The 72,089-nt window shown below is 43.0% G+C and overlaps 2 protein-coding genes across 6 annotated transcripts; one reads left to right on the forward strand and one right to left on the reverse strand.

Annotated features, from left to right (window-relative positions):
* Window positions 1-4,083: 4,083 nt before the first annotated feature.
* Window positions 4,084-22,987, forward strand: Ociad2 (OCIA domain containing 2). The gene is made up of 7 exons (XM_036201401.1): window positions 4,084-4,388; window positions 7,042-7,167; window positions 10,676-10,772; window positions 13,253-13,306; window positions 16,230-16,277; window positions 18,107-18,224; window positions 21,686-22,987. Exons 2-7 carry the CDS (start codon window positions 7,102-7,104, stop codon window positions 21,765-21,767), a joined length of 465 nt encoding a protein of 154 aa, XP_036057294.1. The 5' UTR covers window positions 4,084-4,388; window positions 7,042-7,101; the 3' UTR covers window positions 21,768-22,987.
* A 9,634-nt stretch (window positions 22,988-32,621) lies between these two features.
* Window positions 32,622-55,960, reverse strand: Ociad1 (OCIA domain containing 1). Of its 5 annotated transcripts, none has more exons than XM_036200539.1 (9): window positions 55,797-55,960; window positions 54,182-54,244; window positions 53,532-53,612; window positions 48,915-48,968; window positions 42,552-42,599; window positions 41,525-41,660; window positions 38,932-39,107; window positions 35,409-35,561; window positions 32,622-33,060 (listed from the first exon to the last, which is right to left on the reverse strand). In XM_036200539.1, exons 2-9 carry the CDS (start codon window positions 54,237-54,239, stop codon window positions 33,023-33,025), a joined length of 744 nt encoding a protein of 247 aa, XP_036056432.1. In that variant the 5' UTR covers window positions 54,240-54,244; window positions 55,797-55,960; the 3' UTR covers window positions 32,622-33,022. The 5 variants fall into 5 exon arrangements, with proteins under 5 accessions (XP_036056432.1, XP_036056431.1, XP_036056433.1 ...); XM_036200538.1 differs by having other exon boundaries at window positions 54,182-54,247; XM_036200540.1 differs by lacking the exon at window positions 35,409-35,561 and having other exon boundaries at window positions 54,182-54,247.
* Between the last annotated feature and the right edge of the window lie 16,129 nt (window positions 55,961-72,089).

Consider the following 72,089-nt stretch of genomic DNA (forward strand, 5'->3'; position numbering starts at 1 on the left):
AAGCCGGCCAGTGGTGGTGCATGCCTTTAATCCCAGCACTCAGGAGGCAGAGGCAGGCGGATTTCTGTGAGTTCAAGGCCAGCCTGGGCTACAGAGCAAGATCCAGGACAGCCAGACAGGACTACACAGAGAAACCCTGTCTCAAAAAAGAAGAAGGAGGAGGAGGAGGAGAAGGAGGAGGAGGAGGAGGAAGGAGAAGGAGAAGGAGAAGGAGAAGGAGAAGAAGAAGAAGAAGAAGAAGAAGAAGAAGAAGAAGAAGAAGAAGAAGAAGAAGACAAGGAGGAGGAGGAGGAGGAGGAGGAGGAGGAGGAGAAAAGGGAGAGGGAGAAGGAGAACAAAGCAAGGGAGGAAGAAAGAAAAGAAGGAAGAAAAAATAAATTTCTATTAAAAAGAGTGCATTATCTGTCTCTCATGTAACTCATTAGGTTCCATGTCACCTGTGTCATTCATGAGTTTATCCATATGGCACTTGCTGGCCAGAGCAGCCCCCCATCAGCTCACATCAAGAGGGAGTGGGTAATATTGCTAATTCTGCCTGTAAGGACCACAGAGGGTGAACCGATGGTGGTGTTCAGAAGCTAAGGACTCTGGGCTCGTAGTTCTGCCACTTCTGGGCTGTGTAACTGGGTTATTGCCCCCTCTCACAGGATCGAAGTGGGACTCAGTTAAAAGATAGATCCCGCCAAAGCTTGAATACGACTTAAGGGAAATCCCTGTCCCGTCCCTAGGGTTTGTGTGGTCCTTCCTCAGAGTGTCAGTGCTGGGAGGTAGGACCACTCTTGGGCAGCATTAAGGCTGTTTTCATAGTTTCCATGAGTGAGTTATTATAAGATACCAAGTCTAGCTCCCAAGATCATCTCTGGCTTTGTGACTCACCATCATGATGCACCCTAAATCCTGACAAGAGACTAAAGCAATAGAGCTGCTCTGGCTCAAGTTTCCAGCCTCCAAGACCATGATCTAAACATCTAACCCCCACCCCCTCTCAGAGACACGATCTCCCTACTATGTAGCTCTGGGTGTCCTGGAACTGGCTCTGTAGACCAAGCTGACCTCACTGAGATCTACCTGCATCTGCCTTCTGAGTGCTGGGATTAGAGATGTGCACCACCACACCTGGCTCTTTTTTTTTTTTTTTTTTTTTTTTACTGCAACACAAAAGAAGAATTCAGCACATGATGTTTGAAATTTGATGAATGCTAGGGGATGTCTTTCTGTAGGCTGTAAATATATTATGTTGTTCCTATTTGTTAATAAATAAGCTGCTTTGGCCTATGGCAAGGCAGCTTAGAGGCAGGAGAGAAATCCAAGGAGAGAGACAGGAAAGAGAAAGGCGGAATCTGGAGAGAGATGCCAGCCTGCCGCCCAAGGGACAACATGCCAGCAGACCAGTAAGCCACAGAACACGTAGTGACACAAAGATTAATAGAAGTGGATTAATATAAGATATAAGAGCTAGCTAAGCCAGGTGGTGGTGGCACACGCCTTTAATCCCAGCACTCGGGAGGTAGAGCCATGTGGATCTCTGTGAGTTCGAGGCCAGCCTGGGCTACCAAGTGAGTCCCAGGAAAGGTGCAAAGCTACACAGAGAAACCCTGTCTCAAAAAACAAAAACAAACAAACAAACAAACAAACAAATAAAAAGAGCTAGCTAGCAAGAGGCCTGCCATAGACCATAGAGTTTGTAAATAATATTAAGCCTCTGAGTGATTGTTTTATAAGCGGCTGCCAGACCAGGCGGGACTGGATAAACCTTCTGACTACATATGAGTGTTACATTTACTAGTAATGACATACATGTGCATGCAGGAAGGAGGGATTGGCAGGCATCTACTGCAGAATGCTAAGGTTGGGGAGGAGGGCCTAGGAGGAAAGAATTGATGACAGAAGAACTCTAGGCACCCATCCAGAACAGGATATTGTAAAAGCTGGTGGTTAGGAGTGTTGGACATGATATCACTATGTATCTTAAATTAAACTTGAAGTAGGTAGGTTTTCCAAGAAGTGACCTCGGGGCAGAGTCTTAAGTGAAAGGAGAGTAGAGGGTCAAGATTGGTCCAGGCTGAGGAAAAAGAAGAAATCATACAGTTACTCCCTCAGAGGGCCCAAAGGCTGAATCGCACCAGCTGGACGTTGAACCTGGATGTAACCTGGGAACAACATAGGACTACAGTTCACACTGGAGCCCACCATGAATAACTTGGCACATTCTAAACTAACCACTGAGAATCAGCTTTGTAGCCATGATCCTCAGGCCCTGCATGATGCTGAAGTCAAGCCTAACACAGGCTCCACTCCTTCTGCCAGGCTTGCAGGGCCAAGTCTGTGCCAGTTTATTCCAATTCTTCATTAAAGGTGACTCCTCTGGAGAACTGGCCCATGCCTCATGACTCTGAACATGCTTGCACATGGATGCACCAGAGTAGCCAACCAAGTATTATTTAAGGAACTAGCACTGCATGCATTGCATAGGGTAATGTCTAGCTATTTAAAGCAATTTACTGGAACATTCTGGTGGGAAGTGGAGATGTAAATGAGTCACACACACACACACACACACACACACACACACACACACACACACACTCACTGCACCAAGATGGTGGAGGGTAAATGGCACTTAGGATTTGTGTGAGGTGTAAGGGAGGTAGTTCATCTGCATCACAAGAGCAATTAGAAAGCTCAACCCTGAAGACCACAGAACCACAGATGTTTATTTCTGACTTCTGGTAACAGAATATAAAATTAGCAGCCTATATCCCCTTTAATTTGCGAGTACAACTGGGTCAAGAGAAACTGAAATACCCAGGGAGAGAGAAGCACTGGGTTCCGAGCGGCTGCGGCACAGTCTGCCCCTGTCTACTGGGGAAAGAGAATCAGCTAAGACAGCAGTATCTTTAAAGAAAAAAAAAAACAAAAACAAAAAAAACAAAAAAACAGTTTATTTATGTGTATGCATGTGTGCCCACAGAGACCAGAGGAACGCGTCATATCCCTTGGAGTGGAGCTGCAGACTGTTTCCAGCCTAACTCCAGTCCTCTGGAAGAGCAGCGCTCTTAACCACTGAGCCTTCTCTGGCCCTGGAGGGTGGAGGAGGAGCTGGGGATGTAACAATCTTGTAATGCCAATTTCAGAGAAACATTCCCTAAATGATTAACATGTCTGCCTGTAGAGTTGAGCAGAAATCCAATGCAGAAGGTCAAGGTACACATTGCTGAGCTTCGTGACCCTCCCAAATGGTGGGTTTTTTAAAAGACAACTAAAAGCAGGTGGAGATGATGTACCTGAGATTTTTTTTTTTTTCAGTAGATAGTAACTATAACAAGTGCTGTGAGAGGAAACAGCTTTGTCCAGCAGAAGAGTGTCTACTTTAGCCAAGTGGGAGGCCAGGATGAGGGCTGGAGAGATGGCTCAGTGGTTGAGAGCACGCACAGCTCTCTCAGAGAACCTGGGTTAGGTTCCCAGCACCCACACAGCAATGCACAAGCATCTGTGACTCCAGTTCCAAGGGATCTGATGCCCTCTCCTGACTCTGTGGGCAGAAGGCACACATGATGTTAGTCACGGAACAGTTTTGACAGGGAGGTGGGTAAGGAATGGCTGGTCTGGAGGCTAAAGCTAGATAAGGTAATTGACTCTGGCCCTGTAACATTCCAGTCTCTCCACAGTACAACAGTGCTAATCAATCATTCAGTCTCTGCAGACACAGCATCAACACACTCTTGTGCATACACAGACACACACAAATACACACACACACACACACACTCATATACCATCACATGTGCTAACTCACTCACATACACACTTAACACTCAGTCGCATACAGACACATACATACTCATACACGCTCACATATACACTTACATACACTCACATATAGGCACACATTTATAATCACACATACTAGCGCGCGCGCGCGCACACACACACACACACACACACACACACACACACACACACACCACCTTCCACTCACAGACCACCAGTTGGGAGGGAGAAGCTTGGCAAGGGAAAGCTAAGGAACCAAAGTGGGGTGCAGTCTCCCTCGTGGTGGGGACCCAACCCGGCTGTCAATAGCATTGCTGAGAGGTGGAGGCTTAGACGGCCCGCCGCGGGGGTTCAGAGAACGGCAGGAAAGTGTTTTTATCCGGAGGAGCCAGTCTCATGAAAGACAACGTGGCGGATCTCCCAGGTGTCACGAAGAGTCTGGGGTCGTGGGGACTTCTAGAAAGTGCTGGATCCTCCTTTCCAGGGTCACCAACGGAGGAGAGAGAGCCTGCAAGTGGGGGCGGGCTGTGCTTGAGCTGGTGACACGCAGAGGGGCGGGGCGGAGCGGAGCAGGAAGACGGAGAAAGGAGGGAAGAAAAGGGAGATCGCGAAGAAAGGTGAGGGGAAGAGACGGGGCCTGGGGCTCGGGTTGGGGCGGTGGGCGTGAGCAGCGGGGGCGTAGGGGAGACCGCAGCCGCTAGTGTGTGTGTGTGTGTGTGTGTGTGTGTGTGTGTGTGTGTGTGTGTGTGTGTAGGGGGCATCTCCGCCTCGAAAGCACTCACCCGCACAGGTGAGCCCACTGAGGTGACGGTGGGAGAGGTGGCCTAGGGCAGTGTCTTTCTCTGCTGGCTTTCCTTCCCGGGGTCCTGGGGACCTGGGCTGAGCAGACCCCTTCCCAGGCTCCGCCGCAGCGCGGCGTCTGATCTCCAATCCCTCCCCGCTAGGTTTCTCTCCAGGTGCCTCCGATTCTTGCTACCCAGAGCTGGGGTGCAAGCTTGGAGTTCTGCAGGCGACCTCTCTCGATAGGCCTAGCCTTGGAATCTAGCTGGCTGATTCTGGGTCAACCTCCCCTCCCCCAGCCAAGGCTGGGTCAGGCTGCCATTGCACCCCTAGTCCAGATCTGAGTGTGTGTGTGTGTGTGTGTGTGTGTGTGTGTGTGTGTGTGTAGCTTCACCCAGAGGGCTTGCCCAGATGCCGGAAGGAGGATGGCCCCGGGTCTGACTGTGCAAAAATAATCTAATTCGGCTGTAGGTGGCAAAGATTTCCTAGGATCTTGTTTCCTAGAAAATCAGATTCCGAGGACCACTCTAACAACTGCTCTCCTATTATTCATAGTGTGCCCTGGTTCTGTGTCTTCATCCCTCACCCCCATCCTCGCCACAGCTCCATAGCTGTGCGTGACTAACAGATGTCAAAGCCAAGGCCCAGACACTTTCTATTCTTTGCCTCAATGCCCAGGACCCGCCAAGAAAGTCAGAATTAAAGCTGGACGGGGAGGGGCGCATTGTTCCAGATACCTTTAACACAGCCCTCAGGTGGCGGAAACTGGCAGATCTCTGTGGGAATGAGGGCAGCCTAGTCTACACAGAGGACAGCTAGAGTGACATAGTGAGACTCTGCCTCAAGGGGAGGGGTATATGGAGGGTGCACAGCCTGGTTATTATAACCGCCTTCAGTATCTAACACTGCAGGGGATATCCTGTTCCTCCCTGGCACTAGGCACCCAATATAAAATGTACAGGGAGGGTCCCTAGGCTCCCATTTCTTGCCACTGAGTCACCAATGGAGCCAACACCATTCTATATGAGCTGTCCACTTTGTAGGAAAGCCAATGGGGCCCAGGGCTAGTGGGGAAGAGGAGGCCCATGTCCAGCCTTGCCAGCCCCAGGCTGTGATCACCGTTGATGGCTCCTTCAGTAATTCCCTGGTGGCTGCATCACCTCTTCACTCCCAGTCATTTTCTGGACCTATGGTCTTCTTCTTAGCTCATCAATATTCCTTTGGGTTCGATGTTCGTTCATATTCCCAGGCACTCTTTGTAGATGCCCGTGTCCAGGTCCCCTGCTTTGCCATTCATTTCTGTGATGGCAGTTTTCAAATTCATCTCTCCAACCCTCCCTGAATCTGAAATTCCAGTCCCAGATCCTCAACTATTTCAGTCTTTACTGGCTAATTCCAGGGTTTGCGCGCACGCGCACGCGCGCACACACACACACACACACACACACACACACTGGCTCTCAAATCCAATATTTTCAAACTCAAACTTCTTATTTTCACCCCTCCCAATGAGGTCTCAGTTCGGGTCTTGGGTTTTTTTATCTAGACAGTTTAATCACTGTGGAAACTTTCTATCCTGCTCCAGGACAACTCCCTCCCCCATCCTCTTGAAAGCTCAGGACTGTAGTGTTCTGGGGGGTCTGCACACCTGACAGGCAGGACACACCTGTATTCCTCTCCTTCCTTAGCACCCTGACCTTATTCTTGGACCTTCTCCTAGTGAATAATTATTGACTTACCAGACATCCCTTTAATCTGTGTTCTCATACAGTGAATTTATCTTGGCCTTTGTCGCCTCATACTTGGCATGTCATAGATACTCAGCAAACATTTGAATAGTTATTAACTTTTAATAACGCTTTGAGATGTTTTAAAGACATAATTTGTAGGCAATAAAACATATGCACGGTGTGACATTTCATTTCACTCTTAAATCAGACCTGTCACTGTGTGTGAGTATGTGTGTGTGTGAGCATGTGTGCATGTGTGTATGGGGGTGTATATAGGTGTGTATTGGGGAGTCATTAGAAACTGAGGTTGTAGGGACTAAAGAGACAACTCAGTAAGCAAGAGCACATACTGCTCTTACAGAGGACCTAAGTTCAATTCCCAGCACCTACCTTAGGTGCCTGTATGTAACTCCAGCTCCAGGGGAATCTGACTCGTCTGGCCTCCATTCACACTGATACTCCTCACATAATTAAAAATTTTAAATCTTTTTTTTTTAAAGAAGGACATTGAGTGTAGGGTTCATAAGATGGCTCGATGGGTAAAGGCACTTGCCACCCAGGACCCACATGACAAGAGAGGATTGACTCCTGCAGCTTGTTCTCTGACCTCCGTGTGCACACCCCAAAAAATAAATTAAAATTACAGATGGCTGCAGACCTGTTAACAAAAGGAAAATAAGTTTTCTGAGTTAGTGCGGTTGATAGCCCAGTGTATAAATTCTCAGACCTGGTAACAGCAAGTCTCTTCTACTTTCCTTAGTCAGCAGGCCTAGGAGCATTCAGAGCAGTCAACGGGCATCAAAGAAAGGGTGACGTCATCATGGCCTCAGTGTCCACTCATGGAACCCAAGAGAAAAGTCCCCACTTGCCACCATTGAGCAAGCAGGTATGTGTTAGCTTGAGATTCTGAGGAAAACTATCACTAGAACCTGTCCTTGGTTAATCATCTGAATGACGTGTGTGTGTGTGTGTGTGTGTGTGTGTGTGTGTGTGTGTGTGTGTGTATGTGTGCAGGTGTGTATAGTGTTCCTGTACATGGAGACCAGGGATTGATGTTCAGCATCATCCTTGGTCACTACCCCCCACTTTTCAATTTTTTATATTTATTTCTATATTGTGAGTGCTGCACCCATGTACATACCGTGGCAAGTGTGTGGAGATCAGAAGACACCTTGCCGGAGTCAGTCACTTCTCTCCTTTGACTACGTGGATCCGATGGATTGAACTCGGGTCAGCAGGCCTGGTAGCCAGTGCCTTCATCTTCTGAGCCATCTCGCTGGCACTCACGACAGGTTTTTGAGACAGGTCTCTCAGAGGACCTGGAGCTCACTGATGCAGCCAGACCCGCTAGCCAGTAAGTTACACCTCTGTCTCAGTTTCCTCCATACTGAAGTTACAGACACACACTACCACACCCAGCTTTTCAAGTGGTTCCGGGGATCCAAACTCTGTTCCCCATGTTTGTGTGGCAGGTACTTTAGCAACCAAGACAGCTCCTAAGCTCCGAATCTTTTCTCAGCCCAGCCCTTGGCCAGGTGGTTGCGGGGAAGGTGGAGTAAGGAGGAAAATGTGTTCAGGCTCTCTTGAAAAGCCTGTTAAGATTGTGTTTGCAAACTCTTTTTCAAGACAGGGTTTCTCTGTGTAGCTTTGTGCCTTTCCTGGAACTCACTTTGGAGACCAGGCTGGCCTCGAACTCACAGAGATCCACCTGCCCCTGCCTCCCGAGTGCTGGGATTAAAGGCATGAGCCACCACTGCCCACAAACCCTTTTCTTTATCCTTCTCTGTTCAGAACCCAGCTTTACTCTCTCACCACAGCCAGTGACTGAGCAGGTGTACCGAGGCTGTGGTTTGTCCCTAACAGAATGACACAGACAGAGCCTTATCTTCCCATTTTTGTTTCTCAGCATTATTATTCTGAACATATGCTGCTGCATGCTGCTTTTAGCATCGCAGGATCCATAATTGCTAATTAGCCGTCAGATTGAGAGCTCAAATGCTAGCTTGTTGAGAACGGGTGTCGCCGTTCAGGAGCATCTGGATGAGAAGGAGAACAAGGGTTTGATGGGTTACTGGAGTCCATGTTCTCTGGAGTCAGCTTTGCAAGTTTCGAGGAGGAGAGAACGTTTAAGCAGCAAAGTACAGGAGAGACAGACAGACAGACAGATGACAGCAGGTCACAAGGAAGAGGCGTTTGGACACCTTAGCTGCCCCTGTGAAACAGAGACCTGTAAAACATTCATGGCATGACTGAAAAAGATCTTCCAAGCCCCACCTGGACACTTCTTTCTGATCTCGAGTGCTGGATTCACAGAAGTTATGGTGGTCAGGTCTGAATGTATGTGTGTCTCACCCTGGACGTGTTGGGGATTTTATTTCTGCTGGGACTACAGAGAGGAGAAGAAACAATATGGAGATATGGCTTGGTTTACAATGGAGTGCTTGCTGTCCAGCATCGTGAGAAAATACCGTGCTGCAGATCGTTAGCTTGGGACAAGTGTCAGCTTCAAAATGTAGTTCCCACGTAACCTGTATCACTTTCAGAACATGTGCGTTAGTTACGGTTTCTGACCAAAAGCAAGTCAGGGAGGAAAGAGTTTGTTCTTTTTACACTTCCACATCACAGTTCATCATCAAAGGAAGTCAGGACAGGAACTCAAGCAGGGCAGGAACCTAGGAGCAGGAGCTGATGCAGAGGCCATGGAGGAATGCCGCTGACCGACTTACATGTCTTGTTCAGCCTGCTTTCTTTTGCTTTTTGTTTGTTTGTTGTCTCAAGACAGGGTTTCTCCGTGTAGTTTTGGTACCTGTCCTAGAGCTCACTCTGTAGACCAGGCTGGCCTCGAATTCACAGAGATCCACCTGACTCTGCCTCCAGAGTTCAAGGTGTGTGCCACCACCACCCGGCAGCCTGCTTTCTTAGAGAGTTCAGGACCACCAGCCCAGGGGTGACCTCACCCACGATGGGCTGGGCCCTCCCACATGAATCAATCCAGATCTTATGGAGGCATTCTCTTAATTGAGGTTCCCTCCTCTCAGACGACTTTAGCGTGTGTCAAGTTGACATAAAACTTGTATGAAGCACAATTTGCTAAAGTTAAATAACCATTTGAACCTCTTGGTTGAGGAGATGGCAAAATGCTCAGGGAGTTGGTAAAATGCCTGCTGCACAGCATGAGGACCCGAGTTCTCATCCCCAACACCTACATAAATATCCAGGTGCAGCACACCTGTAATCCCAGTGCTGGGGAGACTGAGGTAGAGAGAGCATCCCTGAGGCTTGCTTGCCAATCAGACTAACTGAATCAGTGAGGTTCAGGTTCAATGAGAGATGTTGTCTTTAAAAACAAAACAAAACAAAACAGGACAACACACACCCAAAACAAACAAAAAAGAAAGAAAGAGATAGATGCACTGTCAACCTCTGGCCTCCACACATCTGCATGCATACTTACATACACCACACACACACACACACACACACACACACACACACACACACAAACATACACACAAATATGAACCACTAAGTCAGGGACCATCTGTATTTACCCTGGAAATGGGAAGGAGGGCTTGCCCTGAGCATCCAAAGTTTAGACAGTACCAACAGTTGCCTGCCCCACTGTGTGCATGGCCATGGCTGCTGATCTCTGTGAGTCTCACTGACCTCTGCATTCCTCCACTGTGTTGGGAGGAGGTGCGGAGAAGTGAAAGAGAGAGGTTTGCAGCTTACACTATTACAGAAGCATAGGCACCATAGGGTCCTTCTGCCCTGTAATTGTGTATGTTTGCCAAGCGTGAAAATGATGCCTGCTCCATGAAGACATACTCAGGAAATGGTAACCAGCATCCACATTGATAGCCACAAGTGAAGAGTCTTTAAAAAAAAAAAAAAAAAAGTGGCAAAGTCAATAAATCTGGCTTTACCACAGATGCAACAGTGAGCTGGAGCTTAACTAGGCAAAGGAGCAAGCCCGCATTGTGATTACAGTGAGCCCTGGACAGCCTGGAGCAGAGCATGGACCTGGTTGCTTGTGGCACTCGGCCTGGGAGAGTTCTGTTCTGCACACCCTGATCATGGAACCGCCCTGTCTCTCAAGTGGAAATTCCCCCTCAGCCAAGTCTATGCGGCAAAGCCAGCGAGAAGGCAGTGGCTAGTGGCCACGGGTCTGTGCTGGCAACCAGGCAGGCGCAGGAGCCATCCCATTTCCCTCCAGAGGGAACACAGTGGAGGCCTTCCTGACCTCAATGTTTTGTTGTCTGGCTTTTGTTTATTGGTTTTACTTTGAGATAGGATCTCACCATTTAGCCCAGGCTATCCTTGTGCTCAGGATCCTCCGGCCTCAGCCTCCCGGGTACTTGAACTCAGTTAATCCACACTGTCTTTCTCCACAGAGCCTGCTGTTTTGCCCCAAATCAAAACTGCACATCCACAGAGGAGAGATTGCCAAGATTATCCGAGAGTGTCAAGAGGAAAGTTTCTGGAAGAGAGGTACTCACACCCTCTGGGTCTTAATTAATAGTTTACTAACCAGCAATTTAATAACACATGGTTCAATTTAATACATTTAGTAAGTAAATTAACAATTGATGATTTAGTAATCAATGTTGCAACAGTAGAATACCTCCATGTCCTATTAGGATAGAATCATGCTGATCAATTAATTTTGAGCAGGAATTTTGCCTGAGTCCCTAAAGAACTATGGTTTTTATGGAGGTTTGCCGTTTGAATCCATGCTGTTCTCTTCAGGCAGAAATAATATGCAGTTATCCAGCACTTTACCTCACCCAGCCAAAACAGATGCATATGTGACTCTTCCTTTCAGGGAAGCAAGAACTCAGGCCAGGAATATTATATAACATGTCTTGCCACCACACAGCAGTCCTTCGTAAATTCCACCAGAGTCTCAGCTCAGATGTGGTGTCAGGCTCATCTGGCCTTCAGCCCACAGCCTCACACACAGGGAATACATCAGAAATGTGTGTTGATTGGACCAGAGCTGGCAGCATCCATCAATCCTTCTCTCAACATTATTATTTTCCCCTGAGTTGCTTCCTCATCCTAGGATTGCCTTACATAAGACAAGGCTGTGAATTCCGGCTATATTAATAAATTCATAATTTGACATTTGAGAGTGGAGTAATGGAACCTATTCATTCAGCCCAGTACTGTGTACGTTATTGACAGAGGCGTAATTGAGACTGTGCAGTATTCTTGGTATCATAAACCATTCAGAGTCTGTATCAACCACTTAGAATGTGGTATCCAACATGCATCACTGTGATTATTGATTGTTTTTCTAGAATCTCATGTCATTTCTGATAAGCTCTGAGCCAGGAGTTTAACTGACCTGGTATATTTACATGTCAGTTAGCCTGCCATATCAGACTCGCCTCGGTTGCTAGGAAGGCTCTTGCTTTTGGAAGAGGCCATCTGACACATTTTAGGAAAACTGGAAACCTTTATGCCAGACTTTATAGACTACACTAAAAGCCCTAACTAAACAATGTGCTTAGCGGGAGTGGAGCTTTTTCTAACCTTCAATGTGCCTCTTTAGGCACATATCCAAAAGAGAGACAAAAATGTTATGAAAGACAGAAATCAAAACAGAAACAGCAGGAACCTGCCCTTAGATTGAAACAGATTGGACAGCCAACACAATGCATAATCCTTGATCTTCCACACTGGAAAAAATCCTGCAGCTATGAAGGACATTCTTAGGGTAGCTGGAGATTAGAATATAGATTGTGCACTAGTTAATATCATTCCTCTGGAGTCTTAGTATTCAAACAGAAATTTCTTGACTATGCTTGTGGTCTGGGACACAACTTGATTTTAGAAGCTACCTGTTAAAATATTCACTTATAAAGAATGATGGTGTTTGCAAATTTCAAATGGCTCAGAAAAAATAATGACAGAGATACAAAACAAAATATAGGGATGTATCCAGAGATAAATTATTAGTGCATCTAAAAGAAAGCTCTACAGAAGTTCATAGTATTGCTTTTCAAAACTTATGTAAGATTGAAAATATCAAAATATAGCTGGGCAGTGGTGGAGCACGCCTTTAATCCCAGCACTCAGGTGGCAGAGGCAGGCGGATCTCTGAGCTCAAGGCTGGCCTGGTCTATGAAAATGAGTTCCAGGACAGCCAGGCTACACAGAGAAACCCTGTCTTGAAAAACCAATAAAGAAAAAATATATATATTTTATATATTTATATATATATAACATTGTATTTTCACACATATATTTTACATATATATAAAAGTAACTCCCCCATTTAAAGCTAAGTGAACACACACTAAGAGACCCCTGTTGGATGTAGCCATTGGAGTCATGTGTATATAGAGTGCTCCATAAACAGGGATGTCAGAGATCAAGTTGAATGTGAGGTGTCAGATTAATGTTGTGCATCAGACTGAGCAATTGGGATAAATCCCAAGAAAATTCCCCATGTAGTTTTCAAGAAATATCTGTTAGTTAGTAACATACAAAGCGAATAACATTGTGGTGGTGGCGCACGCCTTTAATCCCAGCACTCGGGAGGCAGAGGCAGTGGATCTCTGTGAGTTCAAGGCTAGCCTGGTCTACAGAGCAAGTTCCAGGACAGCCAGAGCTACATGGCTATCTGTGAGGAAAAAAAAAAAAAAGTGAATAAAACTCACTACCAAGTTAGGGAAGAAAAAAAAAATCTTAGAATAACTATCCCTGATTTCTAGTGAGGGGCTGAGTTGTTGTCTTTTCAAATTGTATCTGGTGAAGATATGCATGCCTGCAGGAACATGTCTTAGGGTTTAGAGTTAGAGGACTGCTTACAGGATCTGCTCCTCCCATCATGTGTGTCCTGGGGATCGGGCTTAGGTCACCATGCTGGGAGACGTGTTTGTACCCGCTGAGCCATCTCACCTGCCCCCAGGGACTATGTGTTAAGATATAATATTGAGGGGATTTGTTTGTTTGTTTTACAGCTCTGCCTTTTTCTCTTATAAGCATGCTTGTTACCCAGGGACTTGTCCACCAAGGTAAGAGTCAGTATTTGCGAATGCTTTAACTTCAGAGAGCCCAGTTTTTGTGGCCTTTCCTGCAACCCTTGGACATTTATTTTATTGGTTGACGATTTTTGCTTCATGCGGGCATTTGGTTATTGTTAGCTAATGCAAAGAGTCTTTTTCTGTCCCACCAGCCAGCTCCCACTTCTTATTAGTTATAAAAGCTCGGCCTATAGCTTAGGCTTGTCCCACTAGCTCCTATAACCTAAATTAACTCATTTATATCAATCTACATCCTACCACATGGCTTTTACCTCTCTCCCATTCTGTGTGTATGACTCTTTCTGCACCTGTCTGGCTTCTCGGCCTCTCTTCTTCTCAGAGTCCTCTCTGTGCCTGGAAGTTCCATCCGTAGCTCCTGCCTAGTTATTGGTCACTTGGCTTTTTATTAAACCAATCAGAAGACACCTTGGCAAAGACACATCTTCACAGGGTACAAAAAGATTATTCCACAATGAGCTAAAGCTTCTCTCTCTACAAAAGAATTCCTTACCTCCAGAAAGACTGAATGTATTTGACTACTTGATAAAGGGAAATTTGAGTTACAGATGCCGTTAAGGTTGTTAGCTGACTTTAAAATAGATTGTCATTGATTTGTTATTCATTTAAGAGGGACTGTAAGTGGAGCAGGGGACCACTAGGCATAACTAGAAGGACAGCAGGTTTGGACTCAGCATGACTGGCTTTGAAGACCCAGGAAAGGGCCATGAATGTAGTGGCTACTGTTCCTGTTGCCATGACTACAAAAGCAGCTTAAGGAAGGAGGGGCTTATTTTGGCTCATTGTTTAAGAAAGGATTGTGGCAAGGCTGTGAGGCACCTGGTCACACTGTGACTATCATCAGGAAGCAGAAAGTGGGAAGGAAGTCCGGTCAGGCTATGAGACCTCAACAGCCATCTCCAAAGACGGTTTCCTTCATTGAGGCTCCACTCCTAAAGTTTCTGCAACCCAAACAGCACCCCCATCCGGGGACCACGTGTTCAAACACATGAGCCTGTAGGGGTCACGTCACACTAAACCACAACATTGAGCTAAGGAGTGCAGGGGGTGGGGGTGGGGGAGCACTTGTGTCTTCAGAAAAGAAGGCAGCCCATTTAGGACTGCAGTTACCACCTTGGCTTGTCCCTATACTGAGTTTGGACCTTTGACCTCAAGACCTGTAAGATAATAAATTCACATTATCTTAAGGCCCTGAGCTGGTGGCCATGTCTTATGGGGGACACAGAGACTCCAATAGTACCTGTCTCTTAAAGAAGTCCCTGTGTCTCCCGGGGGCCCTGACCCTCTATAAGCCCATCTTATCAAATGTTGCTAACTGCCATAATTTAAAAAATGTCTGAAAAAAAAAAAACTTTAGTAAAAATAGATGTCATTGAAAAAAGTAAAAAAGGAAAAAAAAAATCAGTGTCTATAAACATGAGGGGAAAATATCCTGTTTCTTTGTCTTTTTTTTTTCTTGAAGGTCAGCATGTCATATGTCTAAGATATTTCCACTTTGGTTGCTGTTATCCATAAAGGTCTTATATTAAGTGTGATTTCATTTTTATAACTTGAAGACAGTCTTTTTGTAGAAATGAATTCACCAATTACTACTGAGATTTTTGTTAAATTATTTTTGATGCAGAAATATGGCCAGAATCAATGGAATGAGGCTTTATAAATATCCACCTACCCCAACCTATCCAGCCTCTTGCATCTGTGCTATTGAGGGTTGTATGTTAGTTTCCTACAGCTGCCAAAATAAATCACTGTGAGCACAGTAGCTTAAGATAGCATACATTTATTATCCAGAGGCCACAGTCAGATGGTCTCACCTGGGGCTCAAGAGATGGCTCAGTAGTTAAGAGCACTGGCTGCTCTTCTGGAGGACCTGAGTTCAATTCCCAGCACCGACATGGTGACTCACAACTATCTATAATAGGATCTGATCTCCTCTTTTGACATTCAGGTGTACATGTAGATGGAGCACTGATATACATAAATAAATATTTTTTTAAAAGAAGAATGGGTTTCATTAGGTTAAAATCAAGATGGGGTACAGTTGTGTTTCTCCTGGAAGTTCATCTCCGACCCTGCCCCTTCAGCTTCCAGAGGCTATCTATACTCCTTGGCTGGTGGCCTCTTGCTATGTCTCCAAAGCCAGCTGTGTTGAGCCAAGCTTTCCCACCTCTGATCTCCTCAATGCCGACCAGAGTCATTGTGATTATGTTTGATCCACCTGGCCCATTCAGGACCACCTCCCTACTTTAAAATCATCTGACTAGGCAACTTAATCCTACTCTACACTATTCATTCCTCTCTGTAATATAATATATCCAAAGTTGCCAAAGATTATGGTGTGGACACATTTAGAAGCTAGCTAATCTGCCTAGTGCCTAGCACAAGCTATAATGTTTTCACTTAAAAATTGTGCTGGGCTTGACACCTGTCTTCAATTCTAGTACTCGGGAGCAGCAGAGGTGTGTAGATCATCAGCCTGTTCTACATAGCAAGTTCTAGGAGAGCCAGGCCTGCTAGAGACATTGCCTCAAATAAATAAATAAATAAATAAGAATTGATTTATAAACTGTGAACCTCCGAGTTGAACTTTCTCTGTTGAGTTAACTCTTAAAAGTAGAACATGATGACTAGTCTCTTTGAATCCAATTCAATTGCCCTTTAATTGTGGATTCCAAATTGTTTACCACATGTTAAAGCCAATATTTACCAATTTGCCTGAGATGGCCTCTGGGGATTAACTTTAGCCACAGGTTAAACTGTAACTCTTCTAAAATCGTTTCTTCAGCTTAGTAACATGCACACCTTGGAGATGCTCTATCTTAAGCTTGGATGCTTTCTTTACAAATTTAAATAAATTATTAAACGAAATAATACATTTCTATATATTACTCTTCAGGTTATTTAGCTGCTAATCCAAGATTTGGATCATTACCAAAAGTTGCACGTAAGTCATAAAAACAGATTGTGGCTGGGGATGTAGCAAGGTGGTTCGATGCACCAAGGCCCCGAGTTCATTTCCCAGCATTAAAACAAATTGGAAAAGCTGATTGATTTGGACAAAGTTTATAAGACTGAGGATGTGAGTGTCACTTATGCGTGTTGCCTGGACTGACTCTAACAAAGCATTCTGTGTGTATGTATTTTTGCATGCATGTATATGTGTGTGTGTGCGCGTGTGTGTGTATGTGTGAGTATGTGAATGTGTGTGTGTGCACGTGTGTGTGTGCGCGTGTGTGTGTGTGTATGTGTGAGTATGTGAATGTGTGTGTGCACGTGTGTGTATGTGTGTGTGCATGTGTGTGTGTATGTGTGAGTATGTGAATGTGTGTGTGCACGTGTGTGTGTGCGTGTGTGCGTGCGTGTGTGTATATGTGTGAGTATGTGAATGTGTGTGTGCCCATGTGTGTGCGTGTGTGTGTGTGTGTGTGTGCGCACGTGTGTGCGCGTGTGTGTATATGTGTGAGTATGTGAATTGTGTGTGTGCGTGTGATCCATTCTCCCCCACTGGCCTGCAGTCTCCTGGCTCACCCCAGCACCTTCTGATCTGCAGGTTAACAGCAGGGACTTGGGCCAGTGTCATCTTTAAAGCATGGACAAAGACTAGCAAGATATATACAGTTAGCTGGACAGTGGTGGCGCACACCTTTAATCCCAGCACTTGGGAGGCAGAGCCAGGTGGATCTCTGTGAGTTCGAGGCCAGCCTGGTCTACAGAGCGAGATCCAGGACAGGCACCAAAACTACACGGAGAAACCCTGTCTCAAAACAAAAACAAACAAACAAACAAAAAGATATGTATAGTTTTCTCAGTATCCATGAGAGATAGGCTCCAGGACCCAGAGGTACCCATATCTACAGGGGCCTAAGTCTCTCTTATAAGAGATGGGCATTTACATCTGATGGTACACATCCTTCTATCTACTTTAAAGACACTCTCCAGGTACCTGTAACACATGATACAATGCAAACACTGTGTGTGTGGTTGTTGTATGACATGCTTGGGAATGATGCATAAAAGGCCGGTACATGTTTGGAATAGATTCAGATTTTTTTTCTAATTTTTTTTTAGTCTGTTGTTGGTGAAATACACAGCTGTGGAACCTGTGAGTGTGGAACCAATGGCAATAAGATTGTCAACAGCAAAGCCTTTGAATGGCAGGTTCATTAGGGGGTTATGTCTTGTTCTCTTGGCTTGATCAGTCTTTAAAAAAATGTTATCTAGAGTGCACATTAAAAAGTAAGTAATTTCTTTAAACCAGAGACATTTTAATGAAAAATTTACTGAAATGTCTAGGTTTCTTCTCCTTGGCACACATAGATAGTTTATGTTAGAATAATTATCCAGTTTACAAATTGAGTCTCATTTCCAGCTAGGGGAACAGGTTAAAGATTTCTCCTACAGGAGGTTCCCCATCTCTATGACTTATTTTCCAGGGGCAAGAGAGGGAAAAAAAACCCAACAATGCCACGAGGCTTCACCACCCCATGACCTGGAGCTATTATTACCTGACCCAGACCCACCCTTCCTGCCTGGCAGCCTCAGCTGTAGGTTTGACAGCGGGGTCACACCTTGGATGCCCATTCAGGCATAGCCCCAGGGTGTGCTCCGCCCTGGGCCTCCTCATGTCAGCTCAAACAGAGATCACACCCGTCCTTAGTAGAGGCTTGTTTTACTGTAGAAGTGACCCGTGTTAGGAAGGTGGAGGCAATGGTTAACGGACAGGAATCTGAGCTTCTCTATGAATTGTCTGTGTCTCCTAATCTGCTTTTACAGTGGCTGGTCTCCTGGGATTTGGCCTGGGGAAGGCTTCCTACATCAGAGTGTGCCAGAGTAAATTCCACTCCTTTGAGGATCAGCTCCGTGGTGCTGGTTTTGGTCCCGAGCACAACAGGTTTGTCTGGTGGAGGGATTGTAATGAAGATAAGAAGTGGGGTAGCCGGGTGTAGTGGCAACAACTTTAATCCCAGTGCTTGGGAGGCAGAGGCAGGAGGATCTCTGTGAGTTTGAAGCCAAGCAGCTTGATCTACATAGTGAGTTCCAGGACAGCCAGAGCTACATACTGAGATTCTGTCTCAAGAAAACAAAAAACCAACAACAAGCAAAGCGAAAGATTACTCTCTGTAATATTAAGCACATTAACAATTTAATTTCTTGAGAAAAAAACTCTTTAACCCTCAAGCTTTGATTTATTGCTGTTCAATTTTAATAATTATTTATTACTTAACTTAATCACCTATTTCATTTACTTAATGTGTATTTAATGAGCGAGCACCTACTACATTCTGGGCTTTGTTATAAATCTCTGAGGAATTCCTTTGTGAGCAGACATATCTTCTGTCGTAGCACAGTGGCTCAGCATTTAAACCTCTCTCCTTACTGCAGAGCTTCTCAGAGCCCTTAATATCACACACACACACACACACACACACACACACACACACACGCATGCATGCACACACATGCACACATTCACATACACACATACACATGTGTGCGCGCACACACATAAACACACACACACATACACATGCACGCAAATACTTACACACGCGCACACACACACACACATTCACATATACACACACACGCGCGCATACACACACATTCACATACATACATACACATACACACATGTGGTGTGCGCACACACATAAACACATACACACATACACATGCACGCAAATACACACGCACGCACAATACACACGCACACACACATACACACATTCACATACACACATGCACACACACATGCACACACACATACACATACACACACATATATAAACACACACACGTGCACACACACACACACACACACAAAATGTATCCTGATAGCTATACTTATTCTCCACTTTTCTTAAACTCAAATCTTCAGGTTTCTCATCTGTCCAGAATGATGACCAGAACAACTTCCCCAGGGTGTTTTGGGAAAGGAAAATGCTTATTCGTGACTCTCAAACAAGTACTGTTTCTACTGTTGTGCCACTGAACTATTGGGGACACATTCCTCTAAAGACCCCTCACTTGTCACAGCTGATTTCTTTTCTTGTTTTAGAGAGCATCTCATGTAGTCCATATAATTTCAAACTTGCCCTGCAGTCCAAGGATGACCTTGAACTTTCTATCCTCCCCCTCTCCTGAGTGCTGTCGTTCCAGGGGAACGCCTCTTGTGTGTGCCTGTCCAACACCAGCACTGCAGTAGCCGATTGTATGTGGTGCTGGGGTTGAACACAGGGCCTTGCATATGCTAGGAAGCACTCCACCGGGCCAGTCACGGTGTGTTCTGAATGAGGGGCAGCAGCCAAAAGCAATGTTGGGCTTGATGTCAAGGTCAAGCTGTTCTCCTGGTTGTCTGACTTTAGAATGCTGCAGTCCCTGGTCTGGTAGAAGTGGATGGACTTTAGCCATCATCCCTGCCCTATAAGTCACATGCAGTCTGGAACTGTACAGAGACTCTCAGAAGACATTGGTGGCTGTGGTGATATGTTGTGTACCCTAATAAAATTTACCTACAGATCAGAGAACAGAACAAGCCACTAGATTAAACATAGAAGCCAGACAGTGGTGGCACACACCTTTAATCCTAGCACTGGAGAGGCAGAGATCCATCTGGATCTCTGTGAGTTCAAAGCCACCCTGGACTACATTGAGATTGACTCCGTCTAGGAGAGAAACAAAGCCAAGCAGTGTTGACACACACCTTTAATCCCAATACTTGGGAGTCACATGTCTTTAATCCCAGCACTGGGAAGACAGGACATTGTATGGGTGGGCAGAGAAAGGTATATAAGGTGTGAGGAAATGAGAACTAAAGTCTTTCGGCTGAGGAAAGCTGTTCAGGCTGAGGCGTCCTAGAGGTAAGAGGTGGCTTGCTCCTTTGTCTCTCTGATCCCTCAGGTAAATTTACTAGGGTACACAACATATCACCACAGGTGGCTGCAGGAAGACAAGACTTCAGTCTCCTATTTGTTTCCAAACCCTGACATGTCCCTTGGTGGTTGCAAGGCCAGCAGAGAGGCATTGACATTATGTTTACAGACACCTCCAGTGTTGCTCCATCCTTGCAAAGCTGTGTTTTGGGGTCAACTTACAGAGCAGTTGGCCCAGGATTCTGGTGTGTACAGGGAAAATAGAGAAGGCATTGTCAGCAAAGGAGGTCTTGTGTGACTCTTCTTTCCCTCTTCCATTTTGGGACTTTTTCTTGCTATGAACCCAATATCGGGTTCTGGAACACGGATGAAATCTGCATTCTCCAGACAGTCTCTAGACATTGTTCTATGCTTCATGGCGGTAGAAGGAAGTGGGTCCCTTTCAGATTGACACTCTGTAGCTGTTTTGCCTGCTGGCTTCTGGCATCAAAAGCCACACTGTGGGCTGGCTGCCTTATGGTACGCGGTGACCAATGGCTCAGCCCTGTGTGAAAGGCCACTACAGTCTCTTCTCAGAGGCATTGAGTCACAAGACCATTTGATTTTCTAGTGAACTAAAAGGATGGAAGACTCCTAATGAAGTTGCTATCCAAGAGAAGGTGGTGTGTATTTTTATTATTTTTTTAGATGAGAACCTCACTATACTGCACAGCCTGGCCTCCCTCCACTCAGCTTAGCTCCCAAGCTCTGGGGCTGCAAGAGTGCACCATCACACCTGAAACTTTTTTTTTTTTTTTTTTTTTTTTTTGCCAGAGCTGAGGACCAAACCCAGGGCCTTGTGCTTGCTAGGCAAGCATTCTACCACTGAGCTAAATCCTCAACCCCCACCTGAAACATCTTATGATTTATTTTTTGTTGTGGTAGAAATTACTCCAGTGATTCAAGGTCAAAGAGTCATGATGTTTTATTTAGTTTGTGTGTGACTCTGTGCACAAATACAACCATCTGTTTCAACATAAAGATCATTATTGAATGAAATTTGGCTAATTGTAACCCAAGAAACAACTATTATTCCTTTTTTTTTTTTTTTTTTTTTTTTTTAAGTAAGCCAGTGAACTGTAGAATCGAAAATGTCTCTACACATTGCTTGCTCTGGTAAGATGAGAGGTTGGGGAGCTGGGGGGTGGCTCAGCCCCTGAAGTTTGCTATGGTGAGGACCTGAGTTTGGATCCTAGGGCCCACCTAAAAGCTGAGCATCCAGCCTAGCCTAATCAATAAGCTTTAGGCTTAGTGAGAGACCCTGCCTCAAAAACTGTGACAGCCAATGTCGACCTCTGGCTTCCATGGGCGCCCACACAGCAGGCACACCCCCATGCCCATGTGCACATGCCCATGCAAACACATGCATATGGCACGGACACACACAAAGAATTTCCACTGTTGAAATAAGAGTCACCACCTGTTTCTGCCTCTCTTCTAGACACTGCTTGCTTACCTGTGAGGAGTGCAAAACCAGGCGTGGATTAAGCGAGAAGGAAGGGTCACAGCCATCTGCTTCCTAAACCTTGTCTGTGGTATTCACTGATTTCTAAACCTCTGAATTTGTACACCTTTAAACTTTCAAGTGTACTTTAAGATAATATACTTCTATTGAGACAGAAACCTTGTAATTCCCGCGTTCCTTTGAAATGCTTGTGGTAGAAGGCTCTTGACTGACTTGAGCAAGGCCTGTTCTTCCGGTCTTTAAGAACATGTTGGGAGTCATCACACATGACGCAGGAAATGGTTACACCCCACATGGCTTAAAGCTTCCAAGAGAGAATTTTGAATTTCTTTCACTCTGATTTTTAATCTTTTTTTTTTTTTTCCAGTGATTTAAGTTCTCTGGTAGGGAAGAGGAATTAATGATATGGAAGTTAGTTGGGAAGCCATAACCCAAAAAAAATTCATGTATTGGAACTAGAAATCCAGGAAAGATTGTGTTTTCGTACTAGAAGTCCATCCTAAAGTCTAGGGGCTGAGATCTGTAACTCAATGAGAAACATTCCATGTGAAAGGGTCACCATACAAACCAGCTTGTGTGATCAGCGTGAGCTGATGGCTCATCACAATCATGGAGCTGTAGAGTGCCATTGTCTGTAGGTGAGCTGTTGGCCTCATGGGTACCTTCTCATAGTCAGCACTTAACTAACAGTGGCTTCTTTTTACCCATTATTTGTGGCCTCGGAGAAAAAAGACAACTTCCTAACCTGTTCTCCCAGGGAGCAGCTTCCTGGAAGGAGAACAGGAGGACTGAATTAATTCTAAAAATGAGGAACTCTTGGGACTTCTGGGCGCTCAGAGGCAGCCAATGAGCTGGCACGTGTGTACCTCTCCAGACAATCTCTTAGTGGGAAGTGCGGGTCTTCCTTTTTGGAACCTTTTGCTCTATGGCAGGTTGGCTGAGGCCTGTGTGAAAGCTACCCTTGCGTCTTGGCAGCTGCTCAGGAAAATGCTTTGTCTACAAACCACCATTTAAATACAGGGTGTGTGTGTGTTGGGGAAAGGGGAGCTGCTTCTACTCAATGTGTCTGCAAGCCTGGACCATGGAGGTAAAAAGGGAAATTTCATCCGAGGTTAATATTTGATGTGAAATCATTTCATTTTTAAGCGTCAAAAACATGTGGAAGTTTATTTTTGTGTGAACACTAAATGAATGCAATGGAGTAGTTCGACAGAGTTGATTTTTATATGACATATCCTGTTTGACAGTCAATAAAGTTCTATTTCTGAAAAATCAAAAGGCAGAGCTAGCGTTTTCTTCTTTTGTTCTGTTGGGAGTTGAGTCCTCGACTTTGTGAATGCTGGACAAGTGTAGGAGGCACGGAGGTCCTTATGTTCACAGATAAGCATGAGGGAATCTGCAAAGTTAAACACGGTGTTGTTCCTTCAAAGGGAGGGGTTCAGAACCTGTCAACCACCCGGAAAGCTGGGCACGGATGTGGTTAATAGCCTGGTGACCTTTGCACTTCGTGGCCAAGGCCATACCAGATCCTCCCTTCAACCCTTACCATGAGGTTTTGCCGTCAGCCTACAAACCCATCTTTATGGAAGGTGTCACATGTACCTTACAAAGAATTTCAATGCAGGCGCCTCTGATCTTCCTTTAGCTTACTTTGTTCCTCAAGGAGACTTGTGTGTGCTTTATTGTGCACACAGGACTTGAATTAATGATCACCAGGAAACTTTCCACCAAATTATGCTGTGCTTGAACATGCCTGAAATAAACTACTCGGGGCCAGACTCCCAAAGTTTGAACCAACAGCAGCTACTCAGGAGTATTGAACCAAACTCCCTTCTTCTCTCCCTCAGACTGTTACTCCACTGGCTGTGGCGGTTGCAGAGATAACCCCCTCCCCACTCCTCTACTCCCCCACACACACACACTGCAGACACTCTGTCAATCAACTACAGCCCAGCCCCTGACATCATAAATGCAGTTTAACTTTGGCTCTGACAAGAAAAAGTTGGCGGTTCAGCTAACTCAGCTCTTGGCCACAATTTAGAAGTTGGCACAATCATTTCCGCCATAGCAGAAAGATATCTTTCAGGAACTAGAACATTGTCACATTGCTGAATACAGCCAATCAATGTTACAAATCAGTCTCTGGCTATGGGGGGTGGAGTGGGAGGGGAGATGGGGGGGGGGGGGGGGGGGGAGTGGGGGGGGACATGAGTGTCATCGCCATAAATAGAAACTAGAAACTTTTTCTTTTTTTAATTGTTGACATCTTTATAGTTCTCAGTCAAACGGGGTTTATGGCTTGGCCTGTCTGCTTTTCGTTAAGTGGATCATTGATTTCTTGAAGTGTTTTCCTGTGGTGACCTGCCTTGATGTGAGAACAAGTCTACAGGGAGAAAACTGGAAGGTTGCCCAGTAGGTCTTGATCATTCTGCTGTGGGTCTTCAGTACCCACCAGGGAAGCAGGCATCCAGGGCAGAAGTCTGCTGTGGTGTGTCAGGAGCAGTGTCTATGAATGTAGCAATCACCAGCACTCACCATCAAGTGGGCTAAAAACTTGTGAAAGAACTTTCACAATGTGGAGAGATGAAAAAACAAAAACAAACAAACAAACAAAAAAAACAACTTAGCAAGGGACATTAGGTTTAAACTGCAGATAAACTTGCAGGAAAGCAAAAACCAATGGAACAAAGTGGTAAAAACTGTCCCTAGCCAGCCTCATCCAGAGACATCCATAAGGGAAGAATGAGAGCATGAGCTATAACTCATTACTGATGCCACTGAGTTCACGGTGTCCTGGTCAAGCTATTGTATGATGAAATATCTTAAGTCAAAAAACTATGTTTAGTAGACCTAGCCCACATAACAGCATACCCAGGCCTTGCCCACCCTAAATGTGCTAAGAACACGGCCTACAGTTGGATAGGAATCTAACATAAAGCCTGTTTTATGATAGTCTTGAATCTATAAATCCATCAGATTTGTTGGACTCTGTAATGGATTGAGAAGCAGGACATTGTATGGGGGCTTTCTTACCCTTATCATAGGAAATAGGTTGAATCATTAGCTTGGAGAACACATGTGTATTAAAGATAATTAATTGCTGTGGAATATTCCTTTACACTGTGTGAAGATGTGTCACTGTGATTGGTTTAATAAAGAGCTGAATGGCCAATAGCTAGGCAGAAGATATAGGTGGGACTTCTGGGGCCAGAGAGGTCTCAAGGGAAGAAAAAAAGTGGAGTCCCCAGCCAGATGCAGAGCAAGCAGGTCATGCAGGAGGAGAGGTAAAAGCCAGGAGCCACATGAAAGCATGTAGATGAATAGAAACAAGTTAATTTAAGTTATAAGAGCTAGTTAGAAACAAGCCTAAGCTAAGGCTGAGCTTTCATAATTAATAAGTCTCTGTGTCATGATTTGGAAGCAGGCAGTCCAAAAAAGCCTGCTACAATTAATGGAAATTAAAATGTGATATTAATTTACTTTACACCCCCCCCCCCATGTACCTAAAGAAGAGACAAATTTGCTATCTAAACTGACAAGCCTGTCTCACACATTTGGACTTTGTCGTGACAATACAATGAAATATTCTTAGCAGAGCTTGACATTGAGGGAAGATCCTTGTTCAGCAACAAAACATGAAAGTGATTTAAGGTGTCCTATCCTTGGAGCACTCCAAGGATATCTTTAGAGTGCATTTATAATCTTCCAGGACCAAGCTTAGAGGCATCCAGGATGGTCCAGCATTTGCATACCATCATAGGCTTCCCTACAACAGCCTCTAACAAAACTAGGCTGCCTCAAAACCCTGGCAATAGGATTGCTTACCTTATACCAGAAAGGCTGGGAAAACACCAATCAGCATGTGCTGTGTACCCAGGCAGACTTTGAGGGGTTCCTGCTGGGAGACCTAATGTCCTTATGAGATTATCTAAAACAAAGAGGTAATCAACAAAGACTACAACAGGTCCCCCACCCCCATGTGTGTGTGTGTACTGAACACATTGGTGACAGGATCTAGCGTGCTTTCCTTACTGAAGAGAAAATCATTGTGAAAATTTTGAAGGCACAAGCACAGAAAATATGAAGCTTTTAAAAGTAATCAGAATAAAGACTTGTTCTATTTGGGGGAAAGTGTGTTTATTTCTTGACTCATAAATGAGATGGCTAGAAAGGATATTTAAAAATTTCAAGCAGGGCATAGTTATATGAACTTTTAATCCCAGTACTCAGGAGACAGAGTCAGGTGAGTTTGAGGCCAGCCTGGTCTACAGAGTGAGTAGAAGGACAGCCAGAGCTACATAATAGAGAGACTTTGTCTCAAAATAAATAAATAAATAAATAATGAGGTTCTGGTCAAAAACCCCAAACCCCCATTAACTAAGGCATACATTCATCTCTCAAATTTGTCCTAATTTGTATGATCCTGGAGTTTCAAAGTTTGAAGTGGGTTCTGTATAAAATGTTATTTCCTAATTTAAAAAATTAGCAGGATACTTTTATCTTAAGCATGCTCACTTTGCCCAAATAACCATAACTTCCAACAGAATTTATTATATATACTATACACACATTCACTATATATCCACATTATATATTTATGACATGGCATACTGTTTTAATGCCTGTAACACACTGATATTCTCATTTAAACAAAGATATTCTTCCCACACTGTCACAATAGATGCTATCCATTTTCTGTAAATGTTAGTGATGAAATATCATGTAATGAAATGTAATGCAAACATGTCATATCACCCCCTTAATACTCATGTGGTGCAAACTGTTACTCCGCAAAAAAAAGTTCCCCAAGTGTCAACCAGAAAATGTAATTTTGTATATTTAGAGTTGGCATTTATTTCAAAGGCTGATCCAGAAACTGCAAAGTCCATGATTGGCTAGATCACAAAACTATGTGAAGATAGGTAGGAGGCATGTTAAACACGAGCATCTTTGCTCCTCTCCTTCCACATAAATTTTGTTTCTAATTTTTTTCCTCTTTGTCTCTTCCTTCTTTTTGAGGCTAGACTCAGAGTTTACTATATATTGAGGGTGACCTTAAATTCTGATCCTCTTGCATTGTCTCCAGAGTGCTGGGATTACAGGTGTGTGCCACCACACCTGGTTTATGGGTGCAGGGGACTGAACCCATGGTCTGTGTGTTCTAGACAAGCACACTCCTGAGCTACAATCTTCCGTTTCACAAGTTTTTGCACAAAAGTTTTTGAACTGTTTCAAGACCTTCCTGGAGAATCAGCTGGGTAGTATACTAGCCTGCACTGTGTGTAGTCTGTACTGTGACCCCACCCAAGGCGTGGGAGTGCAACATTGAAATCAACAACACTCCAACTTCCTGGTGCTTACACTTTTACCACCTGCTCTCCAGCTTGAGAGCCACTGAATGCCTCTGGGCTTCATGTGGACAAAGTCATCTCTGCATGCTTTTGGCAGGTGACACTGCAGGACTGCCACGTAAATTCCCAGGGGAAGAACACCTGCTGTCCGTTGGTCAAACCCTTAGCCCAGCAGCTCAGTTCTGCAGAACTCTGCTTTGCCCCCTCACCACATCCGGGCCAGAAACTCCTTCAGGACAGGATGTTCACCTTTGGGATTTCTCTGAATCCCCATGCAGAGGACTTGCAGACCTAGGTGCTTTGTAAGTATGTCAATCTGAGCTGTGGATTCTCCAGAAGCTGCAGTCTTCTTTCATTTGATAGCCCTCACATCCGGAAAAGCATGTTTCTGAGAATTCTGGTTAAGGGGCCTCAGTGTTTTCAACCACTGGAGTGGGTTTCCAGGCCCGCCATACCCTGGTCTGGGGAGACCATTCTGTCTGGTCTACTCACACATGAAGACTCCATAGTGCAGTGAGTAGTTCAGAAAGCAAGATGGTGATGATGTGATTGTGGGGGGCCATCCCACCCTCATTTTCCCCCAGAGTACTCTTAAGTAGCAGCAGCAGGATGTTAGATAGAAGTAAAGAAGGGAGAGAAACAGAAAATACAGGATAGCCTCAGGAGGCCCTGGATCCTAATCCATGGGGCCCTGACTGTCTCTCCCAAAGGGTTTTTAAAGGAATGCCAAGGGGTAGAGCAAAAGACCCGCCCCCCAGCACAGCCAAGTGCAAACCATTCTAGACACCTGGTGACCACACACGTGGTCACGCCACCCCCTAATGCAGCTCTGCTGTGTAAAGCAAGCTAAGATCACACTAGGAAACCTCTGTGGACCCCAACAGATGATGATGACTTTGTTTCAGGCATTGAAACCATTAGCAAAGACCCTCTGCTTCAAATCTGGGTTTCCACATAATGCCTTCTTGACTTTGGATTATTATTTACCCATTCTGGACCCCAGTTTTCTCATTTGAGGTGGAAATATTAGGCTTATGTTGTTATAGCAAGTTGTTCATGAAAATTAATCGAGCTGATAGTCACAAAACTTGTAGAACAGTGAAGGTTGTGTAATCAGTCAACGGAAGTCAGCTGTTTCTATTATCACTGCTGTTAATGTGGTCTAAGATACACGATCGTGTCATGCTTTGTGCTAGGCTTTTACACATGGCCTGCTTGTAAGGTCTTCTTCCCGTTTTGTGTGCACGCAATTGGTCTTCTGAACTATACATTTACCACTTCAATTTTCCACTGCTATTTTTTTTTTCTTTTCAAAGTCTCTGATTGGACAGGTGGGTGCACTACCAAAGTCTTTTTTTTTTTTTTTCTAGATGAGTGTTTTGCCTGCATGTATTTAGGTGCATCATGTGTGCCAGGTGTCCTTGAAGGACAGAAAAGGGTGTCAAATGCCCTGAAACTGGAGTTATGAATGAGCCACCACATGGGTGCTTGGAACCCCGATCCTCTGGAAAAGCCATCTCTCCAGCCCCATTGTTTCCACTTTGGCATTTGAAAAAGGGTGTTCTTGGTACATGCGCCATTTTTATGGGTTTGTTGGACAGGGACTAAGGTACTTCTCCAGCCCTTGGGAACAAATAACCTTTTGGTGTGGGCTTTGTCTGGAGTCCTTTCTGAATACATTCTAAATAAAAACCTCAAATAGTGACTTGCTTTATTAAGAGATACTCTCACCTCTACACGAGTGGGAAAGGAAGAGTTTAGGGACAGATGGCACAAGAGAGGACCTGGGAGGTGAAGTGAGTAAGGACCATCAAGCTCAGTATGGCCAGCAACCCTAACATTTCTGAGGTGGGAGGATCAGGAGTTCAAGGTCATCCTCCACTGAGTTTCAAGCAATCCCAGGTACATGAGACCTGTTTTATAAAAAACAAAACAAAGCAGCATAAAAAATATTTTTTAAATGGGCTGGAGGGATGACTCGGGTTAAGGGTACTTACTGGTTGTTTTTTCCAGAGGACTTGGGTTCAATTCCCAGATCCCACATGAAGGCTCACAACCTAAATACTCCAGTTGCAGGGGATCTGGCTCCTTCTGGTCTCCAGATACACATGCAGGCAAAACATTCATACATATAAAATTAAAGTTAAAAAGTATTTTTTAAAAACAAGTCTCCCACCAGGCGCTGGTGGTGCACACCTTTAATCTCAGAACTCAGGAGGCAGAGACAGACAGATCTCTGTGAGAGAAGCCTTGTCTCAACTGCCCCCCCCCAAAAAAAAACAAAATAAAAAACCAAGTCTTCCTTTATGAGGTTTTGCAAATCAAGAACATCACCATAGTCCTCATGATCAAGCTCAGACTTCACTAACAAAGGTTTCTCATACCTACAATATATAAAGCAATTTATGGAAAATCGGGGTCCACCGCTAATAGGCAGTAGTCCTCCCTTTGAGGAGGAAGTAGAGAACTGAGATACAAATGGTGTGATACAATGTGACCCATCTGTTACAGCTGTCACTGGAGTGAGTTCAGGGCAGTGTCTCCTTACAGCCTGTTAAGATTCTCACTATCTCTTCCTCTCCTACACTGCTGTCCCTCTCACCTAGCATTAGCATTTTGCTCCCTACGTCAAAATAAGAGCCTGCCATGAGTCCATTTATCTCCAGCCACAAGAGGATTGTGGTCAGCACTAGGGTGAGAGGTAGTAGCTGCAGACTGTTTCATCAACTTCCCAGTTGTCAAGATCTAGCTCCCACTGCCAACTTCTTATTCTACATCACTCCTAACAGCTCTGCTTCCATAGCAAACCCTACTATAAAACTGGTAGCTGCAGGCTGGGTGGTGGTGGCGCATGCTTTTAATCCCAGCACTCGGGAGGCAGAGCCAGAAAGACCTCTGTGAGTTCGAGGCCAAGCCTAGTCTACAGAACAAAATCCAGGACAGGCACCAAAACTACAGAGAGAAACCCTGTCTCAAAAAACCAAAAACAAGAAAAAACTGGTAGCTGGAAGAGGGCCCTACATTTATTTTGGAATCAAGCAGCAGGGAGATGCTGGAGGGACAGAGACTAAACGTGTAATGGGACATGGAACAGGGAGGGTGTTCGGGGGTGACCCATGAAGGATTAAAGAAGAGTTTTTAGAAGCTGGAAATGAGACCCTTAAAGCAGCAAAGTTCAACAGCACTTGGGTCTGATGAAGTTAACGATCTTGCTAACACTTCCAGGCAGCATTAAGCCAAGAGGCACCTGGCTTTTTTTGCTCTCTCGGATCCCAGCAGACACAAATTACTCCATCTCAAAATGGAATCTGGTGGAAATAAAAAAGTTCTGAATAGTTTTCTCTATTCTCAAGGTCCTTGTGCTCAGAAATGGTGGCCAGGTAAAGCTGAACCCAAAGTGATGACTTTTTATTCAAAAAGGCTGGGGACATAAAGCATTTGCCTAGAATGTGCAAGGCTCTGGGTTCAATCCTCAGCACTGGAAGGATTAAAAAACAAGTCATGTTCAAGGTCTCAGAAGATGACAGTGCTTAAGACATTTCCAATGGGACAGAGGCTGAGACGACACTTCTGCTCGTCCAGAGAACAGATCTGGTTCCTGGTATCCAAGCGGCAGCTCATAGCCACCCCTAACTCCAGTCCCAGGAGACCCAATGCTTTCTTCCACCTCCACAGGCACCAGGCATGTATGTGGTACACATACATGCAAGGAAAACCCTCACATAAATCTTAAAGACATTTCAAACATGCAAATGGCTCTCTCCATGGTTTCGAAGAAACCATGGAAGGTTTCTTGGCTTTGCAGAACCAGCCCAAGGTATCATTAAATCTTATTCTTATATTGAGTCCAACAGACTCAGGAGGCTTGTGTAATAAAATGACTCATACGTTGACCCATGAGAAGTTCAGGTTTTAGAAAGGATGAAGTTGGTTCCAGCAGGACACACAAGGCCTTTGGCTCCTCTTTGTGAGTAGGTTGAGAAAACCCCATAGAAGCAAACAGGAAACATTTATGGAAAAGGAAGATTTGGGGACAGGGCCAAGAGACTCCAACGAAACCGTATGAAACTGGCTGGACCTCAGGATGGCTATGGACAAGGGACTGTTGGTGTTTCAGTTCTTCCACAGTAATAGCTAACTAGTGACATCATGCCTAATAGATTACCACTGAGGGTGAACAAAGCAGGTAATGTTGAGTTCACCCGTCTCTGAACTGTGAGCTTTCCCCACAGCAATCCACCCGGCCAGACTAGATGAGCTCCCGGACTTAAGCTGCTGTAACGGGACACAAACTGGAGGTCCGAGGAAAGAGTGTGGGCTTGATTTGTACAGGTATGGATGGGGCCAAAAAAGCAGACTGAGACAGCACCCGTTCCATGACTGTTTAAAAATGTGAGTGAAAGCTCAGTGTGGTGGCTGGTGCCAGTAATCCCACTGTCCAAGAGACTGAGGTAGAACTGCACTTTCAAAGTCAGCCAGAGATGGGCGGGCTAAAATAAAGTCCAGAGTCTACACTGCCGCCCTCTTGTACTAACCTTCAGTTAGTGAAGAGCTGATGCTGGAATACAGGCAGGTAGCTTTGGTGATGCTTTCTATTCACGATGACACACAAGCCCCAAATCTTCAACATTGCCCAAGCCTGCCACAGTGTGAGGAAGCCAAGTCTAGTCCACATAAACAACATCATCCTAAAACTCAGACTGGGGAGACCTGTCCTAGCAGATCCAGGGGCTCTGAGACTCAGATTCAGCTGTCAAGTGCCCCACTGCAACCCTAAAACCTCCACAGCCAACTGGCTCAGCTGAATCCTCCATTCGTTCCTGACTCACAGGAAAATGAGATACTCCTTCCCGGTTTGTTTTTTGAGACAATCCTATTATGTAGCACAGGCTAGTCTAGAAGTCCCAATCTGGCCTCAAACTTAAACCCTCAAGCCACAGCTTCACAAATGCTGGGGTTAACACTACCACAAAGCTCACCATTCACCACCAAATTTGGGGCTATAATAACAGTTGAAGTATGCTTCTGGTCTAAGACCACATTTTTCAATTTACCTGAACCAGAATAAACTTCAGGTCAATGATGAAATTATAGCAAAATCTGGAAACATAGCTATGCTAGTTTGAAGTTAGTATGTTGAAGGCTTGGTCCCCACAGTGGTACCAGTGGGCTGCAATAGGACCTTTGAGAGGTGAGGCCTTGTGGGAAATTCAGAGCACTGAGGCAGGCCCTGGAAGGGGACTGTGGGACAACAGCTTCTGGTTCCTGCTGGTAATTAACGTGGCTTCGACCTGCGTGTGCTTCCTCAACATGCGTGGTTCACCAGGCCTGAACCAGCCAAAGTAGATTTTTCTCTTTATTGTCTCGGAGACTTTGTTCTAGTGACACAAAGCTAACACAAAGAACACTGCTTTGTAAAGATATTTAGCTATTTACTGTGTACGGGTGTCTACCTGCATCACACATTTTTAGTTCCTCTTGCTTGAAAGACCACTTCCTTAGTCCTATACATGAAAATGCATCAGCAAATTTCAATCCAAGCCATAAAAATACACGAATGACAGAGCTGCATGTCTTACGTTTTATTTACCATAAGCATTATGACGCTAGAGTAACTGCTGAAGAAAGGCCTTTATGAACTGATGGAAAGCTGACCCCAGGCACGCGTGCCCCCCCCCCATGCACTGTCATCCATCTTCACTAGGTTCACCGAGAGGTCACCAAGTGTGCACAACCACAGCATAATACCATCATTCTGAGTGTCCCAGGTCAGTACATTTACACAATAGCAAACACTAAAATCTGTGTTTGGAAAGCATCATATGTTAAATCACACAAACCAGGATTTCATTTTAAATGTGTTTTATAAAGACTGCTGCTGAGTCCAAGCATGCAGGTGCGTGCGACCACCTGGATGAAGCTGGATATGGAAAGCCTTCAGTAGGTCCAATGACGGAGTTTTTCACTCATCCCAAGTATCTCCATATTTGTTTACTTTGACTAGGAAAAAAGCACAAATAACTGATGATTCCAAACAGCAAAAGACACCACTTTAAGTCTGTTATGATGGAAAGCTGTTCTTGCACTATGTGAACAGGAGCATCTGAGAGTCAACTATATACAGGGCTGACTATACATGCCCTTTATGAAATTTTACATAACCCTGCACAATCCCCATTTTAAAGGTGAGAAAGCGGATTAGTAACTTGCCCAAGGAATAAGCCTTAACAAGAACTAAGATTTGGAGATTAAGTCCAAAGCCTGGGTGCTTGCCTTTACAAGTTTACCTAAATGAGCACGTGGTTGTGTATGATTGTACATACCAAAACAAAGTTACCAAGAATTTAAAAAAAAAAAAAAAAGACCACTAATAAACTTGAATTTTGCTTTTCAAAAAAATAAAATAACAGAAATGTAGTTAATTTAATCTCTCCCATCAGCTGTCAAATGACAAGGAGAAACTATTTCCCATATTCAGGCATCTTATATGTTAAAATTAGAGACTCGCTCCTCTGCCTTGTTGGCAGTGCTGATGGAACCCAGGGCCCAGACGTGCTGGGAGAGCACACTGAGCTACACTCGGCCCTCACTTCCTCCACTCTTTCAGCTGCCCTTCTCCAGAGCTTCCATCTGTGAACTAACACCTACGGCAAAGGCTCCAGTAACCCTCATGTAAAGAAGCAATGACTGGCATGGGCTCTTCTGAGACTACAAAGTCAAAACTGCCTCTTAATTAACACACTACAGTCACATGACATTGCCCAAATTTCCTCATTTTGCTTTGTTCCTTCATAACAACCACATGGCAGTTTTCTAATACTTTCAGAGGTTCTGAATTTACACTATACCAATGTCCAATTTTCTGCTCAAAGAATATTTTAGAAAAACAAAAATCATAATTTCATAATAGGCCTTTCCTTTAAATTGTAATATAAAGCACAAGAAAACCCTTAGTTTTCTTCTAGAAAGCAAAGAGCTATGTTTTACTAATGTATCATGTAACAGCACTTCAAGAATATCCAGTTAGAGCTGCACATGTCAAATGCAGCAAATGCCAAAAGTGCATTTCTCCTTAGCTTTCTCCTATCAGACTGACAACGAATAAATAAAATGAAACACGAAGTTCCTTTCTGGCAGGAGGGTAAATGCTATGCTGTGAGACACGGAGCAAAGGAGCACAGAAAAGGGAGCCACAGCTTCCTGCCCTCAAGGAGCTTACAGTCTGAGCTGCAGTCAACAGCACAAAGGACGTGTCCACAGTGAGGCCTTTGTACAGAGTCACAAATCTATTTCAAAGGTGAAGAATTTTACAACACAAATGATGCCCTGTAAATGAAGCAACCATTAACAACTAGCAATCAAACTGGTTCTAAAAATCATTACACTACTACTAAGGATTGCTATGTATTTCTGCATACAGCCCTCCAGAAGACACAAGACCTATTCCTACCAAGACAGTTTATCTACTCCTTATGTATTTATTACTTTGCTGTGCTACGGATAGAAATCAGGACCCTGTGCACTTCTAACCACTTCCTTAACTTTTAAATAAGTGCACAGAACACCTTTCAAAAAGGGCCCATCCTTTGACATTCTTTTAGAAGTCATAAAATTCTAAACAGAAATGGTTACAAAACCTATGAAAAATGTTTTCTTCCTTTACATGAAAAATGTATCTAAACTTTTACTTCTGTAACATATTACTGTAAAAAAAAAAGGATTAAATTATAACTTACATTTATTAGTTATAGAGAAAAAATAAAATTCCTCCTCTGGAAATGCCCTAAAGTGTCTTATTACTCAGTTATGATTCCATGATTTGCCAAAAGTATCATTAATGACTGGTTATCAGTCTCTGGTCACTAATCTGATTATGCAGCAAACACACTCTGTTAGGAAAACGTATCAATTCCCAAGGTGATTCCTTATACGGAAAAACACTGTACAAGGAGCTGTTTCCTTGCCTTTCTTGTTGTCTTATTGTCTAGGCTTTGTTTTTGTTTTTGTTTTTAATAAAACACACTCAGAAATATCTGAAAACAGGAGTGGTAGCTATGAATGAAGTCATTTTTAGCATTAGATGCATTTATTACTGGTGAGTAAGAGGACAGCTTTCTAGAGCTGGTTTCCCCTCCCTTCAGTCCCTGGGACTGAACTCCTGTTGTCAGGCTTGACAGGAGCCATTACCTGCTGACCCATTTCATGCACTCGGAAATAACTCTTCTTTTAAAAGAATTGGTTTTGGTAAACAGCTCGAAGAGTTAAAGACATATTAATATGATAACATTTTAAGCTGAAACTTCAGCTTGCACTCTAAAGAGTCCCATGATTAGACTCAACTGTCATACCTTCTTTTTTGGGCACTCTTTCCTGCATAGGCCTGACTGAGGGGTCAGTCTTGTGTGTTAAAGTTACTTCATAGGACTCTCTGTTCTTACTCCTTAATTCCTCATATGTAGTACTTTTTCTTTTGGGACTTTCTTCAAAGTTGGGATCAGGTCCTAAAACAACAAACAGTTAATAAATGGCAATAGAGGTAAATAAGTCTAAAGTGACTAAATTTTGCAAACACTTTTTACCTAAACTGAAACAAGAAAATGAAATATAAGATGAAAATATTACTACTACTCCAAAGCACTAGGGTTCCTCCAAGACACTTGTGGAAGTTCAATCCCTCCATCTTGTCTTCTGAAATTTAAGATTAGTATAAAGTTTTTATAAACTCAGCCATGGCCAGAAACAAAGAATAAAAATGCTAAGATCTAATTTACTAAATGCTGGAGTCATAACACTGTGTGCAGAATTAGAGTCCATTTGTCACAACTAACCAAAACTCGATAGTGAATCATTTAACAGCTCCATGGGTGCATACCATGTTTATGGTATTTAAACACACAATACTGAAGGGAAGAAAGGTCCACCTCAGCTGCATATTCTCTTCTCTACCAGAGAGAGTCAATGTGTGAGCAGCATCAGAGTCAAATACACACATAAATAACAGAGTGGACTCTCTGTAATGCATGACAGGTCAAATATGCAATAATACAGTTTAAGTACATAAATAGCTAAAGGACCATAAGAACACTTCAAAGAATAACTGATAACATTCAGAGAATACCTACTCAAGTCTTATATACCTCACAAAAAGTACATTCCAGCAAGGGACACAAACTGGGCATGTTATTTTAGTAATATACTAAATTTTGAATCAATTTTTATAAATGGTATTTACATGAATTCAAGTGAATAACCAGAATCCTCTAAATAACAAGTATTAAACAGCATTTTCAACTCTAATCTTTTACTTTGCTAACAAAGAAACAAGAGTTCAATTTATAGTTTGTTCTAATATACCATGATTAGAACCTCATTTTTTTTCCTGGACAAGAAAAAAATCATCTTCCATTAACTTAGAAAATAATCTTATACCAATTTTAAGTACTTGGATTACATTAGTGGTAAGCACCAGTGAACTCATCTCCCTCCTAACAGAGATTTCTAAAGTCACAGGGTCACGGCAGCTCTCAGGGACACTGGGTCTGCCTCCTCTCTCCATTAACAGTCAGCACAAGCCCTTGGGCAAATCACTCCGCTTCTCTGAACCCAGCTGTTCCAGCTGTGAAGTAATTTCAATCCCTGATCTCTAGAATTCCTTCCAGGTCTAATTTTTTCTTGGGCAAAAAGAGACACTTTATTATTTTATTGTTGTGTGATAAATGAAATCATAAACCAAACAGAAGATGGGCAGATGTTCCTTCCATGTGTAAAGCTGGATAAAAAGATTCTGGCCCGATCCCGAGAACATGCTTTCCTGGTCGGTGAGAGTCACTAAGACCTGGAAGGAATAAGAAAGGGAGCAGTGCACGTCTGAAACTAACCAACCACCCGTGGCGCTTTTCTAACAGACATGGCAGAATGCCTTCTACTTTGCAAAGATCACTTAGTCTTTGGAATTCTTGAAAAAGCAAGCTAGAAAGTGGGCAAACAAGACTCTAGGAAAGGAAGGTGCCCTGGAAGGAAGGGCAGCATCTGGGCAAAGCAAGGCAGCTCCCAGGACTCACGTAGTACACTGAGGAGTGCTAGGCCTGACCTAGAGGGTGGATGACATGCAGACAGACACCAGCAGTGGACAGGTGACAGCCGTGTGGAGGGCATTAAAACCCTATGAAATATGGACCTCTCCCACATGATTTTCCTGATGAAAATGGTAGGAAGGATGCACAACACTGAAGGACAGAGCTGGTGCGTGCCCACAGTACAGGAAGAACGGATCTGAACTTGACTGAAAACTCAAACACAGGTGAAAGACAAGAACAGCTGCCTCCAGAGCTAAGACAGTGTCTTTACTCTGCCTGCCCCCTTTCTGGTCTAATCTGGTACCTTTGGTGCCAACAGAGAGCATGGAGGCCTTAGGATGAAGGTATTTAACAACACTCTCCTGAAGGCAGGCCTTTCGTCTTCTACAGCGGTCCTTCCCTTCTTCCCTGCTTCACAATACAGCTTTGTGTCTGGGAAATCTTCAGTGACAGTGTTTCACATTGCCACATCCAAACCAGGTACCACAAGCATGCATGGGGACTGAGCAACTGAAATGCTACCAAGGCCACAGACACTAACTTCATATTCCAGTTAGTTCTAATTAATTTACAAACCCCATTAGACTGTGGATACTTTATTTATAAAAGCTACTTAGGTCCTTCTGGGCACCTCCTTAAGCGTTCCTTAACCTATCATCAATCTCTCTAGCTTATTGCATCCTCCTCCTCTTTAATCGGTACGTAGATTCACTCTAGATTCAAAAGGACAAAACAGCCAAACCCCTATTGGTTGCTGAGTTAGCCTCGAAATCACTTTCAAAGCATACTTTACAAGGTTCCCAAGTTCTTATCGGGGCCCTCTGAGTGAGGGATGTCACAAATTTTAGAACAATAGTCTCATGCATAATATGCCCAGTCAGGTCAGGACAGCAATGCATAAGTAAATATATCAATAGTTCTGTAACAAAATATAGGGAAAAATCATTTTATATAAGGTAAATAAAGGCCACATCACTATTTGCTGCCAAATGTGTTCCAGTGCTAACTTCTGGCTTTCACAGCTCTTGATGTTTTAGGGTTTTAGATAAAAGATTACAGGCCTGTCTTTCTGTTTCTAGGTTCCTACTTTTCACTGCAGAGTAGAATGAGAATCTAACACTTGTTTGTTCAGTTTACTGTCTGCCAGTATTGTGTCTGATTATCTCACCTAATTCAACAGCTCTTTGAGAAGCATTACCATCTCCATTCAAGATGAAGAATTATAAATTAGTTACCTGATAATGACTAATTGAAAGATGATAGCAAATTTTAAATGTAACTTAAATCCTGGCCTTACTCCAAAATTTGTACTTCACATCTGCACTCTGAACTTAGTATTTACACAACATTCACAATGCATTTTCAAGTGGAATTCTGTAAAGCAGGTATAACTTTTTCTTACAAATACAGACAGGACACTGAAAGCCATTTGATAGGACAACCTATCAAATGTAACTACACCTTCTGGAGCTTCTGTTGTTCCTTTACATTTGTGAACATTTTCAACCATTGGGACAACTTGTAACTTATCCATCTATTTCTATATCCTCCAAAACACCGAGTTTCTTAAGGACAAGAACCAGGCCTTGCTCATCTTCATTTTCCCATACCTAGCCAGAGTCTGTTAGATGAGTGAAGAAACTAATGGAAAGAACAAAGATGGGGATGGATGAAGCCAGGCTGACAGCTGACAGCAGCACACAGAGGTGACATCCAGCAGAAAAGAGCATCAAATAAAGTGTATACATACGTTGGACCATAAAATGCTGAAATTCATTTCAAGAGAAGTTTCTACCTTGGGCAATATGGTCACTAATACCAGTGGGAGTGGATTCATTCATAGAAGCACTAAATGGAATTGGCTCATAACGAGGAAGTGTCTCCTTTTCTATGTTGTCTGCTGCTGGAGACGTCACAAAAGAGGACTGACCACTCATGTTTGAGTCATATCTTGACTTCTGAGAATAGTGCCTGTAAAAGAACATCATAACACATAAGAACAAAAAGATCATTACTTTTCTATTAAGGTATAAAAATAAGCTATGAATATCTAAAATAATCGTAGTTTTAAATTATTTATAAACAGTTGAATAAAATTTGCTGTCTTGATCCATTTTGGCACCTAAAAAATGGTCACTAACTAAACATGATGGTGAACATGGTAGTCCAAGCCCTGGGGAGGCTCAGATGGGAGGAGGCTGAGTTGGAGGCCAGACTAAGCCATAGTATAACTGCCTTAAAAGTAAACAGTCACTCAATAAAAAGAAATAGAAAAATATATGTTCAATTTTCTAAATATTTAGCTTTGTAGGGTAATTTCAATGTGTGTGTCAAACTTCTTACAAAGAAAAACATCCTTCAAATCAGGTTTCAATAAATGTGACTGTGCTGTCCATTTAATGGGGAGGTTACTTTATAGCCATAGTCCATATAATCCATGACTTGCTGACATTGATACAGTTATTATTTCTTCTCACAAAATTTACATTGTTTTCACTCTGAAATAATTCATCAGTCTGCTTAATGATCTTACTACTTATGTTATTTACCTACTCAGACAGATTATTTATATTTTCACAATATAAAATCCAAACCACAATCTGAAGAAACTCAGCAATGGGTTAAACATTGCTTTACTAGATTAAGAAGTCTGAGATTTTTGTTGCTGTTTTGAGACAAGGTTGCCCTGGCTGTCCTGGATATTACTTTGTAGACAAGGCTGGCCTTGAACTCACACAGTTCTGCTTGCTTCTGCCTCCCAAGTGCTGGGATTAATGGCATACGCTACTACACCTAGCTTTAGAACGCTGCAATTTTTTTTTTAATTTTTAAAAAAGATTTATTTATTTATTATGTATAGAGACGAGGGCGCCAGATCTCATTACAGATTACAGATGGTTGTGAGCCACCATGTGGTTGCTGGGAATTGAACTCAGGACCTCTGGAAGAGCAGTCGAACTCAGGACCTCTGAGCCATCTCTCCAGCCCGAACTCTGAAATTTTTAACATTTCAAAGTTTTGTTTTGGGGATAAGATAGAGACGTAGCCCAGGCTGGCCTAACACTTAATTATCCTGTTTCAACTTTCCAAGTGGTAGGAAAATCACCCCACCATGTTATCATTTTACAGGGATTTTGTTGTGGTTGTTTTTATTTTAAAGATTTAATTTTTAACTTTAAATAACAAAACCACATTGCAGAAAGTTTGAGTAAAAGGGTAAAATCTGACAAATCACAACCAGTGTTACTAATCACTTAAAAACTATTTTTGGTGTAAACTTTTCTTTAGACACAATTTTTATATATCCACTATTTTATGCTTTATCTTTTCAGTTTATAAAAAACATTTCACCCAGATACTTCATAGACGTCACAGTTTAAAGTAACTCACAATACCCACTAATACACATAACAAGATCTCATCCATTCACCCCACTGGACATAAAGCCAACTCTAAATTTTCCTCTACTTCAACTCGTAAACAACCTTGAGCCTACAAATTTTGCTTTTCTTTTTTATTTGATTTATAGCTTTGTAAACAACAAAATAAAAACTTCAAATTACCTGTATCAATTTATACCAAAAATTTATTTAGGCACAAGCTCATTTTTTAAAATATATACCTTAAGAGTTATCTCTGGGTCTTGGCATGAGACAATCAAAGTAAACATAAATATACTGCAAGCCTCAAGAAAAATGAACTTTCGGCTAAGTTTATTTTCCTAGTAAGCAACAAAAAAGTTGCTATCCATTGAGAGAAATTAACAAAATCTGGTAACTTGAAAGAAGTAAAAAATGTAATAAACCAAAAGAGCTTGCCAAATTCAATCAAAACAAAAATCCTTTAATTCTTGGACAGGTCATAAAAGCAGCCAAATCATGTTTCACTTTTCTTTTTTTTTTTTTTCTTTTGGTTTTTCGAGACAGGGTTTCTCTGTAGCTTTGGAGCCTATCCTGGACTAGCTCTGTAGCACAGGCTGGCCTCAAACTCACAGAGATCCACCTGCCTCTGCCTCCCGAGTGCTGGGATTACAGGTGTGCGCCACCACCACCCGGCTCAAAATGTCATGTCATCCCTCTAACACAGTATTTTTGTTTTTGTTTTTTGTTTGTTTGTTTGTAGACAGGGTCTCTCTGTGTAGCTTTGTGCCTTTTTCCTGGAACTCACTTAGTAGCCCAGGCTGGCCTTGAACTCACAGAGATCTGCCTGGCTCTGCCTCAAGAGTGCTGGGATTAAAGGCGTGGGCCACCACTGCCAGGCATGTTCTACTTTTTAAGGCAAAACATTTCTAGACTAAAGAAAATGGCCATTCCACAGGCAGAGTTTCAGGCCTTGTATTTTGTTTCTTAAAAACCAAAACCGGTACATGGAGACAAGAACTGACCTACCCAGGTGGGGAAGAGCGCCTTGCCTGGCCTGACCGCAGAGCTTCTCCAAGGGGGGAGTTTTCAAGATTCTTGAACTTTTCTTGGCAAGTTTTCACGTAAGAAAGCTTTCCAGCAAAATACCCCATGATACAAGCAACTAAAAACAAAAATTTTGTCACTGAATAGACCTTTTTAGACGATTTTTTTCTGAAAACAGCATTTTAAAAGTATATTTCTAAATATCTCTATGGTTTTAGAAAGACCAAGATTACCTAAAATGACAATAAGACAGTTTACATCAAATTCATAGACTAAGTCTATGATATAATTCACTTTCCCCAAAGTAAGTTAGTACAAGTAAAGTAGTAATAACATAACCAATCCCAACACACCGCTTCACAGACAAGAACACGGCAGAGAGAGGGACATGCAACCAAATAGGTTTTAGCCATGGGGATTTGGGCCATTTGTTTTACTGTGAAATGGAATTGTGCCACAAGCCCCAACAATTTCACAAGCTTGTCTTAAAAACAAAACTCAATACAACAAGCCCATTAAAATAATGAGTTAGTCTGACCTAAATATGACATTGTTATTATCATGTACCTTCCCAACACAAGAGAAGCTGCCCCAAGAACATTCACAAAGACCATATGCATTCTCAAAGGAACAATTTGCTTCTCTTGTTAGCCACGAAGTGGAATATATATTAAAGGGGGGAAAAGCCAATTCTAGATATAATTATTTGGATTAGTAGACTATCTAGGCAACTTTCTTTTACTATAAACAGAGCAAGAATTTATTTTCAAGTACTGTGTATAAAATACTACCAAATTAAGTTATTTTATATTACAAAAGGGAGGAGTCTTTTAACTAACACAAGACTTTATTCTGACATAAAATTGTCAAGCAGTGCATTTAATGAAAAGCGTAAACAACTTGATTTGTGGCAGCATATAAAAATGTAATGTTAATAACTCAAAAATATCTGATTTAAACTTAACCATTTGTAAAAAGGGTAGAAAAATACAGCATTGTTCATACTTACATATAAGTTTAGGAATAGAGCCATATTTTGGATGACTTGACAGGATTCCTAAAGAAGAGTTAAGTATTTCTCAGTAACATTGTTAGAGAAGGAAAAATCAGTTTCAACTATCTTAAAACAGCAAGTGCCTACAGTAACTCTTTTCTTGTGAATTCAGTGTCTACAGAAAATTTTCTAGTTGTCAAAACACTACAGACTATTGCAATAGGTAAATACTACCTGACAGTCAAGAGACTTAAGTAAATGTTTTTATCTACCAAGATCAACAACAACAAAGTCTTAAAGGATCTGATTAGTTACAGGACTGAAAATTATCCAAGAGCCAGGAAGAACGCTAATCAAACATATGAATCAGCTCTACACTAACACTAGAAAAAGACCAAGGAGTTAATATGGATATGAAGAAATACTCCACACTCAAGAGGTGAAATGTTAAATATTGTAAAGAAGGCAGTTTTCTATAAATCATCTATAAACTTAAGGTTCCCCTTAAAATAAAAACATGTTTTGTTTATTCTAAAAACTGTCTGTAGCCAGGCGGTGGTGGCGCAGGCCTTTAATCCCAGCACTCGGGAGGCAGAGGCAGGCAGATCTCTGTGAGTTCGAGGCCAGCCTGGTCTCCAAAGTGAGTTCCAGGAAAGGCGCAAAGCTACACAGAGAAACCCTGTCTCAAAAAACAAAAAACAAAACAAAACAAAAACAACAACAACAAAAAAGAACCTGTATATAGACAGAAAGAGCCAAGGCAACACTGAAGAATAAACTACCATCAGGTACCAAGACCTACTGATTAAAGCAATAGTAATTAAGACAGTCATTTATCAATGCAAGAGTGAGAAATAAAGCAAGAACTAAGAGCTGGACTCATATAAACTGTCCTAAGAAAAAACAGCAACACTGCAGTGAGTAAAAACAATCCTTTCAAAACAATGCAGTCAGTACCATGTCCCTTGAGTCCAGGTAGCTTCCAATTTTAATTACGAAAGAAAAAGCTTATGGAAAAAAGTGTAAGTTACCATGTTCTCATCCAGGTAGACCGGGATTTTTTTTTTTTTTTTTTTTTTTTAAAGATTTATTTATTATGGGTTGGGGATTTAGCTCAGTGGTAGAGCACTTGCCTAGCAAGCGCAAGGCCCTGGGTTTGATCCTCAGCTCAAAAAAAAAAAAAAAAAAAGATTTATTTATTATGTATACAGAAGAGGGCACCAGATCTCATTACAGATGGTTGTGAGCCACCATGTGGGTGCTGGGAATTGAACTCAGGACTTCTGGAAGAGCAGTTGGTGCTCTTAACCTCTGAGCCATCTCTCCACCCCTAGACCAGGATTTTAAAGAAACCACAACACCTGGATAAATTGGACTCTTAATAAGTCAGTCAGGCGGTGGTGGCACATGCCTTTAATCCCAGCACTCGGGAGGCAAAGACAGGTGGATCTCTGTGAGTTCGAGGCCAGTTCGGTCTACAGAGTGAGATCCAAAACAGGCTCCAAAACTACACAGAGAAACCCTGTCTGGGGGGTGGAGGGGGGGGGGAAGTAGCTCATCAATGCTGGGCTAGAGATAACCATGGAGACTGGGATGGGGTGTGTGTGTGTGTGTGTGTGTGTGTGTGTGTGTGTGTGTGTGTATGTGTGTGTGTGTGTGCAGAGCACAGCAGACACAAAGGACAGCTGGCAGAAGGTGACTTTCCTATCACCATGTGGGCTCTGGGAACAGAACTCAGGTTGTCAGGCTTAGCAGAAGCATATGTACTTGCAAAGTCATGTTGCTGACACAATCATGGGGTTTAGCTGCAAGCACTGTCACTAGAATGCATGTCATTGCTAGCTTAGAGCAGTCTAGAGACTTGGACTGGGGTGTAGCTAAGTGACAAAGCATGTGTTTAGCAAGCCCCTGGGTTCAATATCTAGGTCCAGGAATCAAAAAGCCAAAACAAAACTCCAAAGAATACCAACATTTCTAAAGCAAATGAAGAAAACAAACAATAATGTGAGCATAAGACAATAAAATTTATCTTTTTGTGCTACATTGCATACAAACAGCAGAATATGTATCAGCTATTCAAAAGATGAAAACATTGAGCAAGGCAAGTATGCCATCATGAAACAAAAGGAATGCTTTAAAAACTGGTTAACAGCCAGGCGGTGGTGGCACATGCCTTTAATCCCAGTACTCGGGAGGCAGAGGCAGGTGGATCTTTGTGAGTTCGAGGCCAGCCTGGTCTACAGAGCAAGATCCGGGAAAGGCACAAAGCTACAAAGAGAAACCCTGTCTCGAGAAACCAAAAAAAAACCAAAAAACTGGTTAATGAAACCTGGTGTGTAGGCACATGCCTTTAACTCCAGTGCTTGGAGGTAGAGACAGATACATCTCTGAGTTCAAGGCTAGCCTGCACTTCACCGAGAGTTCCAGGATACCCAGGGCTACATTGCGAGACCCAGTCTGAACGCCCCCCCCCACACCCCCAAAAGAAAAACTGGTACTGATGAGTGACATTGGTCAAGAACAAAAACTGTCCAAGTTCAAGCATAACAGAAGTTATGGTGATGACCTGTGACGTTTCTAACAATGATAAACATAAAAATGAATGACATAGACTGCAATGGATTAAAACACATAAAAAGCAAAGTGCTCATTCATAAAATCAGATTTGAAACAGGTGAGAACAGTAAGAGAAACATGGAAGGAGGCTTTTCCTCTTATGTCCTCTATCCTTTCTTATTAGATCAAGAATAAACAGGGAACAGTTAGTAGAGCATGTCAAGCACAACATTCTAGGGACAAAACACTACTATCAGGATAAAATGCCTGTCTTTGGAGAGCCTGTCTGACTACGTTCCCAAAAAGCCTGTCCTGATTTCAATTTCAACCTTATTCCCAACTTGCCTAGGCTTTCATGCCATCACAGCAGGGGAGGAGAAAATTATATATATATATATATATATATATATATATATATATATATATATATATATATATATATATATATATATAATTATACACCCCCCCATATCTACTAATATTCTTTTGGGGTGAGGGGTGGAAGAGGACCACTGGGTGTTAAACCCAGGGCCTCACACATCCCCCATGCATCAGTACCCTCCTACCTGGCACACTCCTCTACTGTGGGATGATGCTCTGTATGCTATGAATGTGTGTTGCTCTGATTGGTTGATACATAAAACACTGACTGGCCAGTAGCCAGGCAGGAAGTATAGGCAGGATAAGCAGAGAATTCTGGGAAGAGGAAGGCTGAGTAATGAGACGCCAGCATGCTATCCAGGGAACAGCAAATAATGGCACACAGGTAAGGCCGTGGAACACGTGGCAATGTATAGATTAACAAAAATGGGCTGATTTTAAGTGTAAGAGCTAGTCAGTGGTAGGCCTGAGCTAAAGGCCGAGCAGCTTTAATTCATACAAGCCTCTGTGTGTTTACTTGGGTCTGAACAGCTGCAGACCGGGCAGGACACAGGGAAACTACACTCCTCCTTTTCTTTTACCCTGAACCACTTTTACAGACTGGCAACTATCTTCTTTGAACACCCACAACTGAATATTTCACAACATGATGCCTCTTTGCTTCAGTCCATGCTCACATGCATATTTCTTAGGATGACTACTACAGCTCTTAAATCTGTTTGTACAAGCCCATGCCTAATTCTGATTATTCTTAGTCAAGTGACATGCTGAAGTGCCACATATCACATGACAAACTGACACTGATTTCTGTGGACTCTTTTGCCAGTTTTTTCTTCAAATTAATGTGACTAAATTGTTTTTCCTCAAAAAAAGAATCTACCTTAGGAAGAAAACAACTTAGCTTTAAATGCACATAAATGTGTATACTTCTTGAGTTGTTTCATGTTTAAGATTTTGATCATATAACACATTATACTGAAATTATTTACAAATGCTTTCAATATTTTATTATCCTGCTCCTCAGATCCTTCCACTTCCAAATAGATCCATTTTGTGTGTATCTGGGTATGGAGACAACCCTGAGGATAAGTCTTCAATTCTGCCCTATTTGAGACAAGGCGTATGACAGGAGAGCTGGCCTGTGAACATCCAGGATTCTGTCTCTGTCCCTGTCCCCATCTCACTGCAGAACCCATGGGATTACAGCCATGTACATGAACTCACAGCTTTGCTTGGGTCCTAGGGATTAATCTCTGGTTCTCATGGTTATATGATAAGAACTTTACTCACCAAGCCCCAGATCCCTGCCCCAAGTCCGTTTTATAAATGGTAACAGAGATTGAATACTAGGCAAGAACTCTACCACTGAGCTACACCTCCAGCCTTAAAACTATTTTTCTTTTTCTATGACCATATGAACAATCAAAACAAACCTTTCCCCTTCTTGAAAAACAAAACAAAACAAAAAAACCAAAAAACAAAAACAAAAAACAAACAAAAAAAACCACCTTTGAGTAACTAGTTTTTGTTACCATTATGCTCTAGTTCAGACTGCTGACATGGGGCTGAGCAGATAATTCAGTTGACAGAATGCACGAACGAGTGTCTATCATGCACAAAGCCCTGGTCTGACTCCCACAATCATATAAACAGGTAGGGGGTACATGTCTGTAATTCCACACCTGGGAGGTGGAGGCAGGATTACAAATTCAAGGTAATACTTAGCTATATACTGAGTGTAAAGCTAGCCTGAGCTACATCAGATCCTGCTTTCTTATAGTAAATTTTAAAAAAATCTAAAACACATTCTATCATATTGCCATTTACAGAGGAGCTAGTTAATTAACAGACTTTTTAAACTGTCTGGAGTCATACTAACATTACCACCAATTCCTGGGCTGCTTTCCTGCCAAACATGTAGGCAGAGGCTCCAGCAGGCCAGTAATTCACAAAGTCAATTCAACAAGCAACTCAGTTGGCTGCATCACTGAAACATTACTATTTAACCTAAATTCAATCCAGGGAAGTACACTGTACTATCAAGTCAACAGAATTAGCTTCTTTGGGGACTACTAAAAAAAAGATTATCATGGGCTAGAGGCATAGCTCAGTTGGTAAAGTGTGCATTTGTAATCCTAGAACTGGGGTTTGCTGCTGGCCCTCCTGCCTACCTACCTTAATTCTGGGCCCGTGAAATAAGCTGTGGAGGTGCTGGAGGAATGACAGACAAGGTTGCACCTGCATGTGCACACAAACACGGACAACGACATCACTAGTCAGACCCGTAAACCACCTGCACACAAGGTGCCTGCAGAGGCCAGAAGAGGGCATTAGGTCCTCTGGAACAGGAGTTAAAGAGTTGTCAACCACTACCATAAGGGTGCTTGGAACTGAACCTGAGTGTTCTGTAAACACAAGTACTCTTAACTACTGAGCCATTTCTCCAAGGCCCTCTAAATCTGTTTTAAATGCTAACTCATCCTTACCTATTCCCCACGATGAGAAGACAAAGCTAGTACAGGGAATTGTAGGTATTTAAGCCAGTGCATAGGAATCACTTTAAATCTGTAAAACAGACTGCATTTCTAACAATCTCTAAGTAAGGATGCTAGACTGTTCAGCTAGCCCAGGTCTGCTGTTCTCCTTGAAAACTAGCCACAAGGGTTTTTAATGTATGTCTGTGTGAGTATAAGTCATATGTGTTTCCTGAAGCTGGAGTTACAAGGATGTACGAAAGCTGAAATGGGAACCAAAACCCAGGTCCTCTGGAAGAGTAGTTAAGTATTTTAACCAATGAGCCATCTCTCCAGACCTATCAACAAATGTTAAAGTACTTTCCTGTTCACGTAGATTGTTACTGATACCAAATTCTCTGGTTGGTTGGGGTTTTTATTTGTTTTATTTGTTTTTGAAGAAAGAAGCCCAGGTTGCCCTTTAACTTCTGAACCCCCTGCTTCCACTTCCCAAGTGCTAGAATTACAGGTATGTGCCCCCACACCCCATTTCTTTATGCAGTGCCAGTTCAAACCTGGGCCTTCTGCGCACAGGCAGGCACTGTAACAATTAAAATACATACCCAGCCCCAATGCCATCAAAATATCAAATCAAGACTGGCGTTGGTGATGCACGCCTTTAATCCCAGCACTTGGGAGGCAGAGGCAGGTGGATCTCAGTGAGTTCAAGGCCAGCCTGGGCTAAAGAGTGAGTTCGAGGACAGCCAGGACTGTTATGCAGAGAAACTCTTATCTCGAAAAACAAAACAAACAACAAAATCAAATCAATACAATCAAGTGAGTGGGTCCAGATAGACAAAACCCTTCTAATACTGTATAAAAGTATCAATGATCATGCTAAGATCCAATTTCTTTATTTAAAAATCAGGAAAATTAGATAAAGCAAGCTATCCAAAATGCTAAATAAATGTGAATCTTAAAAACATACCTTTACTAATTAATCCTTGAGTAATCAACATACTTGTGGCAGCCAATGGTACAGCTATAGGAAGAAAAAGAACTTGTCAATATCAGCAAAAGGAAAATCCTGTTTTGAGTACACTAGGAGATAAATTATTAGTAGTAACAACAGAACCATCAAGATGCTGGTGCTGGTACTTCCATTTACTACATGCCAGCAGACAGTCCATCTTATGCCACGAAGGGATAACAGAGTACTCTTAAGTCCTATCCAACTTACAGGATCTATTTTATGTCACAAGAGAACAGTCAGCTGAAAGGGCTTTGGCAGTTATCTAGTCTCTGTCCTAATCAGAGTCAACTGATAACCAGAATCAACAACTCACGAGCTCAAAACAACACACATGATTCTTGTGGCTGACCTGGGATCAGAATCCAAGTTCTCTGGCTCCAAGGTCAGCGGCTTTTATCACTGTATTATGTGATACTACTCTAGTCTGTAAACAATCCGTTTCTTCAGGTAAATCAGTCACAGTGATGAACACTGCCCACATCATATCTAATAAAAGCATCCCCACAGTTCCTTGAGCTCTTTTCTCCTCACAACTGCAAAACGCTACTACTACTCTAAATCTGCAACAGTTTCAAAAGAAACTTTAATGCATTAGTCAGAATGTGCGTGTGTATACAAATATATATATATACACACAGAGAGAGAGAGAGAGAGCAAGCGCAGCATTTAATAGATAAATTTGTAAAATTAGAATTGAATTAATTCCTACAATTCCATGAGATAGGTAGCTATCATCCCCATTTTGCAGATAAGCAAACAGGTACATACAGAGAAACTTGCCCAAATCTCACAGCTCTTAAAGTGTATACTTGGGACTTCAATCTAGATAGTATAGTACCAAGAATCTATGCTTTTGTGATTGATAATACTAATGTGGAAATACATGGCTATAACAGGACTTTTCATAAAGAGAAGTAGAAAGGGTCTATCCACCCCAGATAGAACTATAGCTGAGTTTTCCTGTGCTTGCCCAGCACCAAGGTCCCACAGAGACTTATAAAATTCCTGTGTCCTGCCTGGTTCTGTAACTGCTTAGACCCAAGTAAACACAAATATCATTTTTAAACTATGGCCATGGCAGGCTTTTTGCTAGCTAGCTCTAACATCTTAAATTAACCCATTTCTATAAATCTATACTTTGCCATATGGCTTGTGGCTTACCAGTATTTTTACATCATGCTTCTCCTGGTGGTACCTAGCAGTGTCTCTCAGCTCTGCCTTTCTCCTTCCTCTCTCTAGTTGGAATGTCCTGCCTAACCTTATTCTGCCTCACTATTGGCCAAACAGCTTTATTTATCAACCAATCAGAGCAACACACATTCACAGCATACAGAACAACATTCCACTGCATAGAACATCCATACATCAAAGAAAGATTTCATCCAAGTCCAGTTTGTGAACCAGTATATTTACAGTTAGGAGCATGAATGACTCAAAAGGTAGCCAAACTATGAGGTAGTCCCCTGAGCAATTTATGATTGGCCATGGCACTAAAGCATGTCACAAGCAATTTGGCTGATTCACTAAAACTACATCAGTAATGATGCCCATCAGCAACTTTTGAGTAGCTACACTACAAAAAAATCCCCTTGACATTATCCAGGCTATTGCCATTGATGGTTATATGCCACAAGGAGATATCAAGTCCCTAATGTGGAAGTCTCTGGTTGCATGACAAAGAAATCAAGCTGGCAAAGGCTAACATTTGTGGTGCCAGTCAGTATTATAGCAGGATGATGGGAAAGAATTATGGCTCAACTGCCATGGTGGCTATGCCAAGCAAGATGTGATTGCCGCTATAATATTGGCGTGACCAACAACTTTCCAGATGAATTTAAAACCTAATCCATAGGACAACAATGTTTGATATTGTGAACTGGGCAATCCCATCAGGAAGGCAGAGACAGATCTCTATGCGTTCAAGGCCAACCTGGTCCATACAGTGAGTTCCAGGACATCTAGGGTTCTATCTCATAAAACAAACAAACAACAACAAAGGGTCTAATGCTACTTATTAATCTTTTATAGTCCAACTATAAGTACAGTAGCAAGCTATTTTTCACCTGTCCTTATTTCTCTTTTCAACTTGGGATTATAATATATCTATTATAATAAAAATATATCTTATTATTCATATTATCACTTTCCTATATATGAAATCCTGCCTATAAATTACTTCCCTTCAATACAATTTAGGCATAATAATATTATAGCTAGTTCAAGAGATACACAAAAGCATGGTTTATCAGCCAGAAATAACTCTGGACACATAGTACCCATTACACATTACATTTCAAGCCCTCCATACCAAGTCTAGTCTTTTTCATGTAGAATCTTGCTATACAGCACAGGAAGACCTTCAACTACGTACGTAGCTCAGGACCAGCCTCAAATTCAAGATTCTCCCAAGGACTGGGATTTTTCTTCTTCTTAAATCTGTCATTAAGACTTGAAAATAATTTGTTGTGCCATAAATGTGAAACAGCCATACTAAATTTATTTCATCATACAAATGGTACACCTTTAATGAGTACTGTTATAAACTAGGTAGATCTTGATGTTTGACCTTTATTTTTTCTTTATTCTCTCTTATCTATCTTTTCAAAAACTGCCATTTGACAGCCTTTAAAAAAGTAACAAGCCAAGTGGCGGCAGGCAGGAGCGGCACACGCCTTTCATTCCAGCACTCGGGAGGCAGAGGCAGACCTCTGTGAGTTCTAGGCCAGCCTGGGCTACAGAGTGAGTTCCAGGAAAGGTGCCAAATCTACACAAAGAAACCCTGCCTTGAAAAACCAAGAAGGGTAACACTGTCATGGCATTCCTGTGGAGGTCAGAGGGCAACTTTTGGGAGTAGCTTTTCTCCTTCCCCCATGTGGGTTCTTAAGGCTTGGCAGGCTTTCCTACTGAGCCATCTCCCAGACCCTGCTCCTTTTTTCTTCCCCCTTTTAAAATTCTATCGTGCAGGGCTGAAGTGATGGCTCAGAGGTTAAGAGAACTGGCAGAGAGCCCAAGTTCAGTTTCCAGCATCCACAAGGCAGCTCAAAGCAGTCTTTAATTCCAGTTGCAAAGGAACTGACATCCTCTTCTGGCCTTCTTCCTCAGACATGTAGTCCACAGACATACATGCAGGCAAAACACCATATACATAAAATAAAGATTGAAGAAAAAAAATCTTTAAATTCCATCCTGCCTCTCTGTTGGAATTACCTATAGCAACTGTAAAAAGGCTGTGATTTCAGAAGCACTAGGCCTTTGTATAAACAGAGGATTATATTTGTTTGTAACTTTCAGTGTTTCTGGACTTTAAAATATAAATTCTTAAGACAGCACGGTGGTCCACATATAGATTCCTAGCAGAAATAGGCAGAATAATCACATATTTAAGGCTAGCCTGCTCTAGTTCCCCTGGGGAATTGGTTGCTTTTTTTTTTGGGGGGGGGGGGGTCTTCTCTAACTTGTCCACCACCATCCTGGTACTAGGGACCAAACCCAGGGCCTCGGGAGCTCTATCATTGGACAGCCTCCAACATCAGACCTGGTCTACATGGCAAGTTCCAGGGCAACCAGGGTTACAAGAGACAAACAACAACAAATCGTGATCTTAAGCTCTATAGTCAGAAATTGGGAGCTGACAGTATAGTAACTCCTCACTCTAATGAAAGGCAACAAACCAGTTGCCTTGACAATCATGAAGTGTAAGAGTTAAAACCCCCAACCAAGTCTGTGGTTCAGACAGACCTGATTTCAAGGCACAATGACTCACTAGAAAAGTGTAACACAGGTGGACACATCTAACACCTCTAAACCTTAATTCCTTCATCTCTCAAGTGAGGATAGTTGTCAGCCTTACTAAACTGTGTTCATGCTATTACTACTAACAAAATTGCTCAGAGTCAATTACTTGAAAACATGCACAATTCTATTTCTTCTTTTGTTTTTTGTTTTTTTTTTTTTCAAGATAGGGTTTCTCTGTGTAGCCCCAGCTGTCCTGGAACTGTAAACCAGGCTGGCCTTGAATTGAACTCACAGAGATGTGCCTGTCTCTGCCTCCTGAGTGCTGGGATTAAAGGTGTGTGCCACAACCACCTGGCACAACTCTATTTCTTTAATCTCTATTAGTAATAACCACACTATGTCAAAAGTGCCCCAGTGTGTTCTATATGTAATTATAATTCCCAACATAACTTAGGTCACGTTTGTAAGTGAAAGTAGGATTGAATTACGCGGATAGAAAACTGAGAGACCAGGGCTAGAGAGATGGCTCAGTGTATGCACTGAGTGTCTACAACGCAAACACCAGGATCTGAGTTTGATCCCCAGTGTTCATGTAACACCAGGCATGGATATCCCAGTACTGGGAGGCCAAGACAGAAAGATCCTGGAGGCTCACTGGCTGGCCAATTTAGCCAAAATGGTGGAACTCCAGGTTCAGTAAGAACCCGTCTCAAAAACTAAGATGGAGAGAACAGAGAAAGACACTGATGTCCGCCTCCACACACATGCACACGCACACGGGTACCACAAAAACACCCACGTACATTTAAAACCCCCTAAAAAGGCTGACTCACTCACATCTGAACCAGAAGCTTTCCTCATTGCACTCTGCGAAGACTCTCCGCTCTTCCTCTGTGGGAATGTAGTCAGCCCCTATGTCTTTCAGAGAAAAACTGCAAGTCATTTTCTTAAAAGCCTGAAGTTAGCTTTGTCTACAAGTAACAAGAACATTTAAGAAAATAAATAAGCCTTTAATCCCAGCACTCAGGAGGCAGAGCCAGGTAGATCTCTGTGAGTTCCAGGAAAGGTGCAAAGCTACACAGAGAAACCTTGTCTCGAAAAACCGAGAGAGAGAGAGAGAGAGAGAGAGAGAGAGAGAAAAAAAGAGAAAGAAAGAAACAAACAAACAAACAAAGAAAATAAACACCAAGCAACTGGCTTGTCAACTTTAAAAAAAAAAACACTTGGACTTCCAACAGAGTTTATTCTTACTACCTGTTAGGACAGGCTGGACACAGTGCTAAATGAAAATCTGTAAGACCCACCCCCACCCCAGATAATAAGAATCTCAAGACTGCAACAAGCCGACATCAAAGCAAGCATGAAGCCCCTGTGCCTGCACAGATGTCACCTCACAAAGCCAGCCCAGCTGCTACTGTCACTCAGGCAGTTACAATCTCCCGACACAGAACGTGCTACTAATTACAAGTATTGAATATGATAGTTACGGGGAATTGGTCTTGGAACTTCTGCATTCGGCTCTCGAAAATCAGCCCTCCCATTCATCGTTCCTGCTGAATCAAAAACATTTAAATCCAAATATTACAAGGTCTCAGAAGAGGTTAAATATCTACAACCAGTCTACCTACAGGCCAACATATATTTACTTAACATTAAAATTTTTAAAAAATTAATTCTATCTTATGTGCACGGGTGTTTTGTTTGCAGCCTGGTGCCTGAGGAGGCCAGACAAAGGTGCTGGGTTTCCAAAAATTGGAGTTGCAGATGGCTGTGATACTGTGCACATGTGTGATACATGTGGGTACTGGGAATGGAAACAGGTACTCTGGAAGAACCAGCACTCTTAACAGCTGAGCCATGTTTTCAGATCCTGGCCATTACATTTCAACTACTTGACATAGGAAAATGACTGAAGGAAAAAAGGTCATAAACCTACTATGTGAACTAATTATTCACGTTCAGTCCTTTAATCAAAAAAATAGGTATGTAAAAACAGACTAATTTTCCCTTCTGAGGCTAGGTTATTTCACAATACTCTGAACCATGGCTCAAAAAAACAAAATAAACAAACAAACAAACAAAACCCACACAACTGTGTCCAAATGGTGGTGGTGGGGGGGGGACAAAACAAGTCATTCCTAGGCTTCCAATAATCAAAAAACTCTGCATCGTCTCCTATAACTCAGCAGTCAAAAAAATAACGACGTCACATTCTCTCTGCAGGTAGCTGCTCCCCTAACAGCGAACTGCGGATCTTCTAAACGTCCCTACACCGGCCCAAATAACCTTCAAATAACTTAAATAAATGAGATTTTAAAACCCAAGCGCATTCCAGGAATATATATTGCTATTTCCTTCGTCTTCCTTTAAGCTCAGACCTCAGGATTTCAGGTAAAGTAACGAGTATTTCCACGTTTAAATAATCGCATAAAAACGCGGTGTGGTATGCACGACGGCAAATACGGTAATTTCCGTCATTCGTTTAGTGACTAAGACGTCACCGAGGGCCTACAGCATACCCTCCCTTAGAGGAAAAGGTAAACTGAGGGCTGCAGAGATGGCTCAGAGGTTAAGAGCACTGACTGCTTTCCCAGAGGTCCTGAGTTCAATTCCCAGCACCCACATGGTGGTTCACAACCATCTGTAATGAGATCTGGAACCCTCTCCTGTGTACATAATAAATAAATCTTTAAAAAATTATTTTTTAAAAAAAAAGGTAAACTGAACACTTGGGGGTGGATGAAGCATTCTGATGAGGCTTCTCAAACTGCAAACCGCACCCGGGAGAGGCTGGAGGGCCCTGAGCCGAGTGTAAACCCTCCAGCTTCAAGCTCGCCATTGCAAAGAAAAAAGAAAAAGGCTCCAGCGAAGCCTGGCTGCGGCGGCGGACTCCGGCACTCCCGTCCCGCCCCTGCCACCCCACCCGGGTCACCGCGCACTTCCCCACCCCTCCAGGCAGGCCCGCGCCGCCGGGTCACCCCCGCGGCAGCCGAGCCTAGGCCTGGAGCGCGACCCTCCACCTCCAGGCAGGAAAATGGCGGAAGGCGCGAGGCCACGGCGGGCGACTGGGTGGGCCGGGGCCTGCTGGGCCACCACACCCACCTCCTCACGACGGAGGCGGCGACGCGGCGAGCACGACCCGGGGCAGAGGCCAGCAGTGGACCCCAGCGACGAGCGCCGCGCACAACGCCGAGAAGTCACCCAGGCACTAGCCCCTGCGGACCGTGACCCGGAAGCATTACCCTCGACGGGAAATGACGTCGGACTGTTCTTGGAATAACTGTGGCCGAGCCGCCTCTCAATAGTCACGTTGTGGCCCCGCCCCGTCAAATGGGTCCCACCTCCTTTCGCCACGCCCCCATCCTCCCACCCCCCCCCCCCCCCCCCCCCCGTCTCTAGAGCCGCACTGCGGCTGCGCGGGGTGTGGGGCTAGCACTGCAGCTCCGCCCTGCCCCGAGGTTCGATGCACTTGTGCGGCACCCCAGTGATGGTGCTGTGACCTGCCGGTAGCGACGTTCTGGAACCTCCCCGTCCCGTCCCGCCCCCGCTTAGCCCTATGACTTTCCTTGGATTTCCCTAACGGGACGCCTTACATAAATCATTTTATGCTTTTAAGCCTCTCTAGTCTCGAGAGTCAATTTTAAGCGTGAACACCGAGTTGACTGTCCGAACCTCCATTCTAGTGGCTGACCCGTTCTAGAACCAGAGTCGGAGTACCTTCCCATTCGGAGACTCGGAATTTGCTCCTCTGAGTAACGGAAATAATTGCGTATTTCGTAGTTTGGATGAAAACAAGTCTGCAAAGGAGTTTAGGCACTCAGACTCTATTGACAGGAGAATGTATTTTAATGCTGGGAGGCTGACGTTTGTCCATCAGACATCAGGCTACCAGCCCCAACCACCAACTGTTCGTTTTCTTTCATGGGTCCTAGGGATGTTTATTGCAAGCCTATTCTGAACCAAGTACAAAAAATTTATCGTTGATGCCTCAATGAACAGACCCAGTCCCACCCAGCTATGAACGTCAGATCTCTCATTTCATTTTTTTTTTTTTTCACTGTCCCTAGAGTGGCCACAAACCTGTTATATAAGCATAGTTAACAAAGAAAGTCATGCAAGCACTAATCCACAGTCCTGGCTAGGCCCGTATGCCTCTTGAACCTCACACCAATGAGAAACAGCCTGTTTTCTTGGCATTCAACTGTTTGCTGTTCTACCCCCACCGATACCATACACGGGGACACGCCCTTGTAGATTGCACTGATATTTCAAAACCCTGCCTTTATACCACCTGAACTACACCAGAGAATCGCTGTTCTTAGCGTTCACATTGTACAAACTTCTAGCACCACAGGGTAACTCTGGCAATATGGCATTTTGTTGTTGCTTATTTCTTTCACTGGGATCATTTAGAAAGATCTTTACAAGTATTTATACTCCCACATGTTTTAAGATAATCTATATAAATATCCTTTTTTCTTGTGGTAAGTGATTCTGAATCTAGGACCTTTGCAGTTTCTGTTCTCTTGTACGACATTGTATTTCTTTTGTTTTTTCTTGAGATCTGTCAATGTTATCAAAGATGCTTTCGTCACTGCCCAATTAAAGTGACACTCTAGTGCCCTTGTGTGATATCTTGTTTTTTTCTTTTCATAACACTTTCCACGGCCTAAAATTGTTTGTGTATTGTGTCTCTATCATTCCTCTCCCCTCTTCACTGAAACAAAAGTTCCATGAAAGCAAGGAGCCATAATTTTGTAGCATCAAAGTTATTAGCATATAGTATAAAGTCAACAATATGAATTTCTTTAATGGATTTATTAGGGGCATTTTTATAATATAAAAACAAATACAAGAAAATTAGAAGACAGAGTCTAATATTTCCACCCCTTCAGCATATAATAAATTTTGAATGTTCTTTGTCCTGGAGAGGGAGACAAGAAAGAAAGAAATTAGAAGTCATTCTAAGTGAAATTTTGTTTTGTTTTGGTTTGGTTTTTTGTTTTTGGAGAAGTGTTTCTCTGTGTAGCTTTGTGCCTTTCCTGGAACTCGCTTTGCAGACCAGGCTGGCCTCGAACTCACAGAGATCCACCTACCTCTGCCTCCCAAGTTCTGGGATTAAAGACATGTGCCACCACCACCCAGCCTCTGAGTGAAATGGATGCTAATGCAAAATCTATTTTTAACTTGCCTATTAATGAGATCATAGGTTCCAGAATGCAGCTCTATCCTAGTCATTATATTTTCTCGGGCAGATCTAATGTATCACCACTGTACACTGCTTGGAATAGTTTCTATTGCCCACCAATTTCCCAGCAATTAGGCAGTCAATATTGAGATTTTTTTTTTTTTGTTAAAGATTTTATGGAGCTTTTTGTTTGGAAATAAGATCCCCAAACATTCAAATTATACGTCCCTTTTCTTTATTTTTCTAAATAAAATTTTGTAGCCAGGTAAACTGTCATTTTGCAGTTGTGCTGACATTTAAAGATTCTTGGGCCTTTCGGTAATTTGGGCAATGATACACTAGAATAATTCCAGCATAAGTTGGGTGAGATCCACAGTCTTCCTGGAAGTTGATGCAGTTTTGATAGAGAAAGGCTATATATAGGCTTTGTTAGCCATCTTAGACCCTTGGTACACTCACCTTGAACTTCCGAGATCACCAGAAATCATGCTTTTAGCAATCCTGATGTGAAACTCTGCTCAGGCATGAAAGCCATAAAGTCAGAGCAACTATGATTTACCCACTGGAGACCCTCACAAGGTTAGTTCCACTAAATGCCTCCTGGGAGTGGAGAGAGCTCAGGGGGTACCTCCCTTTCTCAAAGATACATAATTGAGGATATATGCTTGGGGCAAAAGACCTATAATCCAGTGTATAGCTGCTGGCGAACTGCCCTTGATTCTGAAAGTAACTTTAATTTGGTTCATTGGATCACCAAGCTAGACTTGAGTGGACTCATTTCTCCCAACTGCCATTGTTGTCTGAGATGACTAGAAAGACACAGCCCTGAAAGAGTCACTTAGCCAACACTCTTCCAGATACCTCCACTGAGTGAGCACCCAATGAGACGTCACCCCATCTTTACCGCTTAGACATTACTTCTTGTTTTCAGACCACACTTACTGGCTGTGTTTAAATATTTATTATTTTTATTTCTGTGTGTGGCTGCATGAGTTGATGTGTGCCACATGCGTGTGGAAACTGTAAGCTGCCTGATGTGGGTGCTGGAAATTGAACCCAGGTATTCTGGAAGACCAGTAAGTGTTCTTAATCTCTGAGCCATCCCACTAGCCCTGTTAGCTTGTGAGACATTACTTTGAAACAATTATAAAGGAACAATTCAGAGGACTCCTTCATTCATCTAAATGAAACCAAACTAATAAGTTGCTTCTTGACTTCAGTGACATAGACGTTTCTCCTCTTAGCTGAACTCTTACTTGAATTTCTCGTATTGTTTTTGTGTGTGTGGTGTGTGCTACAGCACTGTTTCGGAGTCAGAGGATAACTCTTGGGAGTCAGATCTCATTCCACCTTGGGGTCCGGAGAGCAAACCAAGGTTGTCAGACTTGTGTGACAAGCACTTTGACTTGCTGAATCATCTCACCAGCACTGGATGGACTTTGGGAATTTAAAATTTGCAATTATTATTGTTGCATTTGTGTGTGTGTGGTTTATGTGTATGTCTGCATGTGTATATGGAGGGGCATGTTCATACATGGTTAGAGGCCAGGGGTTGACTGTGCATACATGGTTAGAGGCCAGGGGTTGACTGTGCATACATGGTTAGAGGCCAGGGGTTGACTGTGCATACCTGGTTAGAGGCCAGGGGTTGACTGTGCATACATGGTTAGAGGCCAGGGGTTGACTGTGCATACCTGGTTAGAGGCCAGGGGTTGACTGTGCATACCTGGTTAGAGGCCAGGGGTTGACTGTGCATACCTGGTTAGAGGCCAGGGGTTGACTGTGCATACCTGGTTAGAGGCCAGGGGTTGACTGTGCATACCTGGTTAGAGGCCAGGGGTTGACTGTGCATACCTGGTTAGAGGCCAGGGGTTGACTGTGCATACCTGGTTAGAGGCCAGGGGTTGACTCTGCATACCTGGTTAGAGGCCAGGGGTTGACTGTGCATACATGGTTAGAGGCCCGGGGTTGACTGTGTATTTTTCTCTATATACTTCACCTTATATAATAACAATTATTCAATGTATTTGATTTGTGTTCTATGAGGGCAGGTATTGTACCTTATTAGTTCACCATAGACTAACCCAATGTCCAATTACAAGACAGAAGTTTAATACTTCTATGCCTTTGGCATATAATAAATTTTATGAGTTCTTTTGGGAGGGAATTAGAAGTCCTTCTGAGTGAACTTAATGCTAATGAAAAATCTGGTTTTTATTTGCCTATTAACAAGGCTCAGAGATTTTCCTTGTTCAAAAAAAAAAAAAAAAAAAAGCATCATAGAAGTGATGGGGGGGGGGAAACTATTCCAAAAAGGAGGTTGTAGTCAAAGATATCAAATGCTCATAAGGACTGTGAATCACCCATTAACTGCATCAATAAGGTTATTTATAACTTTTACAAGTATTCTTTCATTCAAATCTAAATTATGGGGGCGGGGGAGGGGGGCAAAACTCCAGATGACAACAGACTGTGAAAAGAACGGTTGGGGTAGATGTGTGGGAAGTATAGGTCACTCTTTCCAGAAGTTTAGCTGTTGGGAGAGAGTACACATAAACAGTAGCTGCAGTGAAGACGGGGCTTTGTTTTATAATTCTATACGGATTTGGTTCTATTAACAAATGCAAACAACCAGTAAACAGAGGGATTGAAAATAGGGGGGAGGGTTGGGGATTTAGCTCAGTGGTAGAGCGCTTGCCTAGCAAGCGCAAGGCCCTGGGTTCAATCCTCAGCTCAAAAAAAAAAAAAAAAAAAAATTTTAAAAAAAGAAAATAGGGGGGAAAGAGGAGATAGAAGGTAGATAGGTGTTGCCGTGAGTGTGTTCCAGTTACACCACAGGCTTCAGTGAACTCACCCAGCCTTTGGGTAAGACCCCCTGTGTCTGCATTTGAAGCAACTTTTTGAGGGGAATTCTAAGGAGAGTTAGAAGGGAACAGAGACCAATGGCATGTTCCTGCATGCTGTATTCGTCAGATGGTGTTGGAAAAAATTCACTTTTATTTTCATCCTAAATCACAGAAAGTCCACTCAAAGAACACATTGCTGCCCACTATTGAAAAGGTGCCTCGCCGGGCGGTGGTGGCGCACGCCTGTAATCCCAGCACTCGGGAGGCAGAGGCAGGTGGATCTCTGTGAGTTTGAGGACAGCCTGTGCTACAGAGTGAGTTCCAGGACAGGCTCCAAAGCTGCAGAGAAACCTTGTCTCAGAAAAAAAGAAAGAAAGAAAGAAAGAAAGAAAGAAAGAAAGAAAGAAAGAAAGAAAGAAAGAAAGAAAAGAGCCTCTGAGGCAGCCAGAGAGAAGTATCCCATATCTAGATGCCCTGGTTACATGACACTCACCCCAAGAACTGCTTTTCTTGTGGAACAGGGGGCTTCATGGAAGATGCTGCTGCAGCTGCAAGCAATGTCCCAGAGAGCTGGCACCTCAGGCTTCACATGGATTCCACATCAGGCTGAATGCAGCTGTGGTCAGGGGGCATGGAGGGTGGGGCACTCCACCAGGCAATGTACAGCTCCATTATTATTTTGCCATTCTTGAAATGTAAAGTTCATATGGATTCATGATTCCTTTCGATTTTCATGATACTTCATGCTTGCTAATAAGAAAAAAAGACTTTTAAGTTTGTCGATGTTGACAGATTGCCATTTAAAATATTACACGGTTATTGTAGTCAACATTTGTGTTGAAAAGAGCCATTGAGAAATCAGAGACCACTATGGACCTTGACAAGCAGCTTGCTGTGATATAGAATCACGTAGACCCACACAGGGATATGTGCCTGTGACGGGGTGTCCACATTTGTGAACTCTAGTGCACATGCGCACAAATACCACACATGGAGATGTTTTAAAAAGAAGCCATTTTAAAAGGAATGTGTAAGCCTCCTCATGTTAAAAGTATTTCAGTTTTCATCAGTATTGCTTGTTGTCGTTACTTTGTTTTTTTACTTTAGCTTTAGCGTGTGAGGGATTCGATCAAACATGAATTTGCCCACTTGGTTATGACTTCCAAGAGTCAACTCTGTATAAAGTGCTAGTGAAAGACCATCCCTTCCCCATCTAAGTGAGTCCGTAGCTCAGAGAATTGTCTTCACTACAATGCGTAACTGAAAAGAAAGGTTTCCTGAATCGCGTCTCTCACTCTTCTTGTGTGACAGTTGGGTTTTCAGGCAAAAGTAGGAAGAGGGAGGGAAGAAGAAAAAAAAAAAAAAAAAAGCTCTCCCCAGGAGTGACCCTGGCCGCAGCACCTCTTAGGCTGTCAATCAACCAGAGCACCATCTGTCCCGCTTTAGATTTCTGGAGCGGTCAAGCACGTCTGCTGTGTCTTTTCTAACGTCCCTTACAGAACCTCCTGAAAGCTATTAAATGAATGAGGCGAACCAGAGTGCAGCTGCAAGAAGCTGATTCTGAATCTTGCAGCTGGGTCCATCTCAGTTCAGGGGGAAGACTAGAACCGCCAGGTGCCTGATTCATGTCCTAACGCCGCGGTGGAAGAGACTGGGTCTTCAGTTCGTGTTTCTGGAAGTTTAAGGAGATGTACAGATGCACAAAATGTAACAATGTTTACAATTCAAGCCCGCTGTAGAGCTTAAGTCATCATTGACGAGTTCCTCATTTTAATTTTATTATCGCTGTTTTGATATTTTGAGACACAGTCTCATATAGCCGAGGCTGGCATTGACTAATCCCCCTACTTTCTCCTCTCAAGGACTGAGATTACAGGCATGTATAAGGCATGTCCATCATCACACCTGTCTTAAAATTTCGAATTTCACTTTTGCTTTTTGTTTGTACTAGAGATCATTATGTGTTCTAGGCAAGCGCTGTACCACTGAGCTGGTTTCTTCTAAGAAAAAAATCTCAGGGGGTTTGGAGCAGAGCCCAATGCTTACTAAACATGTGTGAAGTTCTGTCTCCAGCAATACACGGTGGCATAGGCCACCATGGACTTGGGACTCGGGAAGTAGATGCAGAGCCTCAGAAGTTCAAGGTCTCCCTCGCCAAAACTGCAAGTTGGAGCCCAGATTCAGATACACGAGACCCTGTCTCAGGAGAAAAGGAGGCTGAAGAGATGGCTCAGTGTTTAAGAGCACTTGCTGCCTTTAGAGAGGACCCAGGTTCATTCAATTCCCAGTACCCACAAATATCTGTAACAATAACTGGCTCCTAATGATCTGACTCCAGTTCTACATGCACATGTGGTACAAATACATAAATGCAGGAAAACACTTATACACATAAGATGAAAAATAAAGTTTAAAAAATAAGAGAAAAGAAAGAAGGGAAGGGATAAAATCCACACAAAAAGTATTTGTGAAACTTCAAGAGCCGAGTTCTGTCTGGAAGCAAGTTTGATGTCTGCGGCAGAGATGTGACATGCAGAGCCTGGGACAGAGAGCAAAAATACTAACACCCTCAGGCGAGTTTCTCTATATAAACCTCAAGCTGACCCAAGGCCAAATGTAGAGCTAGCATTTACTTATCTGTCTCAGAGGGCAACCGGGCCACTCACATTACTACCATCTGATTGCACAGAATCTAAAAGCTAAGGACCCAGAACACTGACTCAAGGACACTAGTTCTGGTTGTGTGCTTATACACTCAGAAAGTTCCCTTTTTCTCAGAATTAGCTTCCAAAGCTTCTTCATGTGCCTTCATGATAACACTTACAAACCACAAATATGTATTTACTTGGCTTTTGCAAGCAAAGGGACTTTTTCCCCATCGTGTTTATACCAATCATAGCATGTGTATTTAACACTTAAACAACGTTCAGTTAAATGAAAAGCCATAACATGTAATTAAACAACCTCTTTTAGACATAGTCAGAAGCCATTGGCTCTCGTCACAGCACCTATTTGCCTGGACTATTTATTGTCTTTTTTCCTGTTAGCTCTCCTACAAGTTACTCAAGTTCTACCCACTCTCTCCCTGGTTTTTGATACCTTTTTACTGTTTGAAAATTCCCATCAGCTTATACATGAGCCATATTTATACACTTCAACAAAAGGTATATTCTATGTGTTTTACCTCCATATATATGTGTGCACCACATGCGTGCCTGGTGCCTCTGGAGGTTAGATGAGGGTGTTGGATCCTCTGGAACGGGTGTCACGGAAGATTGTGAGCCATTATGGGTACTGAGAACTTAACCTGGGTCCTCTGCAAGAGCAATAAGTGCTCTTAACCACTGCGCCATCTCCCCAGTCCTTTGACCAGGAACAACCCTCAAACTTTGTGGACTCCTATAGTTCTATCTATTAGCTTTTGTATGTTAACATTCATTCGAAGAATTCTTTGTGCTTCCTATGCTCAAGTCCCTCTGGGCCAGCAAACCCGCTTTTCCCCCTGAAAATGTCTCCGATTAGTCCCTTGCTCAGTTCTCCATATGTGTGTTATTTAACTCGGGGCAGTGCTATGGATATCTCTCTGTACAAATAAAATGCTGTTTGGCCAGTGGCTAGGCAGGAAGTATAGTCGGGACAAGAGAGAAGAGAATTCTGGGAAGTAGAAGGCTGGAGAGAGACACCGCCAGCCGCCGCCATGAAAAGCAACATGTAAAGACACTGGTAAGCCACAAGCCATGTGGCAAAGTATAGACTAACAGAAATGAGTTAATTTAAGATAGAAAAGGTAGATAACAAGCAGCCTGCCACGGCCATACAGTTTCTAAATAATGTAAGTCTGTGTGCTTTCTTGGTTGGGTCTGAGCGACTGTGGGACTGGCAGGTAAGAGAGATTTGTCCTGACTGGGCCAGGCAGGAAAACTCTAACTACAAATGGCGTCCAACGTGTTGGCAAGAGTTTCCACCTAAAATCTGAGAAAAAAAGATTCTAAGACGGAGGTAAAAACAGTTTCCTAATTGTCTCTCTCAAGTTAGCGGCAGCCTGCTGGTTTGAGCTACTATGGCGGGTTCCTGGCGTGTGCGTCTGACCTGCAGTGTGGCGGGAATGAGGAGTCTACAAGCGGCACTTTACTCTGCTGCATGGTGGATTTAGCCTTTGCTAGTTAAAAAAAAAAGATTTCTGGGCTATGCACTGCTTTGATAAAACTGCTTCTGATAGTTGATGGTACACATGGCTCCAGACCCAGAGCTGACAGTAAACTGTACCACCGCCATGTTGGGAAGCTGAGGTGGGCGGAGCCAGCAGCCACAGCAGCGTTTCAGTCTTACAAAGATGGATATTACACAGAGAATCTGGTTTATGTTGTCTTTGGGATTTTTAACCACAGAAAAATATTTGATCATAAAAGCTGTTGAGTTAAACAAAAATGTAAATTTTAAAGGTACCTTGACTTTGAAATTTGGATATAAGGATATGTTGCTTTGGAAAGGAGTCTCTGCTTTTGTTTCCACAGAAAGCCAGAGGCTGTGGATTTGTTCCAGATTAAGATATATCAGGTTTGATGAGCCAAGACCACCTGAAAGGTCTCCGATGACACCATGGCCCAGATGATCTGACATCCAGAATGGTTTCAAGGCAACTGGATCAGAGGTTCACCCTAATGGACTACTCTATAATCCTAAAATTTTCTTTGTATTCCCATAAGATACAGCGCCCCTCTCCAGCAGGAAGTAGTAAGAGAAACTACGCCCACATTCCCAAAATTATCAAGCTGGCTTTGGAGATGGAATTGGCTCACTCCTTCTCTAAACCCAGACATATTGCTAAAAGAAATGGTTAAAAGATTCTTGTGTCCCAAATCAGAAGAGCTCTCTGGTGTGGGACAGAGAAAAACCAATATTTTTATTTTAAACAGGTTGATTGTAAATGTGATCTCTTTCTAAAGAAAAAGAGGGGATATGATATAGATATAATAGGATAAAAGGGTAGATTAAGGAACTTACTTCTAAAGAGCAACAACTTGTTTAAAATGTTTTACATTGGTATAGATTTTAGTTTATTGATACAAACTTAGTTAATTTTGTTATATTGTGTGTATATTTCTACTCTTGTTTAAGGTATTATGTTTATATAGCTCATTTAAAATTGTAATGGATAATTAAAAATAGATTAATAATTAGTCATCTATGATAATCATACTCGTAGCCATGTTAGTTAAGTCTTCTAGATATACATAAAGATATTTCAGATAGATAGGTAATCTTCAAATACTTCAAAGACCTACAGAATATGGCATTTAAAATACTTTTAAAATTTAGACTTTCTAGACAGTGAGACATGTATGCTCCTGGCAGCACCAATTTACTTCAGAGAGGAGGATGGGCATTGAAGACACTTCATATGGAGTTTATCTTCACCTTGGCAAAAAATAGCCATTTGGGCAAGAAACTGTTCTTGCCTGGACTGCTTGATCACCTGGACATGCAGGACCCATAGAAAGGTGACCACTGAACTTTGCTTGACAAAATGGTCCTTCAGGTTCCTGCTTCGCAGAGGAAACTGCCAGACATTTTACAGGACACTGAGAGAAGTGACCGAGAGACTCTAGCCGTGTGGGCTGAAGACAAATGCCCCAACATTACAAAGGAACATTAGGTGACTGTTCAGGCTGCCAGCTGTCTCTGTCTACCCTACAAGACTCCTGAAAGTTGCTTGCATCCTTCTCCTGGTTCTCAGGTAATATTATATCCTTCTGAGGTCTTTGATGTGGTTGAAGACTAGATAGTTATAATTTCCTCAGTTATGATACAAGATAAGTTAGATATAAAAACCTTAGACTCACAAATATAAGATAGATAGGATATCTTCTTTAATATTGTAACTGTAATTCTTGCTTGATAATTGTTTTGTTATATGTAATTGTACTATGTAAAAGTTAAAACCTTCCTTAAAAAAAAAAAGAAAAGGGGAAGTGCTATGGATATCTCTCTGTACAAATAAAATGCTGTTTGGCCAGTGGCTAGGCAGGAAGTATAGGCGGGACAAGAGAGAAGAGAATTCTGGGAAGTAGAAGGCTGGAGAGACACCGCCAGCTGCCGCCATGAGAAGCAACATGTAAAGACACTGGTAAGCCACAAGCCATGTGGCAAAGTATAGACTAACAGAAATGGGTTAATTTAAGATAGAAGAAGCAGATAACAAGAAGCCTGCCACGGCCATACAGTTTCTAAATAATGTAAGTCTGTGTGCTTTCTTGGTTGGGTCTGAGCGACTGTGGGACTGGCAGGTAAGAGAGATTTGTCCTGACTGGGCCAGGCAGGAAAACTCTAACTACAGGGCAGAGCGTTGAAAACGGTTGCTCACTCCTGAAAAGACTTTCTTCATATGGTTCCAAAATATCCTATTTTCCCTTTCTTTCTCCATCTCCTCTCTCCTTGATGACATGTGAAAAAAATATTCGAAACTACTCTTTTAAAAATTATTTGTGTCATGGTAAGGGTGTGGAGATGGGGAGACAGTTTTCTGTCTTCCCAATTTTCTGTCTACCACATGTCATCAGTCTTGGTGTCAGGTTCCTTTACTGGCTGGGCCATCTTATTGGCTCAATGATTATATTTTCTAAAAGACTCAGAACTATGTAGATTTTGTTAAATGGGGAAAAAAATTAAATGGACAGGAAAACTTTCTAGTAAACTTTCTACATCTTTTTCAGACAAATCCAATGTAAGCTAAAGAAGTAGCTGAACAAGGGTCCAAGTGGTTTATGATCTAGATAGTCCCTGCCTTCGTTGTCTGTTGTGTAAGAAATTACCCCAGCCTTTAGTAGCTTAAAACAATTCGCTCTTATGTGGTGATCTGAATGAGAATGGCCCCTATAGGCGCATGTATTTGAATGCTTGGTCCCAGCTGGTGGACTGTTTAGGAAGGATTAGGAGGTGTGGCCTTGTTGGAGGAGACATGTTACTGAGAGTGGGCCTTGGGGTTTCGAAAGCCCTCATCAAGCAGAATCCTCCTCTCTGCCTGCCACTTGTAGGTCAGGATGTAAGCTCTCAGCTGCTTCTTCAGCACCATGCCTGCCTGCCTGCTGCCATGCTCCCTGCCATGATGGTCATGGACTCTAACCCTCTGGAGCTGTGAGCCCCAAATTAAATGCTTTCTTTTATAAGTTGTCTGGGTCAGAGCAGTAGAAAAGTAACTAAGACCATCTTATTTTCTCCCAGGTTTGGACAGCCAGTATGTGGGAGTGAGCTAGGCATATGGTCCTGGCTCAGGGTCTCCTAGGAGGCTGTGTAGAGATGTGGGCTGCGGCTGCAATCATCTAAAAGCATCTTTTGAGCTGTGTGGTCCACTTTCAGAGCAGCTACTCACAGGTTCATGCCAGGACTCAGTTCCTTCCCTGGAAGATGCTTGATAGTTCTCTTGAAAAAGCCTAGACAGTGAGTGAACAGACAGACTGAGGAGGAGCCATGGATGTGCCTTAACAATCTGCTAGAAGAGGTCAGTTCATATTACCAAAAGCCAGTCACTAAGTCCAGCTACACTCAAAAGGGGGGGGGGGGGGGGGGGGGAGGGGGGAAAGCTCCATTTCTTCTTTTTCTTTTTAAAGGTATTTTATTAATTATTTGAGAATTTCGTACAATGTATTTCGATCATATGCAGTCAGCTCCTCCCAGAGGCACCTTCCTGCTCCTCCCAACTTTCTCCTTTTTGTTCCTCTTCTTTAAAAACTAGTATTGTTGCATATATATGCAACAACTTTTTAATGCATGCATCTGAACATATAAGTAAAACATGCTGAGTCTGTTCGGTGTTCAGGACTGACCACTTGGTATTTGGATAATCAATTAGAGGGCTCATCCCTGGGGATGACATATTCTCCCTCTCAGTGGTCACGACTTGCCTGTAGCTCTTCATCTAGGGGTGGGGGCCTTTGTGGGATTTCCCCATCCACATTGGCGTGTCAGCTGGTCTTGTTCAGGCAGTCGCACTGTTGAGATCTCGGGTACAGCTTCCCTGTCCTATAGAGAAGACACAATCTCACTGCAGACTCCCTCTGGCTCTCACAGTCTTTCAGCCTCCTCTTCCAAGATGTTCCCCAGACCTTAGGCGTTATCAATTGGGCCTAGGTACCCCACAGTCAAGTGGTTATGTGCGTTTTGGCCAGTTATGTGGTTCTGAAATGGTCTCTGTCTGCTGCAAAAAGAAGCTTCTTGGATGAGGGGTAAGAACGAAATTTATCTGTGGGTATAAGGGTAAGTATTTAGAATGTAGTTAGGGGTGATATTGGTTTAGGAAAGTGGCAATACTAGTTCTCATCTAGGGTCCATGCAGCAGCAAGCGTGAATTGCCCACTGCTGAGAAGGGAGGACTGTCAAAAGCTCCAGCCCCTCTAGGCCTGGGGCTGACTTAAGCTGTCCTCTGCTTGTCCATCTATTGTCCAGATTTCTTTCTTTTTTGTTTTTAATAAGGATGCCAGGCCTATTAGATTAGAACACACCTTAATGACTTAACTTTAGTTTGATTACCGCTGTAAAGACATCATGTCTGAATAAGGTCATATTCTGAGGCCTTTGGGTTACTGTTCAACCCATAACAGATAGCATCCTTATTTTCATGAGAGGCACTGCCGAATGAATGAGAAAGCATGCAAAACTGGAAATAGTAAAATGATGCTGTGAAGCCGGGTGGTGGTGGCACACGCCTGTAATCCCAGCACTTGGGAGCCAGAGGAAGTGGATCTCTGTGAGTTCGAGACCAGCCTGGTCTACAAAGCTAGTCCAGGACAAGCTCCAAAAGCTACAGAGAAGCCCCGTCTTGAAAAACCAATAATAAAAAAATAAAAAATGATGCTGTGAGAGGTCACTTCACAAACTAGGAACCGGCTGAACACTAAAGATGTTAAAATTTGGGCTGGAGAGATGGCTTAGAGGTTAAGAGCACCGACTACTCTTCCAGAGGTCCTGAGTTCAATTCCCAGCAACTACATGGTGGCTCACAACCATCTGTAATGAGATCTGGCACCGTCTTCTGTATACATAATAAATAAATGAATCTTTTAAAAGAAGATGTTAAAATTTGAAAGTTCAGATATAGCATAAACATAAAATATAGTAATCCAAAAATAAAGAAAATTCCACATCCCCTGAGAGGATCTACTGTGCCATAGCAAACATTTATGTTGTTTGACTTGCCAGCCCCATTTCTTTCTTATTTTGGGAGCAATGTCTTGACTTTTCTTTGTTCACTTTTATTTTGTGGGGAGGAGGAATCTAATTCTACTTTCAAGTACCTTTATTTACTGAGCCATCTTGTCAACCTTTCCTCCTTCCTTCCTTAGGGTTAAAAAATAAAAACAAGAAACAATCCTGGAAGAAGACAATTTGTGCTCCATATCTATTTGTTTTTATATCTGTGGATTCAACAACTATGGGTGGAAATAAAATTTTAAAGAAAATAGGCCCTAAACATGTACAGACTTTTTGTTACCATCCTCCCCTACATAATACAGTATAACAACTGTTTGTATAAATTTTGCATCTTATCAGACATTACAAATAATCTAGGGATATTTAAGTATGCAGGAGATGTGCACTGATCCTGTGCAAATATTATGTTGTTACATAAATAAGGGAGTTTGAGCTTCCATGGATTTTGGTTCCAGGAAGCTATCCTGGAACTAAGGTTCTACAGATATTAAGGAATGGCTGTGATGATGAATTCAGCAATAATGTTCAAGTTCTCTGAGGGTCTTAGCCATTTAGATTTGGCACCAGATAGGATGCATGAGAACCGAGAGAGGGCAGTGGGTAAGTGCTTGTCATATAAGCCTAATGACCTGATTTCAATCCCCAGAACCCACATAAAAAGTGTGATCTGTGATCCCAACACCACTGTAGTGAAATGGAAGGTGGAGACAGAGGAATCACCTGAAGCTGTGGGTCAGTTTGCCAGGACTATCCAACAAAGTGACAGAAACAAGGGAGACCCTGCCCCAAAGCAAGGTGGACAGAGTCTCCTGAAGAGTTGTTCCCTGACTTCTGTGTGCGCATGGCTCATGAACCCCACACCACCCCACACAGTTAAAAAACAATTTTAGTGCATGATACATGAGTTACTTTTCTGTGGCTGTGATGAAACACTGACTGGGATGGCTAATCTTGGTTGTCAACTTGACCACATCTGGAATCAAATAAAACCCAAGCAGCTGGGCATACCTATGAGGGGTTATTCCTGATTGGATCATTTGCAGAAGACCCACCCTAAATCTGGGCAGACTTTATGTTGGCAGCCCACATAAAAGGATAAGAAAGAGGGAAATCTGCTAGCTTGTGCTCCCTCCTGAGGGAAAGAAAGTTCATCACTCCTTAGATGGCATCCCTTAACTGGCATTAGAACTTCCTTAGGGATCTCAACATAGACTGATGACCCACTGAGACAACAAGTTTCATGTACTGGAATCCACTCGTTTCTTGGCCTTTTTGTTAGTCTGCAGCCATTGTTGGCTTAGCCAGACCATAGCCTGTAAGCCACTCCAAGAAATGCCCCTTTGACATATATCAGTTCTCAGTTCTTTTCCTCTAGAGTTGTGGGTGTATGGTTCCAGAGGGAGAGTCCATAAGAATCAGGAGGCGCCGTGACTGGCAGCCATAGCCGGAAGCTGAGGTGTCACATCTTCAACGTAATCAAACAGACAGGACACACTGTAAGCGCAACCAAAACGACCACCCATGGAACAGGAAGTGCTGAGCAAGAACGCAGACGTGGGGGCCATTTGAAACAAGACACAGTCATGTCCCATGTGCACACAGCACTCCTTATGTGCTGAATGCTGCTGGATTGTCAGAACTCATGGCTATGGCTGCTACGTCTCCCCAAACGAGATCAGGCTTCGGGAGATTAAAGGGCAGTTAAAACAACCACCACCAACAACAACCACAGAATTTGCTAATAACCAAGCTTTGGTTAGAAGTGTGTTGGGAGGGCCATGAAAGGAGAGGGGATTACTTTGTGGGTAGGGAAGTGAGCAGAAAGAGGGGCTGGGAGGGCAATGGGGAAGGTCACATAGGAGTAGGGTATCACGGCACCCCTAAATGAAAATGTCACAATGAATCCATCACATTTTTATTTTAAAAAGAAATAGGACTGGGTGTGGTGGTAAATACTAGTAAACCAAGCACTCCCCAGCACAGGAGGCTCACAAGTTCAAGGCCAGCAATGGACTATAAAATGAGCTCAAAGCCCAGGCTACAAAGTGGGACTCTGCTCGAAAAAGCAAACCAAAATGAACAAACCGAACCAAACCGAAACAAACAGACAAAAGCCATTGCCTCGCTGCTGTTCTGAATGCACAGAACCGTTTC

Source organism: Onychomys torridus, chromosome 10 (genome assembly GCF_903995425.1).
Source record: "Onychomys torridus chromosome 10, mOncTor1.1, whole genome shotgun sequence".
Taxonomy (NCBI): Eukaryota; Metazoa; Chordata; class Mammalia; order Rodentia; family Cricetidae; genus Onychomys; species Onychomys torridus.

What these genes read in the sequence shown, in the direction of transcription:
- Ociad2 (XM_036201401.1), top strand. Translation starts at nt 7,102, where the DNA reads ATGGCCTCAGTGTCCACTCATGGAACCCAAGAGAAAAGTCCCCACTTG. An exon ending in TGCCACCATTGAGCAAGCAG is followed by an intron (nt 7,168 to 10,675) that starts GTATGTGTTAGC and finishes CTTTCTCCACAG; the next exon opens with AGCCTGCTGTTTTGCCCCAA. An exon ending in GGAAAGTTTCTGGAAGAGAG is followed by an intron (nt 10,773 to 13,252) that starts GTACTCACACCC and finishes TTTGTTTTACAG; the next exon opens with CTCTGCCTTTTTCTCTTATA.
- Ociad1 (XM_036200539.1), bottom strand. Translation starts at nt 54,239, where the DNA reads ATGAATGGGAGGGCTGATTTTCGAGAGCCGAATGCAGAAGTTCCAAGA. An exon ending in TCAAGGATTAATTAGTAAAG is followed by an intron (nt 42,600 to 48,914) that starts GTATGTTTTTAA and finishes ACTCTTCTTTAG; the next exon opens with GAATCCTGTCAAGTCATCCA. An exon ending in AAGAGTGCCCAAAAAAGAAG is followed by an intron (nt 33,061 to 35,408) that starts GTATGACAGTTG and finishes CTTTTTTCCTAG; the next exon opens with TCAAAGTAAACAAATATGGA.